Here is a 72,089-nt window from a genome sequence, read left to right as displayed (position 1 = left end):
TTTTCTATTATAAATGATCGGTTGTATCGAGTGATGCAGGATGCTCAGTCAAAAGAAGATACAACCCAGTTGTTGATATTGAAGAGCCGTCAGGAAATGTTATTCCAGATGGCACATCATAGTCTGATGGTGGGTCACTTAGGGCGAGAAAAAACACTAAACTGCCTAATGGCCCTTTTATATTGGTAGGGCATTCACAGGGATGTTCGCAAGTGGTGTGCAGCATGCCGTGAATGTCAGCTGGTGAATCCGCCGGCAACCCCAAGAGTGCCTTCGCGCCCGCTTTGATCAAGGTCCCCTTCGAAAGAATTGGTATGGACTTCGTCGGGCCATTAGAGTGGGCAGCACGCGGACATCGCTTTGTTTTGGTTCTGGTGGGCTATGCAATGTGATATCTGGAAGCAGTGCCCCTGCGCAACATCTCAGCACATAGTGTTGTGGAGGCACTCTTCAAAATTATCTTTTCTTCCAAAAGAAATCCTCACTGGTCAGGGCAATAAATTTACATCACAGACACTATGTGAACTACGAATTATTATTAAATTGATTCGCACCAGTGTTTACCACCCGCAAACAGATGGGTTGGTGGAACGGTTTAATAAAACCCTTAAGAATATGATTCGTAAGTTCATACACAAGGATGCTAGAAATTGGGATAAGTGGTTTGAACCCCTATTATTTGCAGTGCGAGAGGTCCCACAAGCCTCCACAGGGTTTTTCCCATTCAAGCTGCTGTATGGGCAGCACAATATGGGCAATGGGGAGAGCGATATAAGGAGGAACCATGCCAGAGACTGGGAGAGAGAGCGTCGCACCAAGCTGTCTGTATGTTAAATGCTGGAAAGCTATTTTCAGTTATTATCAAAGACTGACCTTTTTGAGTTGAAGCCACGTTTCCCGTTTCCTCCTTTACCTCACAAATGAACCTCGTTACAGATGCCACTGAGAGAGGTGGAAGGGCATAATTTTAAAAGTGTCAGTAATGTCTTTCCAGCCATGTGCCTTTACCTGCTGTTTTAATAAATTGAATGGCATGATTGACCAAAGAATATGAGAACACATATCTTCAGAAATGAGGCTATTAATGCTAGGAACAACACTATTGTGAGGGGATGAGAGATCGATAATTAATATTTTCTAACCAGAATACTTCCTCGTAGCTATGCCTATGGGGTTTATGTGAAAAACAGGAAAAGTAGACTGGTGGAAAGGACCGATAAGAAACCCTTTCTCTAGTTCTTTATGTATTAATGTATCTACCACTATGGGCTCTTTCATAGCTGACATTAGATTTTTACATATATGGATGGAGGAGGGGATGAAACTACGTCCAGCCGAAAAACCTTGGATGAGGCCAGTAATAAGAAAGCAGCGGTTAGGGTGGTTGGATAAATTCTTGGAAAGTTCTGGGACGTTGATTGGCGTAGATGGATGTTTATTCATCTTTTCACATGATTGGAAGGAGGTGCTTTGAATCTGCAGGGACAGACAGCTCTGGGGTGACTATCACCACATACAGCACAGCAGTGCAGAAATCAGAATTTTTGTAAGGACAGACAGATTCATTAAATTTAATACAGATTAGAACACTAGATACCTATGAATGAAAATTCACCTGGCTTGCAGGGCAGATGATAGTCTTAATTTGGTCGGCAGGCTTAGTTGTTTGTACAGAGTTGCCTTGCACCATAAGAAGGGCGGTTCGGGGACAGAGGTTAACAGTGTGCGCAAAAGAACCACAAACCGAGCATGAAATGGCCCTGTGGCCAGTAAAATGTCTGCTGATCAGTTCTAGATCAATGATGGACCAGTCCAGCTTTAAGTTAAAGCATTGGAGGTACAAAGCTGTTTTAGCGGTGAAGGAGTTATGGTACTCGTAAAATAGTGAACCGCCATAGTTAAGTGCCAGATCTGAAACATTGACGAGGTAAGTGTCTAACTCGGATTGTCTCTCCGGAAAAAACTTAGCATAAAGTGTCTCTGTAAACTCCAAAAGCCACATTAAACTCTTAGATAACCTTGGATCGCATTCTTTTACAACGACAGAAATATCTCCACAATCTACGATACATTTATCCAATGTACCGGATGAGCAAAGTAGTGTTTTGACTAGGTTAATGTCATTACCTGCTATAATATGGCTTCTCAGATTTGTTTGAATAGCAGCTGCAAGTAGAATGAATGCAGGTGGAGATGTCATTCAAAGTGACTTGCGGGAGGTCTAGCGGGATAGCAGAGGAGCATACATTAACTGCAGATGTAGGTTGTGAGCTAGTATGTTCCAGAGCAACGATTCTGTTCTCCAGTATGTTAATGGACTCTTTAATCTCCACGAGTGCCGGGTCCTGGGCTGTAGGTGGAACGACGTGGGGCCCTTGTCTGACGAGGTTGAAGCCGATGCAGGGTTCGGATGTTTACGTATAGCCTTAGCGTTGGCTGGGGCGGGGCCAGGCTGGGGAGGAGTGGGAGTGGAGTTGACCGAGGACAGGAAGAAGGTAAACAAATCTTCGTAATCCTGCTGGAGGAGAGATGTTATAGAGGAATAAATCCTCCAAGATTTTAGCAACAGGCCACTCGGATATTAAAGCTTGTCGATGGGCCAGACGTAAGCTCCGGTGTTTAGAGGGGAGGTTACTAAGTTGGTCAGCATCTGCAGGTGGAGCATCCGGGGTATCTGCAGATACCTCTTGGTCTAATCTGGGATCATGAAGGGATAAAACTTTGTCCATACTGAGCTGAGACATGGTATCTCTTTAAAGGATAAAAGAGGCTAGGATAAGCACGACTGCAGTGAGGAGAACGCTCATAACGCGCAGAGACCGGCTACGGAAGCTGACTGAGGTACGATAAATTTAAAGTGTTGACATATTGAGTGCAAACAACTGATTGGTTACTCAGATTACGCCGAGAGGGTCTATCAGCTGCACCAAATTGAGTTTCATGACTAAACTTGATTACAGAAATTCTAAATGTTATTATTTTGCAGAAATATTCTCAAGAAAGCTGTTTCTCAGGTTAGTCGGAGAACAGCTGTAGAGCTGCAGGTGCCACTGGTGCTGATTATAACATAGTGACCATGTTGCACTATTTAGTGCATCCCATCAGCATGTATTTAGCATGCTAACATTCACTCACTGTCACTAGCTATCACTTAACTAAAATAATTCGAGTTACTTTGACACGTCTAATTTTATTGAGTTTACTCAATTCATTTAGGTTCCATCTTCACGAAGTATTTTGGTTTAGAGTACATGATAATTTAAAGAAAACTCATTTCAAACATATGGAACTATACTATTAAATGAATATAATGGAACACATTATTAATTGAATAAACAGTTAAAATTAAAATTAATATGCTTGCTTTGGTTGAACATGAGATTCTTTTTTGATATTAACAGTTTTTATTGATTCCATTCAACAAATTAAATAAACATCGCAGAAAATGCGGAATCAAATTATGTACAATTAAACCCTTCCCCCCGAACACCCCCACCCGACACAAACACTCACCCCAGTGGTCATAAATATAAAAAAAAAAAACATGCACACACAATAAATAAATAAATAAAAGCATATTTTTAAAAAACAATCAAATTGCACACACATATTTAAAACTAAAGATCCCTCTCCATTATCCCTCCCCGAAAGCCTTCCAAAAAGGCCAAATATCTGCCCCATTTCCTATCAAATAACCCCAGATTTCCCAGCCTTCTATACATCCCTTCTTCAAAGGCCACCACCCTCCCCATCTCTGGCACCACTCATGAAATGAGGGCGCTCCAACCGACCTCCAACCCCTTAAAATAACCTGTCTGGCGATCATGACATTTATTAGGACCCAACTCTTTATGTGCCGATTCTCAACGTCGATGACCACCCCATCGCCCAAAATACAGAGTCTGGGTCAAAGTGAAAGCCGAGTGCCCAATACATCACATATAAGACTCTGAACTTTCAACCAGAACTCCTGGATATCAACACACCTCCAAAAGACATGAGTTATGTCTCCAACCTCTGATTGACATCGCCAGCAGGTGGGTGTGTCTTTAAGACCAAGCCTATAAAATCTGGAGGGGGTCCAATACAATCGATGTGAAATCTTAAATTGCATAATGCGAACCCTTGCATCTTTAGATGCAGATTTGACATTTTTTAGGATCCTAGCCCACACTCCCTCCTCCAATGTCAAGTTTAGATCTTTCTCCCAAAATATTTTTAGAGAATTCAAAGTTCCGTCCCCCAGACTCTGAATTAGCAGGGAGTAATACACTGATGCCTCATGACCCTTCCCAAAAGCAGCAATCACCACTCCCAGAGTATCTGCCGCACTGGGGGGGGCGGGGGTGCGTGCCACTCCCAAAAACAGTGCACAGTAGGTGGCGCAGCTGTAAATACTTATAAAACTGAGATCGGGGAATGCCAAAATGTTGAACCAAATTTTCAAAAGGTCTCAATACTCCACTCTCATATAGATCACCAAGTGTATCAACCCCCTCACAATCCAATCTGACCAACAGAAAGGGGACTTATTAATACATAGTTTAGGGTTCAGCCATATGCTCGAGGCTACGTTTAAATAAATATCAGAATTAAACACTCTGGACACTTTTGTCCATCGAGTGCAAATGCAAAATAACGGGGTGTGACTTAACCTCTCCGGCTAGTTTTATCAAAAGGCTTTGCAGGGGCAAGATAGGGGCAAGAACTTCCTTTTCAATACAAAACCAGGGAGGGGCTCTCTCAGGTGGCAGTGACCAATGAGCCAAATGTCTAAGACCGAATGCATAATAACAAAACAAAATCTTGTGTAGACCTAACCCACCTTTTTCAATCGGCCTATGTAACTTATTGAAATTTAATCTGGGACGCATTCCATTCCAAATGAAGGACTTTGCTATGCTATCAAATTGCATGAAATAAGAGAAGGGGACATCTACAGAGAGAGACTGCATAAAGTAATTGAATTTTGGAATACAATTCATTTTAATAACATTAACCTTCCCAATCATAGATAAATGTAATGAAGCCCACCTGCCCACATCGCTCGAAAACCGTTTTATTAAGGGGTCAAAATTAACTCTAACTAAATCACACGAATTTGCTGGAAATAAAATACCCAAATACTTAAAGCCCTGTTTGGGCCACTGGAAAGCACCTGGCTGGAAAGCCGTTACTGGACAGTACACTGTCAGAGCCAAAGCTTCGGATTTAGACCAGTTGACTCTATATCCTGAAAACTTAGAAAAGGAGTTAATAATTCTGTGGAGGCAAGGCATAGATCTACTGGGGTCAGAGACAAATAATAAAATATCATCTGCATAAAGCAGAAGCTTATGCGTCACACCTCCCACCACCACCCCTGGAAAATCATCCTCCTTTCTTATCGCGGCTGCTAATGGTTCCAGGGCAAGACAGAACAATAATGGGGAAAGAGGGCAACCCTGCCGGGTGCCCCTATCCAGAGTAAAATAATCTGAAATTAATCCATTTGTTTGTACCGCCGCTACTGGGTGTCTATAAAGTAACTTAATCCATCCAATAAACGTATTCCTGAACCCGTATATTTCCAAAACCGTAAAAAGATAATCCCATTCTACCATATCAAATGCCTTTTCGGCTTCAAGTGAGATGGCAGCGACTGGAGATTGATCATTTGCTATTGAACACATGATATTGATGAGATGCCTAATGTTATCAGAAGAGCTACGGCCTCGAATAAACCCCACCTGATCTATATGTATAAGAGATGTCATAACTTTACTTAATCGATTAGCCAGAATTTTTGACAAATTTTTTACATCTAACTGGATATGGGAAATTGGACGGTAACTTTTACACTCGCTTGGATCTTTGTCCTTTTTAAGAATCAGACTGATCCGGGCTTGTGTCATGGTTGGCGGAAGTTTTCCATTCTTAAATGATTCAGTATAAACTTCTAGCAAAAGTGGAGCCAGTTCTGTAGCATAAGATTTGAAAAACTCAGCAGCAAAGCTGTCAGGCCCCGGAGCCTTGCCTGTAGGTAAGGCCTTAATAACCTCGCCAAGCTCCTCCAAGGTTATCTCAGAATCAAGATAATTTTTTTGCTCAGTCGTCAGTTTAGGGAGATCTAATGGTTCCACAAAGTTTCTAATATCTTCATCAGTAGACGAAGACATGGAACTATAGAGATCAAAGTAGAATTCTTTAAAAGCATTATTAATATCAATGGCCGAGGTAAATATTTCACTACCAGCAGATTTCACTGAGGGAATGGTAGAAAAAGACTCTCTCTGCTTTATATATATCTAGCCAAAAGTTTTCCTTCTTTGTCCCTCAACTCAAAGTATGACTGTCTTGCCCTGAATAACCAAAACTCCACTTTCCGTGACAAAATAGTATTATATCTATATTTCAATTGAGTCAATTCTCTGAGGCCATCGGATGACAAACGGCACTTCAGCTCTGCTTCGACCTTTTTAATATTTCCTTCCAACTCCACAAGTTCTCGTGCTTTGGATTTTTTGGTGAATGATGCATACTGAATGATCCAACCCCTAAGAACCACCTTAAGTGCCTTCTAAGCCACGCCCACAGTGGATACTGAGGACCAATTGGTCTCCATATAAACACTGATTTCAGTCTTTAACATTTGTTGGAATTCAGGATTTTGCAAAAGGGATACATTAAGGCGCCAACTATATGATTTATTTTTCTCTATATGTGGCAACATCTCTAAACTCACCAGGGCATGATCTGAGACTAAGATGTTTCCAACTGAGCAATCAACAACAGATGAAATGAGGGACTTGGATATCAAAAAAAAATCTGTTCTAGAATAAATCTTATGGACTGATGAAAAAAATGTATAGTCCCTACCAGATGGGTTCAAAAGTCTGTAAGACCAAGATTTGTACACATCCTGTGAAGCGTCAATGTTGCTCTAGGGGGTTTACACACTTTTGCTTCATTATGATCAAGGACTGAATCCATCAAAAGATTAAAGTCTCCTCCCAATATTATATCATGAGGGGTGCCAGCAGCTTGCAACATCCCTTCAAGATCTATAAAAAAGCCCTGATCATCAGCGTTAGGTGCGTAAATATTAGCCAAAATCAACTTTTGCCCCTGAATTTCAGCTAAAACAATAATTACTCTTCCTAATATATCTTTAATCTATTTGAGACATTTGAATTGTAGATGTTTATTTACCAATATAATGACTCCCTTACTCTTACTTGAGCCAACACTAAAAAAAACATGTCCACCCCATATCTTCCCAAATTCTTCTGCTTCCTGCGGAGAAAGGTGTGTTTCTTGAACAAACACTATATCATATTTCTTACGTTCAAGAAAAGTAATAACCTTCCTTCTTTTTATGGGGTGCCCCAACCCATTCACATTCCATGTGAAGAGAGATAGTACACTCATATTAACATTTGACATATTGATATAGTAAAAAAAATAAATTGTGTGTCAAAAACAAAATTATACAGATCACATTCCCCATTAGTGAAATAATCAAACCCCGAACTTCACCCCGAACAAAACAAACAGAAAAAATAAAAACGTGTGCATTAACCCCGCACACGAGAGCGCCAACCGGCGATAATCCCTCTAAACTCAAAAGGTCCGTGAACGCCCGCGAGCCCCCATGACAACTTTGCCATCGGATTGCACAATTTTGCCTCACAAATTTGTGAAGCAAATTTACATAACAGAAAATACTTTGTAAAATAACCCCCAGCCAAAAGGAAGAATGAACACAAAGAACATGTAGATTAATTCACAGAACTGTTTTAAAGGTGTGATCCTCCACAAAACAAATTTCAGCTGATATAAAACCGTTCAGTTTCACGGATAGACAAATGAATGTTCATTGAACCAGCTCTTATGAGTTCAGCGGATGACGTAATCATTCCAGTGTCCCGTAAACGGAACAAGCTCCAGCCGCTAGGTGGAGCCAACACAAAAAGAAACAAAACCGACGTCCCAGTTCCCCGGATGGTCAAGTCAATTCACTCGGAGGCCACATAAAAATATATACCATGACTTACTCAATCCGTCAACTTTATAAAAGACATCCTTTGTGTGAGCATGTAGATATTTTGCGGTCATCCGTAGTGTCCACTTTCAAACTGGCCGGGAACTTTCATGCAAAAGTAATTTTTCATCAATGCAAAAGTTTCTTTAAGGAAAAGTGTTATTCACAAAACAAACTCCAGCCGCTAGGCGGAGCCAACGCAAAAAGAAACCAAAATGTCGCCCAGCTTCCTCAAGAGTAGTACAGCGAGTCGACCCACTCACATGAGAAACAGCCAATGGTTTACTCACCCATTGATTCAATAAAAGACATTGCCTGATTGGGACATGTAAATACTTTGCGACTGTCCTTCTTTTCTCTTCACAGTTTAGCCAGAAACATCAGTGCAAAAGTGATCTTTCGCTGATGCAAGAGTTTCTTGCATTCCCTGAACCGATCGAGTTTCTCTCTTGTCGAACTCGCAAAGTCCAGGAACAAGAAAATATTATGGTTCTTCCAAGAAAGCTTCCCTTTGCTCCTCACCTGGCGCAACACGAGATCTTTATCAGATGACCTAAGAAATTTGGCCAGAATCGATCGGGGCCTATCTCCCTCAGCAGATCTCCGAGCAGGGACTCTGTGAGCTCGCTCGATTTCCAGCTTGTGGCCTGTTATGTCAAGCAGACTCGGGAAGAGCTTGTCTAGGAATTTCACCATATCTCTGCCCTCCTCATGCTCAGGAATTCCAACAATTCTGATGTTATTCCTGCAGCTTCTATTCTCAAGATCTTCAAGCTTTTCAAGAATATGTTCCAGATCAACTTTGGTCGCAGGCGGATTAGCGGATAATTCCTTCTCTGAAGATTCCAAATAATCGATTCGTTTCTCAGCATCTGACATTCTTGTAACTAACTCAGAGAATTTTATTTCCATCGCCATAATCGATCGACGTATTACAGCGAGATCCTCCAAGTCAGCAAGAACCTTCGTCATCATCACCGATATGTTGGACAACTGACGCTGGATCTCCTCTCCCACCGTGCCATCCAAAACGAGTCCCTGGTCTGTAGGTCTGTCGGGGCTTTCATCCTGAACACGTAAGTGTCTTTTAATGTCTCCAGAGCCCGATTATTTTGACTTCTTTGCCATGTTTTACCTCAAAGAGCAAATGTGTAACTGGGTGTATTGAATTTCACCAGATTATAACATAAGCATAATTAAAAATTAAGCAAAGTGCGCAGAGCTCATCGTTCACACGTCTGATTCTTGCATGGCGTCACGTGACCTCGAACGTGAGATTCTTGATTCAAGGCGAAATTCCACAGGCGAAGAAGGCGTGGACGGATGTTGAGCGCATGTGAAACAAGCAAAAAATGGTGACTGCCAAGCAACATCTTTTTAATGTCGCACTTTATACTCTGGGTATAAAGTTAAAAAGAAACTTGCCGCTAAAATTATATCCTTGTCTATTGTGAATATTCAGTGTATTTGTGTACGAAGCACCGCCCACACAGAGGTCATCCCAAACAAAGAAAATTCCTGTTGTTCTACGCATTTGCCTGTAAAAGTTCACCAAACTTAAACTCCACGTGAAATTCATGATGGCACAGATTCCCATTGAGATGACTGTATTTTGCCCACGGAAATGTGTGACCACGCCTTTATGATTTGGATAATAGTTTTGGATAAAATTAGGACTGTGAATTGATTAAAAAGTCAATTAATCTAATTAATCAAATTTCTCTGTGATTAATCACGATTAAATTATGGTACATGATACATTACAACAAACATTAAAAAAATCATCATAAATATGTTTACATTTGTCATCATAAATTTGTTTATACTTTCTCAAATAACTTGCAAGAAATTGGTTAGTCATCATTTATTTTATTTAAATATGTACATGTTAAAATGTACTTTTTTTTGTGGATAGAGTTAATTAGACACATTTTTACTGGTATTAATCTTTGATACAAGTATACAGTAAGCTCACAAAGTGACAATTAGATTGTTAATCAAAATTATTGGTAATCCTCAGCCTATTTTTTTATACTGACTAATCACACCTACTATTATTAGTCGCTATTAATCACAGAAAACTGTGCGATTAATTAGTTACAAAATCAATATCAATTCCCTGTCCTAACGCAAACAGGATTAGATCACGGCTTTATAAGCATATGCAGAGTTTGGAGGGTGCCAGGGGTCAGTATAGCCAGAGCCTAAATGAATCTATCATTGTTTGAGCATGTGAATAAAACAAATGAATATTTTAAAACAGTAATATTGTATGGGGCCTGGGTAGCTCAGCAAGTAAAGACACTGACTACCACACCTGGAGTTGCAAGTTCAAATCCAGGGCATGCTGAGTGACTCCAGTCAGGCTTCCTAAGCAACCAATTGGTCCAGTTGCTAGGGTGGGGAGAGTCTCGTTGGGTTAACCTCCTCATGGTTGCTAAAATGTGGTTCTTGCTCTCAGCCTCCACACATGCTAGGTCTCCACAGTAACGTGCTCAACAAGCCACATGATAAGATTGACGGTCTCAGACACGGAGGCAACTGAGATTCATCCTCCACCACCCAGATTGAGGTGAGTCACTACACCACCACAAGGATTTAGAGTGCATTGGGCATTCCAAATTGGGGAGAAAAAAAAAACAGTAATATTGTTGTTGTGTTTAGAATGGTGTTGCAGAATGGTGTCCAAAAATTAACACTTGCCGTGTGCCAAATGCAAGTAAAATTTGGCAATGGCGAGAAAAAAATATTAATAACAAGGGTAATAGTTTTCATATGGCTGTTGAAAAGCCCCTTTATTACATGCCAGAAATTTCTTGTTTTCGTCTAATTCATTATGGTGTTCAGCTTTTATTTGCGTTGTGTGCAGCAAATAGATGAGTGCACTGAGTCATTCTACGAAGTCAGTTATATTGTCCATCATTAACATATGTGTAATGACTTTAACAATAAATAGCTGAGGCCCACATTTACGCCATGTTATTAGAGGCAGGGGTAGATTTAGGCATGGGCGACATAGGCAGCTGCCCGGTGCGGCATCTTGAGGGGGTGTGGCACAGAGTGCCTGCCACCCCCTCCACCAGCCATCTCATTTCCAACCACCCACAAACCCCAGCCACCCAGTGGGATTTGTAGAAATATCAGCATTAAATGTTCTTTTTAATAATCACATTATTGTGTCATGACCTTGAGTACGACTCAAGTGATGCAGTCAAATTAACTGTAAAACTGTCAGCCCTGTTACATTTTAAAGGCATAGCTATATTCCAACATAGGCGATAAAAAGATATTAATTCAACTTGTGGTGGCACAGGGCAATTTCTGAACACTTAAAGACATCCTATGTCTGAAAGAATGTTTAAAATCTCTACATAATTACTTTTAAAATCACCTTTTTTTAAATAGAAAATGCACAGATTTTGCAGAATGACCCCTTAATCCTAAACTTCAGCGACGACAAGCATTAGTTCTGAACCTACCTGCTCAGGATGTGCTACCAGCAGTAAAAACAGTGATATGTAAAGTTAAAACATGGGTAGCACATGTTGGGAGGCATGGGAGAACCTGTTGGTATGCACTACAACAGCATGAAATGTGTTAAAAACCTAGGTAGCAAATCTTGTCAGGCAGATAATACCTATCAGGATGTGCTACCAGATAGTGTGATATGGTGTGAGGCTGTACTAAACCCTAACCCTAACCCCAAACCTAAAACTATGCGAATATAGCGTTGGTAGCACATCCTGATAGGTAGCATATACTTTCAGGACACCTGCAGTTTATTCAAAACGTCTTCGGTAGCCCGTATTGGAACTCAAGATGGCGCCGAGTATGGCTGCTGCGTTGCGAGCTCCGACACAACATAGCAATGGTTTGTTTGTTTTGTTTACAATTCTTATGTTTTTTGTCTTGGATGTTGTCTGCCTTATTGTCTACGACAGACAAACACTTTTGGACATTGGTTCAGCGATCTCACACCGTAAACCGGACTTTACATTCCTCAATGCCGACCCGCTGTTTACAAACACGCAAGCGGAGCCCTTTGTCTGGGCAGCACGGCTGCGGAAACGCAGGAGGAAAAGGGGAAACAGAGCCGGCGTTCTCATCAGAGTAAGACGCCGCGCAAATCGACCCCCGCTACCCACTATTCTACTGGCAAATGTTCAGTCTCTGGATAACAAGCTCTGCGAGCTGAAAGCGAGGATCTCTTTCCAACGAGAGACGAGGGACTGCTGCATTATCTGCCTTACGGAAACTTGGATGTCTGTGGAGATTCCAGACTCAGCCATTGAACCCGCGGGGTTCTCCATGCTCTGAGCGGACAGGGCGAAAGACCTCTCAGGTAAAACTAGAGGAGGTGGTGTATGTTTTATGATCAACAAATCCTGGTGTGATCAGAGGAACGTACATTCCATCAAGTCTTTCTGTTCTCCTGATCTGGAATTTCTTATGCTTCTGTGTCGACCATTCTGGCTACCGAGGGAATTCACAGTGGTCATTATCACAGCTGTGTACATCCCACCACAAGCCGACACAGACCGGGCACTCAAGGAACTGTATGGGAGTATAAGTGAGCAGGAAACCGCGCACCCTGAGGCCGCGTTCATTGTGACCGGGGACTTTAATAAAGCCAGTTTAAAATCAGTCGCACCAAAATATCACCAGCACATTAGTTTCAACACACGAGGGGACCGGGTTTTGGACCATTGCTACTCTCCGTTCCGGGATGGCTACAAATCCCTCCCCCGCCCACCATTTGGCAAATCGGACCACTCTTCCATTCTGCTTCTGCCCGCTTACAGGCAGAAATTGAAACAGGAAGCACCCACCCTCAGAACGATCCAGTGCTGGTCGGACCAATCAGACTCTACGCTACAAGACTGTTTTGATCGCACGGACTGGGAGATGTTCCGGTCCGCCTCCGATGACGACATCGAGCTTTACGCTGATAGCGTAATGTGTTTCATCAGAACGTGCGTAGAGGAAGTGATTCCGACCAGAACTGTGCGAATCTATCCGAATCAGAAGCCGTGGATCAACAGCGATGTTCGCGCGGCACTTAATGTGCGGACCTCCGCTTTTAATTCCGGGAACGCGGAGGAGCATAAACAAGCCAGTTATGCCCTCCGAAAAACTATCAAAACAGCAAAACGCCAGTACAGGAGCAAGATTGAAGGACAGTTTAACACCACCAACTCTAGAAGCATGTGGCAGGGAATTAACATCATCACGGACTTTAAAGGGAATAAAAACTCCGCCTTGAACACCGCTGCCTCTCTACCGGATGAGCTAAATACTTTTTATGCTCGTTTCGAGGGAAATAACACCGCCCTCGCGGAGAGAGCTCTCACGGCCGAAGCTACAGAGGTTAGTTCACTCTCCGTCTCTGTAGCAGATGTAACCCGATCCTTCCGACGGGTGAATATCCGCAAAGCCGCGGGTCCAGACGGCATTCCGGGCCACGTCATCAGAGTGTGTGCGAACCAGCTGGCTGGTGTTTTTACGGACATTTTCAACCTTTCCCTCTCTTTGTCTGTAGTCCCCACATGCTTTAAAACATCCACCATTGTGCCTGTTCCAAAACAATCGAAAATAACTTGTTTAAATGACTGGCGTCCTGTTGCTCTGACCCCCATCATCAGCAAATGTTTTGAGAGACTAATCAGAGATTACATCTGCTCTGTATTACCACTCAATCTTGACCCGCTGCAGTTTGCATACCGCAACAACCGTTCCACTGATGATGCCATTGCATCTACAATACACACTGCTCTCTCCCACCTGGAAAAAAAGAACACTTATGTGAGAATGTTGTTTGTAGACTACAGCTCAGCATTCAACACCATAGTGCCCTCCAAGCTAGATGAGAAACTCCGGGCTCTGGGCTTAAACAGCTCGCTGTGCAGCTGGATCCTGGACTTCCTGTCAAGCAGATGCCAGGTGGTTAGAATAGGCAGCAACATCTCCTCATCACTGACCCTCAACACTGGAGCCCCGCAGGGCTGTGTTCTCAGCCCACTACTGTATTCCCTGTACACACATGACTGTGTGGCAACACATAACTCCAATGCCATCATTAAGTTTGCTGATGACACGACAGTGGTAGGTCTGATCACTGACAATGATGAAACAGCCTACAGAGAGGAGGTACACACTCTGACACACTGGTGTCAGGAGCACAACCTCTCCCTCAACGTCAGTAAGACAAAGGAGCTTGTGGTGGACTTCAGAAGAAAAGACAGAGAACACAGTCCAATCACCATCAATGGAGCACCAGTGGAGAGAGTCAGCAGCTTCAAGTTCCTGGGTGTCCACATCACTGAGGAACTCACATGGTCCGTCCACACTGAAGTCGTTGTGAAGAAGGCTCATCAGCGCCTCTTCTTCCTGAGACGGCTGAGGAAGTTTGGAATGAACCGCCACATCCTCACACGGTTCTACACCTGCACTGTGGAGAGCATCCTGACTGGCTGTATCTCCGCCTGGTACGGCAATAGCACAGCCCACAACCGCAAAGCACTGCAAAGGGTGGTGCGAACTGCCAGACACATCATCGGAGGTGAGCTTCCCTCCCTCCAGGAAATATATACCAGGCGGTGTGTGAAAAAAGCTCGGAGGATCATCAGAGACTCCAGCCACCCGGGTCATGGGCTGTTCTCACTGCTACCATCAGGTAGGCGGTATCACAGCATCAGGACCCACACCAGCCGACTCCATGACAGCTTCTTCCCCCAAGCAATCAGACTTCTGAACTCTTGATCTCCCACGATCAAAATACATCAGCCCTGCACTTTATTACTCTTTTATCTCACACCGGACTGTCATAAATTATATTACTGTTATTATATTATGTCTCTCTTAACAACTGACTATCAACCGACAGCCTGAATGTCAATACAGTACAATACTGTACATTATATATATATATATATATATATATATATATATATATATATATATATATATATATATATATATATACTTTTTATATATATATTTTAATTTTTATTGAATAATGTGTATCTATATAGTAAAAAACAAAAAAACAAAAACAGCATATTGTATACTGTACAGTGTATGTTATTATTTGTATATTGTTGAGTGTAATTATGTGTATAACAGATGTTTAAATTGTGTTGTGTTAATTTGATGTTTTAAGTTGTGTAATTATGTATAACAGATGTTTAAATTGCGTTGTGTTAATTTGATGTTATTGTAAATTGGTATATGTCTCATCACTGTCACGACTGCTGTGTTGATCGGAACTGCACCCAAGAATTTCACACACCATTGCACTTGTGTATATGGCTGTGTGACAATAAAGTGATTTGATTTGATTTTGATTTGATTTGTATTGCTACACAGATGTAATTGTGTGCGTTTTTGTGAACCAAAATTACAATAAATAATACATTTAGTGAACACTAATGAAATCTATCCACAATCACTGTTTAAATGTACATTCAATCAAAAGACATTTGAGAAATGTGTTTACTGCAGGATCAATCGGCCTATATTAAAATTGCCACTAGATGGAGCCCACGCAAAGGAAAACGTACAGGGCAACAAACTAATGCAACGAGTTTCGTCTAATCATAAATGATTCAATATTTTGCAGTGCGGAAACGCTCAAGATACATTCGAACGCACATGAATATGTGCATTGCACTAGTACAAACAACATCCTGCAAACAATCCTTTAATAATTCTCCAGTCTACATTTATGCCACTATGTGGATGAATTAATCTATTATTTATTTATCTATTAGTTATCTGAAAACGTTTGTATGCTTTTTGGACTACTATGCCCACAACCTCTTGCGCTAAGGAAAAGGAGGAGGGGTTTGAGATGTACGAGGGGTTGCGGAAATAAACGAGTTGGGATTCGTTTCAGTAAATGCTACGATTATCGTCGTCTTGAACGTGATTAAACCGCGTAACCAAATGAGCAAGGAAAACTCCAGGCGGAACAGTTGAAATCCACGTGATATACTATTGTAAATATGGATTTTATTAAAGTGGAGATTGTGGGCATTAGTGACCCAGAAACATGGAGAATAACGAATGAACATGCTGAGGAACAAAGAGGTTGGTGTCCATTGATGATTCATATTCAGAAATGACGTTAAGGTAACAAAGCTTCTGGCAGTTCATCATATTTGGTGGCTGTTGTAGGACAATAATATATGTATGAAATAATATAATTAAACAAAAAATAATTGTAATGGAATGAACAATAAAGAATGACTTCCGACCAATGCAAATAGCTAGGCCTGTCACGATAACTACATTTGTTGGACGATATATTGTCCCAAAAATAAGTGCGATATCATTGTCATTTTAAGACCATTTTATGCCACTGATATAATGATAATATAACAGCATACTAATGCAAGTACACCCTTTCAAAGAGCAATTAACTTTTAATTCTTAAGAATATTCAGACATTGGAATTCGAATGTCCAAAAAAAAAAAAAAAAAACAAAATCCATCTCCAACTGCATTTTTTTGTTCCCAGCTTGGAAAACTGGCTGGGATGGTTATGTTTTAGATTTTTATGTTTTAGTATTTCCACTGTTTTGAACCAAATTCGACATACCGGCTCGTTCACGTTAATAGACTTAAAGCCAAAATGTTCCCACACCGGAGATGTGGAATGCGGCTTTGAAACCAAGTTCATTTGGACTTATTCTTCCAAACTTTCTGGCTGGAATTATGCAGTCGTCTGGAAAAACACCTATTAAAACACATATTAGCCTCGAGTAACACGGCAGGGCTCCACATTAAGCATTGTCATGTGCTTGTCCTTAAAGACAAGTAAATTGGTCATTCACATGTCCGAGTAAAAAATGTACAAAAACAAAAGGATGTAAGAAAGAAAAAAAAAGCATCCATAATTATCATTTACACCTAATAGGGATTAAGAACACAGTGCAGAAAGACGGTAAATCATTACTCACCCTCAAGCCTGTGTGAACTTCTCTCTTCTGAGGAACACAGAATTCGATTTTTGGCAGAATATAAGTCACAGTCACTATTCACTGTCACTGCATCTTTTTATTTACTTAAAATAAAAGTGGATTGAGACTGAAACTAACATTCTCCCTAACATCTCCTTTTGAGCTCCACAAAAGATAGAAAGACCGGTTTGGAACAACATGAAGGCGAGTAATGATGACAGAATTTTTGGTAAGGCTTTACAATAAGGTTCATTAACAGTAGATCATGCATTTGCTAAAATGAACAATACTCAACAGCATTTATCAATCTTAATATAAAAAAAATACAATTGTTCATTGTTAGTTCATAATCCATGAACTAATGTTAACATATACAACTTTTAATGTATGAAAATGTATTAATATACTGTATGTTGGAATTAACATTAACCAAGATGAATAAATTATATAAAAGTGGTGTTTATTGTTAGTTCATGTTAACTGATGTAATTAAATAACATTAACAAATGGAACCTTTTTGTAAAGTGTTACCAAATTTACATTTTTGTGTAAATCATCTCTTGTAGTGTTAAGTCAATTCTCGTCATTTGCATTAAAAATGGCTGTTTAAGATTGACAAAATGCACTGAAAATGTTAACAGAAAATCCTGAGAGAACCTTGCTGCTAAATCAGTTATGATGTATATTCAAAACAGATATGCATATTAAAGATAGATAATATGTTTTCATAGTGTGTAATTTATTAATGTTATAGTATTAATATTATTATAATGTATATTGGTATGTACTTATTAAAATTGACTGATTCACATGGCAGAGAAAATACTTCGGATACATATATTAGATGGAGCTCTAGAAAGATGAAAGATGTAACGGGTGCACAAAACTATTCGCATGTCCAGTTAACAGGTTTATACCCGTTAATATATGTAACATCTAAGGTTCACTAAAAATGCGCTTCCCCACTGCGCGCGCTCACAAGCTGCTATCCGCTGCACTACGAATGAAGGTGAGAGGGAGAGAGGGCGACGAGACAGAGGGAACTCCCCGCATTTTGAAAGTGAAACATGCGGGAATTATTCAAATTGTGCTCAATCCCCGCAGTCCCGCGCTACTGAGCTAACATTCCTTATTAGGATTTTAATCGTGCTACTTGTCCGGTCGGGCAAGTAAAATTCTCTTTAACTTGCCCGTTCAAAATGTCCACTTGTCGCGGACAAGCGTTAATGTCGAGCCCTGTCAAATAATCTTCACCTGTCGCTGTCCGATCTGTGTGTGTGTGTGTGTGTGTGTGTGTGTGTGTGGAGCTGCCTGAGCCCCGCCTCCGAAGGAAAAAAAAAAAAAAAAAAAGAGCAGACGAGAGGACAGAAGCAGCGCAACTGGCTAAAATGTTGGTGACATTGCATGCATGTAAACACAATGGGCAATATCGAGGTCATGTCCATATATCGTACGATAAGTCGATAACGTAATTATCGCGACAGGCCTACAAATAGTCTATCTTCCAGATATGATGACATGTTTCATTTGGATCACTTTTATTGCTCTGCGTTTTATATTTGTCCCTGATTAATTTAATTTGGACAATTTAATATGTTCATTTTAGACTTGATGGAAGTGAAAGAGGAAAGTCAAGAACTGAATGATGTGGAGGATGAACATCAGTATCAAAAACCTTATAATTTCATTACTGGAGAAAAATATTTTAGTTGCTCACAGACTGACAAAAATGTTTCTGAAAAAATGACAAAAATGGGAGCCAAAAATTCCTTCACCTGTCCTCAGTGTGGCAAGAATTTCACACATAAAGGAAACTTCAACGATCACGTAAGAATTCACACTGGAGAGAAACCTTACACATGCCCTCAGTGTGGGAAGAGTTTCACATGTAAAGGACACCTGAAGACTCACATGAGAGTTCATACTGGAGAGAGGCCTTTCACATGCCTTCAATGTGGGAAGAGTTTCACATATAAAGGACACCTTAAGGATCACATAAGAACACATACTGGAGAGAAGCCTTACACATGCGATCGGTGTGGAAAGGGTTTCATACAAAAAGGACACCTTAAGGATCACATAAGAATTCACACTGCAGATAAGCCTTACACATGTGATCAGTGTGGAAAGAGTTTCGCACAAAAAGGAAACCTGAAGATTCACATGCGAACTCACTCTGGAGAGAGGCCTTACACGTGCCTTCAGTGTGGCAAAAGATTCACAAATCAAGGAAACCTATTAAGTCATATGAAAATTCATTTGGTAGAAGAAATACACACCTGTTCTCAGTGTGGCAAGAGTTTCACTGGGGCAGCACATCTCAAAAAACACCTGCTCTATCATTCTGAAGAAAAGCCATTTAACTGTGATCAGTGCGGTCAAACATTTATTTTTGCATCACTCTTAAAAAGACATCTGAGAACTCATGCAAATGAGAGGCCCTATGTGTGCTCTTTTTGTGGCAAACGTTTTCTATGGCTCCACAATTTAAAAGACCACCATAAAATACATGCTGGTGTGAAAGCTCATGTGTGCTTTGAGTGTGGGAAAGCCTTTACCAGATCCAGCTATTTGGAACAACACCAAAACATCCACACTGGAATATCACCTTACAAGTGTTCACATTGTGGAAAGAGTTTCAAACTCCCAGGATCCCTGAAAGCACATGTTGTAAGAGTGCACACTGGAGAGAAACCGTACCCCTGCCTGACATGTGGGAAGAGTTTTAGCCATTCAGGACACCTGAAAGCACATGTGAGAGTGCACACTGGAGAGAAGCCATACCACTGTGCTTCATGTGGAAAGAGTTTCAGCCAATCAAGTTATTTACTGACTCATAAAAGAAAGCATTGTCGGTATCACAGTGAGCAAAGTTCATCTTCAGGTCCAACACTCTCATGTAAATAGTGTCATCAGGGTACCCGAACTGTACAATACTCGGCAAGGTCCATTGTTCTCAATCTACTGTTTATCTGGTATATAAAAAGTTTTCCAAAATCCTACTGCAATTCGGAGCATTCTCAACATCAAGACTACTGCTCACAGTTTCCTGGTCGGATCTTTGGATTGCTGTTTTAATAAACTTGTTTTCAATAAACTGATGCATCTGGGTTGCAAACCCGTCTGTTGAGCCTGTTCCATTGTAAACCAAACCTGACCTGATGTTATTTATCTGTTGATGCATGTGGGGATGCTGCCAAGTTTTAGGCCACGTCCACATTGATAGGTGTTCATTTGAAAACGCATCTTTATCTCTACGTTTTGGCCTTCCGTCCACACTTCACGTTGTAGTGTGGACTGGGAAAACAGAGATATCTGAAAACAGTGACGTATTTGTTGTCATGTGATGCAGTCATGTGATCCATTCAACCAAAGCAATCAAGATGGTGGCCTGTGTTGTAGCGGTGTTGTTTAGCCTGATTTTCACTTTGATAGTGTTGTTAAAGATAAATGTTACTTTGTACAACATTCCCATTGCAGTCCTTCAAAAGCGATGGGAAGTTTACGCGGAATTGGTGTCCGGTGACAGAACACCAGGACAAATGCGTTTCAGACCGTGAAGGCAGTACAGATTTTTTTTTTTTTTTGCATGCGCAGTAAGGGGCTTAAAGTGTTTTATATGTTTCAGTGTGGACGAGCAACTTTTGGAAAATGCCTGAAAATGGCAGTGTGGACGGAGAGCGTTTCAAAAACAAAAACGCTGTTTTCAGATGTATCTGGATTAATGTAGATATAGCCACAATGGTATACTGGATGATGGATGTTTCATTGATTTAAAGATATCAATATTTGTAAAATTGCATGACCACCTTATGTACTGTAGAGATGTAATATAAAATCACTGTCTTGCACATATTTATATTGAAGAGATGTTGATAACATGGGGATGGGAGGTGACTATAAAACATGGGGTATCTAGCCCTGTTCCTGTAGGGCTGCCTTCCTGCAGAGTGTAGCTCCAATCAGTGCACGAAGTGGTTCTGTATGCGCCGGTACGCTGTACTGGCAATGATGTGCAAATGATGTAACCACATCGCATTTGAGGTGTAAACGCTAATAGCATTTACATCATTTGCACATCATTGCCAGTACAGCATACCGGCGCATTCAGAACTACTTCAGACAGCAGTAAAGCACCACCCCTCGCCTGTCAATCAACTGCTGTGCTAAAACAAAACAAGACACACAATATACAGTTTATATATGATATACGGTACTTAAGCTGCATGGTTTGTGAAGAGCTATTAATAAACCAGTAACAGCTCCATGATAGGGTTGCAATTCTGTACAGTTGTTTTAACAAAATGAAAATAAAAAACGTGGCTCATTTGATACATGTGTGCGATTCTACTGACTGTATCCACGTCAGAGGAGAGGATGTAGTAGGCTATACGAAGAGGGCGCATTTTATTTTGCCGTTTGATTACCTTGACTTGTACTGTACGGCGCTATTATGGTCCATCCAGTCCTCCAATCCAGTTTCTTCCATTGTGGTCTTAATTGATCAGCATAGAAACCATAACACTCATAGGACAGACAGTATATAACAATGTCTTTCAACAAATATTGTCTTAATATATAAACATATTGCCCAAAATTATTGAAGTATTTCACATATACAACTTGCCAAGTGAGCTAATTTCAGAAATGTAAGATGGCATGTGAACAGAATGTCTCACTGACCATTCAGTTAGCGCTTTCCTTGTCAAAATAAACGAGTCGTCCCTTGTCATCCTAAGCTTATATTTTGGAGCGCATTTTGCTGTCTCCAAAAGCTGAATGAAACAGAGATATCCACAGGGCAGACAGGGACTAAAAAGTGGCCCTGGACTTTCTGATCCAGAGCGGCCCATCCAGGGGCATCAGACCAGGGTTAATGGTGGACCTGAGTAATGGGCCCACACTGGACGGGGTCCCACTGAGAGTCAATATTGATATTCCATGATATTATCATGAACCCGTTATATTAAAAACATGCTATTTGTAGGAATAAAACCTTGCAAGACTTTGTTTTCCATCTGTAAAGACAGGGTATTTCCCCAATCTGCTCTGTCTCCTCTTGTGTGATCCCCCTCCCCAAATACTGGAAAATTAAAGTGGTTTGGTCCTCAAGTCCGCACTCGCTGCAAACTGAATACACCTCATGTAGGTCATAAATGAAGCTGTAATCAGACTTAAAATGAGCAATGAGCGCAGACCGAGCGAGAGGTAGCAAACAGTTTATGAGTTTCTTATAGAAGAAATGTCAGTCATTCATATCAACGTAGCTACTTACCAGAGGCGATTGCTTTAACACAACAGGGGAACCACAGCATCCCTTAAAACTGTATTAAATTTGTACAATGATGTGTTATCAAATTGCATATAACTTCTCTATAATTCAGATAATTATTGCCCCAGTTCAATATTTAAAGGGATAGTTCACCCAAAAATGAAAATTCTCTCATCATTTACTCACCCTCATGCCATCCCAGATGTGTATGACTTTCTTCTGCTGAACACATATGAAGATTATCTCAGCTCTGTTGGTCCATAGAATGCAAGTGAATGGTGATCAGACCTTTGTAGCTCCAAAAATCACATAAAGGAAACATAAAAGTAATCCATAAGACTCATAAGACATAAGACTAAAATCCATGTCTTCTGAAGTAATATGATAGGTGTGGTTGAGAAAAAGGTCAATATGTAAGTCCTTTTTTACTGTAAATCTCCACTTTCACTTTCAGATGTGAAAGTGAAACTAAACAGGCACCACAAGACTTTCAGATGTGAAAGTGAAAGTGGAGATTTAGAGGGAAAAAAGGACTTGTGGATCTGTTTCTCACCCACACCTATTATATTGCTTCTGAAGATATGTATTTAACCATTGGAGTCTTATCATTACTTTTCTGTTTCCTTTATGATTTTTGGAGCTACAAAGGTCTGATCACCATTCACTTGCATTGTATGGACCTACAGAGCTGAAATATTCTTCTAAAAATCTATCTTCGATTGTGTTCAGCAGAAGAAAGAAAGTCATACACATCTGGTATGGCATGATGGTGAATAAATGATAAGAGAATTTTCATTTTTGGGTAAACTGTCCCTTTAAAGTAACAAAAGTGTGCAACAGCATACAACACTTTTGCGATGTTCGTTCCATTGATGTTATCAGAATGATTATGTCCATCGGAGTTCGTGGACACATGACCCATGAGAGTCTATGGCAGAGGCGTGTCCCATTGAGGTCAGTGGAGTAAAAGATTTATATTCTTTGGACAAGAGGCTCTAAATGCGTCATTTTGGGTCCTTCCCACACGCCATGTGTCTCTGGGTGTCTATGGGAGCTTCATGAGTCCTATTTGCATGAGAGAAATTATCTGACTGTTGATTGGACAGTGGGCTTTCAATCAATGTATTTGTATCCCGTCTGGAAGCCTGGCTTCTATTTCTGATGATTGGTGGAGCTCTCAAACGGGCTGAACCATGGAACAAACAGCCAATCATTAGGCTTGTTTGAGATGAGCAAGTTCTGCGCAGAACCAATCACCGGTGATCAGCGGCAGGTGCATGCCGGTTAGAAATCTGTCCGACTTGCTGTGATGTCATGGTGTGACGTATGCCCAAAAAATCTTGTGAGAGCGAGGCACGTGCAGATGTAAGAGCCAGGGTATCATTACTCACCCTCATGATATCCCAGGTGTGTATGACTTTCTTTCTTCAGCAGGACACATTTGAAATAAAATAGAAAAATATCTTAGCTCAGTAGGTCCTTAAAATGCAAGCGGATGGAGATTTCTCTTTTGAAGCTCTAAAAATAACAGACAGTCAGGATAAATGTCATCGATACGACTCCAGCAGTTAAATTAATGTCTTCTAAAGTGGTACGATTGCTTTTGGTGTGGTACTTTTTAAGGATGGGGTGGAATCCAAGCGGTCTCTCGTGTGACATATTCGCGTTGCCATGATAACGATGAAATCTCACGTTCTCCTCTCAGTTGAAACATCGAGGATAAGCACACAAACGCACCATTGTAAGTAAAGAAACAGATAAATACAGATCTAAACCAAAACCAAACCAAACCAAGCTACTGTACAGCTTTCCTCCTCATTTGTAAACCACGCTGCTCTTCCAGCTGTGACTCACCTTTCAGTTCTTGTGTGTTTCAAATGCCAATGCGATTATGTCACATGCAAACCGCTGCAGAAAGGAAGCATGATTTAGAGTTTTAAAAAGTATTTAAATATTTATCTTTTTTACACCAAAAGTGATCATGCCGCTTTAGAAGACATTAATTTAACAGCGTGAGTCATATGGATGAAGTTTATCCTGACTGTCTGTGATTTTTGGAGCTTCAAAAGAGAAATCGCCATCCACTTGCATTTTAAGGATCTACTGAGCTAAGATATTTTTCTTCAGATGTGTTCTGGTGAAAAAAAGAAATTCATACACACCTGGAATATCATGAGGGTTAGTAAATAATGAGAAAATTTTCAATTTTGGGAGACCTATCCTTTTAAAGTCCAAGTGAAATTCAATACAGTCATCAAAAAGTGATATGATTACATTGCTATGAAATGTTCAAATGGATTTGGACGTCTAACGAATGGTGTTCGAATGATTTGGACTTCTAACTCAACGTGATTTTAACTGCTTGCTCAGGCTATGTCCACACCTTCTTTTTCTCTAGGTTTTGGCCTTCCGTCCACACTGAGACTGTGTTTTTGATAGCGAAAGCTGAGCTTTTTAGAAATGCTCCCCCAAGTGGATAAATGTGAAAATGTTGTCTTCACGTTGTAGTGCAGGCTGGAAAAACTGAGACACTGTAAAATGATGACGTATTTGTTGTCATGTGAAGCAGCATGTGATCCAAAACAATCAAGGTGGTGGCCTGTGTTTTAGCAGCGTTGTTGTGCCTGATATCCACATTGATAGCATTGTTAAAGATAAATGTTACTTTGTACAACCTAAACATTTAATTCCTTCAAAGGCGACATGAAGTTTACTCGAAATTGGTGCCCGGTGGCAGAACACCAGGATAATTGCATTTAAGACCATGCATGGATTGGTGATTTTTCGCATGTGCAGTAAGGGGAATTAAGCATTTTCATACGTTTTAGTGTGAACGAGAAACTATTCTAAAACATTTTAAAATGGCAGTGTGAACGGAGAGCATTTTGAAAATGAAAACGCTGTTTTCAGATTTATCTGGATTAATGTGGATGTAGCCTTAATTAACTTAATTCAAATAGAATAATGAAACAATTCTTTAATTAATTAATCAACCTTTAGCATTTGGTCTAAACTTAATTTCATTGTGGACAATCCATCTGTGTTTGTGGACAATCCATCTGTGTTTTGGACTATGTGAATAATACACTATCGTTCAGGAAGAAATATTCTTTCGACCACTAATGATAGCTTCACTAATAATCTTCCAGAATTGTCTCACATACTCAGTAAGGCAAAAAGTCTAGAAGAACTTGATGTGATAACAGAAAATATAAATACAGTCTTCTCTAGCACTCTTGATAGAGTCACCCCCCTTCGCTTAAAGAAAATTCAAGAAAAAAGCCCTGCACCATGGTACAATGATCACATTCATGCTCTCAAGAGAGCAGCTCGGAAAATGGAGCGCAAGTGGAAGAATACAAAATTAAAGATATTTCGCTGTGCATGGAAGGATAGTGTCTGTAGCTACAGACAGGCACTAAAAACTGCCAGGTCAGCATATTTTAGCAAACTTATAGAAAATAACCACAACAATTCTAGGTGTTTATTCAGTACTGTGGCTAAATTGGTTTGGAATAAAGCATCAACTGAACCAGATATTCCGTCGCAGCACAATAGTAATGACTTCGTGAATTTCTTTACTGATAAAATTGAAATAATCAGAAATAAAATTGGAACTATGAAATCAATTGTCACAGCACCTCAGAAAACAGTGTCTCATAATTTTCCTCACAACCAGCTTCAATCCTTCACTGTCATAGATCATGAAGAGCTAACAAAGTAATCAAAAAATCAAAAGCCACAACATGTAAGATCCAATACCAACTAAGCTCTTAAAAGAGGTTTCCCTGTAATTTCAGAACTTCTTAATATTATTATCTCCTCGCTATCCTTAGAACATGTCCCAAGAAACTTTAAAATGGAAGTTATCAAACCGCTTATTAAGAAGCCACAGTTTGATCCTGGAGAACTGGCTAATTACAGATTGATTTCAAATCTACCATTTATGCCGAAAATAACATTTATCCTCCCAACTATGTTAATTTCTATAGAGAAATGGTATATATGAACAATTTCAGTCAGGATTTAGGCCCCATCACAGTATAGAGACTGCACTTATCAGAGTTACAAATGACTTGCTCTTATCATCTGATCGTGGCTGCATTTCACTTCTAGTGCTTTCAGATATTAGTGCTGCCTTTGACATGATAGATCATGACATTCTCTTGAATATGCTGGAGAATTATGTTGGCATTAGTGGACCTATTTATCAGACCGCTACCACTTTGTATGTGTAAATGAGGAATTGTCAAATCAAATAAGAGTGCCACAGGGATCAGTTTTAGGGCCCCTGCTTTTCTTCTTATACATACTTCCCCTGGGAGATATTATCAGGAATAAATGGAATAAGTTTCCATTGTTATGCCGATGATTCCCAACTTTATATTTCTTCGAAACCCAACAAAATTTCACAATTCTCCAAATTAGCAGAGTGTATCAATGAAATCAAAGATTGGATGGCCAGAAATGTCCTTCTACTCAATTCCAAAAAAACAGAAGTACTAATTATTGGACCAAAAACCTCTAAAAATAAGCAGCTAAAATATAATTTGACTCTTGATGGATGTACTGTTACGTTGTCTTCTACAGTGAAGAACTTGGGTGTTATATTTGATACCAATCTGTCCTTTGAAAATCAAATTTCCAATGTTTGTAGAACAGTATTCTTCCAACTAAGAAATATTGCTAAGTTACGACACATGCACTCTGTTGCTGATACCGAAAAACTAATTCATGGTTTCATGACCTCAAGACTAGATTATTGTAATGCATTACTGGGAGGATGTCCTGCAAGTTCAATAAATAAACTTCAATTGGTTCAAAATGCAGCAGCCAGAGTGCTGACTAGAACCAAGATATATGATCATATTAGCCCCATTTTATCGTCATTACATTGGCTACCTGTTAAATTTCGTATTCATTTTAAAATTCTGTTAACTACATACAAAGCTTTGAATGTTCTAGCTCCACAGTACTTAAGTGACCTTCTGACACGCTATATTCCATCACGTTCATTACGATCACAAAATTCTGGCTTGTTAATAGTTCCTAGAATATCAAAATCCACAAAAGAAGGTAGATCCTTTTCCTGTTTGGTTCTAAATTATGGAATAGTCTCCCTAACACTGTTCGGGATGCAGACACACTCACTCAGTTTAAGTCTAGACTAAAGACTCATCTATTTAGCCAGGTATACACCTAAGTTATCACAATTCACCTAAGCTCACAATTATGCTGCTTTAGTTAGGTCTGCCGGAACCAGAAACATCTATCATGATCTATAACTCTGCATAAAATTGAATGGCATCTACGCTAATATTATTCTGTTTGTTTCCATGTCTCAACGATATGAATCCCGAGGTTACCAGAGCCGGCCAGATCCAGCTCCATTCCTACTTGGTGACGGACTCCACTGCTACTGTATGTGTCTCTGAGTGATGATGACTAAATGCAGTCGGTACTAGCCAGATATCACTTCAGTCTTTTACGATGGACTTCAGAGGATGAACTGATGCCAACTCCAACTGTAAGACATCGGATACTTCGTATGTCACTGCCTGAACCTTGGATTTAGGATGGACCCCACCGAACCTCACCGAAATGACCTACCAGTTGAACTGCGATGCACCTCATTGATCTCTGCCAGCATCACCTTTGTCTATTGATGGACTACATTCTTGAAATGGAATACATAGACTATAATTTAATTGCCAACAAAAGCCTTCATCAGCCAACTAACAAAGGACAATGCATCTATGTGAACTTCTGCAGTTAATCCAGGATGGACTTCAAAGACATTAGTCATTAATCTTAAAAGTTCATACATTTTTTTTTTTTAAATACTGGACCTTGACACTTAGTTTACTAATCTTACACCATGACTTGCATTGCACATAAATAACTAATATTGGCATTATATTCATGTTGGTTAGCCAGAGTGGAACTGGCCCCCACAGTGAGCCTGGGTTTCTCCCAAGGTTATTTTTCTCCATTAACCAACATCTTATGGAGTTTTGTGTTCCTTGCCACAGTCGCCTTCAGCTTGCTCACAGGGGTTCTAAATAAAATTATTATTTAATTACTTAATTTTTATACACAATTTACAATCATATTTAATCATATTTAATACACAGTGATCACTCTAAGACTTTATAGATATTAGTTTAATTTTTTGTTAATGCGTGATTTTTTGTAAAGCTGCTTTGAAAAGATGTGTTGTGAAAAGCGCTATACAAATAAAAATTAGTTGACTTCACTTAATATTTGTTGCATCAAGGTATTACTGAAACTGAGCAGGGGATTTACATTTCCCAGCATGTTTTATGGGACTAAATTGGGAGCGTACATTTTGAAATTGTTGAATAGTTGAAATAGTTTGAAATTACTTGATAGTAATTAATATTCTGCAATGTTGGGATTTCTGTCATGTTGAATATATTTGGAGGTTACCATTGTGAAGAACAGTGGAGCTAATGGTTAGGTTGAGGATGGGTTAGCTTCAACTGAAATATCAGTGTTTATTCCTTTTCTTATAAAGCATTATACTGACTGATTTGTGTTCTGTAAATTCTCAGCAGCACCATACTTGTCATACAGTACAAAAATATATAATATTCTAATGTGCTTGTTGCTAGTGTGAGGCTTTTGTTCTACCCACTCTATACGGGACTCCAACCTGCGTCTCCGGCATGGGAGGCGGGTGCGCTAACAAGGAGGCTAAAGCCTCTAGCATCAGTCGTCAGTGCACCTCTTGAGGTTAGGAGAGTGAGGTTTATAGACATTGCACAGGTATTTATCAGCTTGCCACCATTACACTCAACCCCCTAAACCTCACTCCCATCCAGGTCACGGCACTATTTTGACACTCCTGTTCTACCCACTCCATACAGGACTTGAACCGGCATCTCCAGCATGGGAGGCGGGTGCGCTAATAAGGAGGCTAAAGGCTACAGCCTTTAGCATCAGTCGCTAGTGCACCTCTTGAGGTTAGGAGAGTGATTGTTATACACATTGCACAGCTACTGTATCTCTCAGCTGGCCACCGTTACACTAGCTATCTCCAAGCTGCAAGGTTCAATGGAATTATTTGAACAGACTTAAGGAATTTAGGAAAACTCAATTCATTTATGTTTTTGCTATAAAAAGTATTTAAACAGAGCCCACATTTTAACTTCATATTAAGGAAACTCATTTTCATTGTGTGGAACCAATGTCCATAAATTTATTTAGTTAAACCAACAATTTTTTTTTCAGTGTATATGCCAGTGGGAAATTCAAGAGCTAACTAAGCGAAAACTTTAATGCCTAAAAATACAATACAAATAGTAATATTAACAATGTTAATCATAATGACTCACTTTCTTCACACTGAACTATGGTGCAAAAAGTGTCCCTTTGCAATTTTGAGAATGTGTTTCACATTAATCACCACGGGAGTGAGGGTCATTCTGGTTGAGTACGTACTCTGTGTTGCAGGTGCAGCGGCCTTCACATCCTTGGACCGCACCGAGTTTAGAGGATATACACACCTTCCTCTAGTCGAAGAGCCAGTAGCAACTAATTTATGCCCCTCCTCTTCCACACTAGCGTGGAATATAGGATCACCATGTACGATCACATCCACGCTGTTGGGAAGGCCTTCACGTCAGCAGGTCAGGCTGGTGCGGCTCTGAACACCATGGTATGTTGCAGGCCTACCAGGCAGATCTGCACTTGGATGAGAATGGTAGAGCTGCGTTGTGGTACAGATTTGGTGCCCTGGGCTACCAAGACCTCTGCGTAAACAATTGGCATATCTATGGGTAGCCTGGTGTCCACTGAATGCCACATGTGGCTAAATTTGTCAGATCTGAGTGACAGGGACAAAGCCTTCCTGTTTGATGCCCGGTGTCAGTAGGGCCTCTTTGGTGATGCTATTGCAGTTTTCACAGAGAGGTTCCAAATGGCTGAGAAGCAATCACTGTCATCTAGGTGCAGGGGTAGTTCTGTAACCCAGATGGTTCTGAAGAGTGCTGGTTTACCCCTGCCTCTTCTGCCTATTGGTGAGTTGAATACATTCACTAGCAGTTGTTTTAATCAAAAGGTAATCATTGTCTTCTTAATCATGGACTATTCAGGTTATGTGATAATTATGAATGTTATAGGTAATTTGTGTATTTGGTCTCTGAGGGGTGACTGAGGGTCTGACTTACTGTAGGTCAGGAATGTAGTATCTGTGCTCACTCATTTAGCCCGGCTCCCAGAGGACAGGTATACAGTACATGAGTTGTAATTAATTCATTGATCAAATTAAGCAAGAGTTTTACTGTGTTTGAGTTTTAGGTCATTAATGTACCACATGTATTGACTGACAAAAATACATTCTTAACATCGTAACTAAATTGTGTTCTAGTGAGGCCTACCTCAACCCTGAATGAAAGATAGCCCCTCTGTTTTGTTCTGCCTAATGATGTCATTACAGGGATTGTTTGAAGTTTTGAGAATCATGTGACTAAGATTAAGGAGCTGAGCTCAAATAGTTTCTAAAAGAAGAAGAGCCCGATCGGATTTATGACGAACCGGCAACCCTTACAATCCATGCTTATGATTTGTGTTGAAAGATAAACAATGATACAGCTCTGAATCATGGCCTTTACGTAGTGGGACAGAACACCATGTTTGTAAGATTTCTAGAGTTATCTATACTATTTTCCCTGTCAGAACTCTATACTTGTAAGAGATTATTAATTCATTTGCATATGCCTATAATTGTTGTTGTTTTGGTAATCAAAGTTTATTCAAGGTTAGATCTCAACTCATTTTCTGTTTCTTTCTTTTGCCATTGGAAATGTGGAGAACTTTGTTTTCATTGAACTCTCATTTCAGTGAACCTCAACTTTGGTCTTTATTGTTCATACTGGTCTCTCTATTGGGTCTAGATTTTTTCCCCTACAGTTCACTCACGCTCTACTTTGGGACAGCATCCAGCCAAACAAAGTGTTACCATCTAAAACCCTGTTCCTTCCCATAGAGTAGAGCCACCAATTGAGAAAGTAAGCCCAGCTGCCTGCCCCCAAGTGGAAGGTGGTGCTTCCTGGACCTTGACCCTGTGGAAAACTTCCTTCTGGGTGGGCCAAGAGTTCCTGGTTTGGCACCAATGAAGCAGGATCATTCAAACACAGACCAGTCTGCTCCGGCCCCCGAGGAAGGCCTGGAACACTTGGGTGTGAACCCACAGCATTCCTCTAGCTCTCTCCACGGTTGTATGCTGGGATCGAGAACAAATGTCTGTTAATATTGACTCCGTGCCCATTGTTTGTCCAACCAAAGTTCGCAAAGTTGCAAAGTTCGCTGCAGTTGCTCAAGGCACAAATAACTTCACAAAAATGGACAAAATTCCAGCTTTAACCAACCCATTTATTCTGAATGATGGCCCCTCGAGGGTACGGCGGCATCTTCCCGAGAACATTTGGGACTCAGGGTCAAATGGACAAAGAGCATGTAGGTGCCCAGTCAGCAAGTTTCCTTCATAGCAATGAAACTAGACTCGGATGCCATGTCGGCTCACTTGACTGATGAATGCATTCATTGTATTCTCCTTTACTTGTCGAGTTTCAACCTTGCCATTGCGTCATTTTCAATGAGTGCTGGGTTTAATGGCTGCTGCAGCCACCATCACCCCAGTAGACTTGCAACGGATGAGACCTCTCTTGTGCTGGCTTAGCCTGAGGGTCCCTCATCATGCCTGTCCACATGGTGACCACCACCTTCAGGTGTCACATCGCTGTTTAGCCATGCTGGATATTTGTAGGAAGACAGAATATTGTGATGCTTGCCAAGATGGGTTGATGCAAATTTGACAGTAAGGACGCATCCAGCACAGGCTGGGAAGCCCTGTGCGATAGAATTCCATCGTTTGGCACATGGAGAGGTGCACAAACTGTGTGGCACATAAATCACCTTGAACTGCTAGCAATCCTCTTGACTCTGAAAGCCTTTCAATCAGAGGCGCAAGGGTCTCACATCCTGATCTGTTCAGACAGCATGGCAGTGGTGGCATACATAAATCACCAAGGAGGAGTACAGTATGTTCATGCCCTATGCTGTACCTGGTGACCCGAATTCTTCTCTGGAGCGAGTCATGTCTCCTATCTATATGCAAATATGCATTTCCATCCACTTGATACATTACGTATTGTGCAAGATACGTGAAGACATGGAAAAAGTGATACTAATTGCACCAAAGTGTCCCAACAGCCCCCCATGGGAAACTCCTTTAAGGACAAATCTGCTCTCAAGCCAAGTCAAATTGATTTGTATAGCGCTTTTCACAACAGACATTGTTTCAAAGCAGCTGTACAGGAAATTATCCTATAACAGAAAATAAGTGAATATAATGCCAACATTTTTTATCTATGTTTAGAACTATTAGTGGTTAATATGAGTAAACTAAGTGTTGTGGGTCAATGGTTAAACAAAATGATTTTGTGGTTTTAGTGTTAAAGTCTGTGAAGTCATCCAGAATTAACTGAGGAAATATATGCAGATGAATTGTTCTTTGATTTTGGCCGGTGAAGGCTTTTGTTAGCGGTTACTTTATTTTTTAAGAGCGTGTTGTCCCTCCTTTGACCAAGATGATTATAGGTATCATTCAGTGAGGAGCATCACAGTCCGGCTGGAAGCTTATGGCATGTGTGACTCGTGACTCGTGTAGAATCCCATGTCTTTAAGTTTGCATCAATTCATCCTTAGTAGACTGAAGTAAAGTCTGGCTGGCACATGCTGCAGTTGGTCATCATCACTCAGTGACATGTAGCAGTGAGAGTCGGACATCAGGCAGGACTGGAGATGGTTCTGGGAGGCTCTAGTAACCTCGGGATATAAAATAGAATAAAATTAGTGTAGATGCCATTCACTTTAAAGCAGGATTAAAGAATAAGAGAAGTGTTTCCGGTTCCTGCAGACCTAACTAAAGCAGCATAACTATGAATTGAGGGATAAATTAGGTGTATGCCTGGCTGAAAAGATAAGTCTTTAGTCTAGACTGAAATTGAGACTGTGTCTGAGTTCCGAACACTGATAGGAAGACTATTCCATAGTTTAGAGCCAAATTGCAAAATAATCTCCCTTCTTTTGTGGATTTTTATATTCTCTGTATAGTTAACAGGCCAGAGTTTTGCGATCGTAGTGAGCATGATGGATTATAGCATGATAGAAGGTCACTTAATTACATTGGAGCTAGACCATTTAAAGCTTTGTTAGTAATTAAAAGAATTTTAAAATTAATTTGAAACTTAACAGGTAGCCAATGTAACGGTGATGAAATGGGCTGATATGATCATATTTCTTGGTTCTAGTTAGCACTCTAGCTGCTGCATTTTGAACCAACTGAAGTTTATTTATTAAACCTGCAGGATATCCACCTAGTAATGCATTACAATATTCTAGTCTTGAGATCATGAATGCATTAATAATTTTTCCGACATCAGAAACAGATTGCATGTGTCGTATTTTAGCAATATTGCTGAGGTTGAAGAATGCAGTTCTACAAATATTGGATTTATTTTTTTTCAAAGGTTAGATTGCTATCAAATATAACACATAATTTTTTTTGCTGTAGAAGTTGACAGTCAGATTATATTTTAGCATCATGTTTTTTGAGGTAATTAGTACCTCTGTTTTATCAGAATTGAGTAGAAGAATATTTCTAGTCATCCACTCTTTGATATCACTTATACACTATGTTAATTTGGAAAATTGTGAAATTTCATGGCTTCTTAATAAGCGGTTTGATAACTGCCATTTTAAAGTTTCTTGGAACATGTCCTAAGAATAGTGAGGAGTTAACAATATTAAGAGGAGGTTCTGAGAAGGCCTGGGTAGCTTAGCGAGTATTGATGCTGACTACCACCCCTGGAGTCGTGAGTTCGAATCCAGGGTGTGCTGAGTGACTCCAGCCAGGTCTCCTAAGCACCAAATTGGCCCGGTTGCTAGGGAGGGTAGAGTCACATGGGGTAACCTCCTCGTGGTCAAGATTAGGGGTTCTTGCTCTCAATGGGGTGCGTGCTAAGTTGTGTGTGGATCGCAGAGAGTAGCATGAGCCTCCACATGCTGGGAGTCTCCGTGGTGTCATGCACAGCAAGCCACGTGATAAGATGTGCAGATTAATGGTCTCAGAAGCAGAGGCAACTGGGACTTGTCCTCTGCCACCCGGATTGAGGTGAGTAACCATGCCACAAGGACCTACTAAGTAGTGGGAATTAGGCATTCCAAATTGGGAGAAAAGGTGATAAAAAAGAGGTTCTGAGATTACATGAAATACCTCTTTTAAGAGCTAAGTTGGTATTGAATATAACATGTTGTGGCTTTTGATTTTTTGATAAGTGTTGTTAGCTCTTCATGACCTATCACAGTGAAGGATTGCAGTTGCTCTTGAGGAAAATTATGAGACTGTTTTCTGAGGTGTTGACAGTTGATTGCATAATTCCAATTTTATTTCTGATGATTTCTATTTTATCAGTGAAGAAATTCATAAAGTCATTACTACTATGCTGCGATGGAATATCTGGTTCAGTCGAAGTTTTATTCTTAACCAATTTAGCCACAGTACTGAATGAACACCTAGGAATGTTGTGGTTATTTTCTGTGAGCTTGCTCAAATATGCAGACCTGGACGTTTTTAGAGCCAGTCTGTAGTTAGAGACACTATCTTTCCATGCACTGTGAAATACCTAATTTTGTACTCTTCCACTTACGCTCCATTTTCCTGTGGTGCAAGATTTTTCTCTTTAACTTTCTATAATCAAAGGGGGCCGACATTATCTAGAGTGCTAGAGAAGAATATATCCATATTTCCTGTGACAACATCAAGTTCTTCTGAACTTTTTGGTGTGCTGAGTATTTGAGACAAATCTGGAAGATTATTAGTGAAGCTATCTTTAGTAGTTGCGTAGATTATGTAGATTGAGAGACCTTTGCTAAGCGCAGCATACAAGAGACGAGGTAATGATCTGAGATATCACTGCTCTGCGGCAGTTTCTATATTATCAACATCAATTCCATATGACAAAATTAGATCTTGCGTGTGATTTTGGCGATGGGTCGGACCTGTCACATTTTGTCTAACCCCAACAGATTTGAGAATATCGATAAATACTAATCCCAGTGTATCATATTCGTTATCAATGTGGATGTTGAAGTCATCAGCGATTAAAGCTCTGTCCACAGCAAATACTAGATCTGACAAAAAATCTGCAAATTCTTGAAGGAATTCAGAACATGGTCCTGGGGGTAAATACTGTTGCAAGAACAAAAGACGACAAAGATTTTTTATTTATATCTGAAGTTGTCACATTCAGCATTATCAGTTCAAAAGAATCAAACGTATATCCTGACCTTTGAGTAACACAAAAAATATCACTGTAAATTGTAGCAGCACCTTCTCCTTGACATTTCAGATGAGGCTCATGTTTATAACAATAACCTGATGGAGTAGACTCATTTGAACTAATATATTCATCTGTTTTAAATCCAGGTTTCAGTCAAACAGTGAATCCAAACTATGATCTGTAATAATTTCATTTACAATTAGTGATATTAGTATTTTGCCAAACTGTTTATATGACATATTTTCAAATGCCGCCACCCTGCCCAATTCGGTGAACCATACTTGAAATGAGGGAGCGCCAATTAACTTCCATCCTCTAAGAATTATCTGTCTGCCAATCATTAAACTAGTTTGGACCTAGCTTTTTGTATATTTGTCACCTACTTTAATGCCCCATCACCCAATACATATTATGGGGAAGAATGAAATTTGAGTATCTAAAGAATTCTTGAATCTTAGCACAGAACCATAGAGCATGGGCTATGTCTCCATACCAGCACGTAGGTGTGTCTTTTAAACCAAGCCTAAACAATCTAGAGGGAGTCCAATAGAAACGATGCAAAATCTTACTGAAACTGAATAAGGCATACACTTGCATCCCTAGACATATTTTTAACATTTTTTAAAATTCTTTCCCACTCCCCATCCTCCTATACCAAGTTCAAATCTCTTTCCCATAACCTCTTAAGAGCAGTTAAGGCCCAGTCACCAAGACTCTGAATCAACAATGAATAATACACTGACGCTTCATGCCCCTTTCCAAAGGCTGTGAGCACCATACAGAGGGTGTCTGCAGCTTTAGGGGGATGTGTACTACCACCAAAAATAGTACAAAGTAGATGGCGCAGCTGTAAATACCTGAAAAATTGAGACCTAGAAATCCCAAATTGCTGGGTTATATTTTCAAATGATCTCAAAGCTCTGTTATAATAAAGTCACCAAGTGTAGCAACACCCCTCTCAATCCATTCTTTCCAGCAAAAGGGGGACTTGTTAATACATAATTTGGGGTTCAGCCATATGTTTGAGGAAACATTTAGGTAAATTTCAAATTTTAACATACATGAAATCTTTGTCCATACTGCATGTAAGTGTGAAATAATGGGTTGCATTTTTACTTCTCTAGGCAATTTAATAGAAAGACTTTGCAATGGTGAGATTGGGGTAAGGACCGCTTGTTCAATGTTGTACCAGGGAGGGGCTCTCTCAGGTGGAAGAGACCAATGGGCCAGGTGTCTGAGATTAAAAGCATAGTAATAAAACAAAATTTTGGGGAGGCCTAAACCTCCTTTGTCAATTGGTCTATGCAACTTACTGAAATGCAACCGAGGTCGTTTACCATTCCAAATAAAAGACTTAGATATCTATCAAATTGTTTAAAATAAGAAAGAGGAACTTCTAGAGGGAGAAACTGTAGTAGATAATTGAATTTGGGGATACAATTCATTTTTATAACATTGACCTTCCCTTCCATAGACAAATGTAGTGAAGCTCACCTATCCACATCACACATTTCATTAATGGTTCAAAATTAACTGTTACTAAATCTCTCAAATTTGATGGAAATAAAATACCTAATGCCTTGCTTGGGCCATTTGGAAGGTGCCAGGATGGAAAGACGTGGCAGGACAATATGCTATCAGAGCAAGAGCATCCGATTTAGACCAATTCATCCCTTTATTAAATTTGGAGAAAATAATTCTATGGAGGCTAGGCATAGATCTACTAGGGTTGGAGACAAATAATCCTATATCATCTGTATAGAGTAGAAGTTTATGCACCACACCTCCTGCTACAATACCAGGAAAATCATCCTCTTTTCTTATTGCGGGCAAGACAGACAATAAAGGGGAGAGAGGACAGCCTTGCCGGGTTCCCCTACCAAGAGAAAAAAAATCTGAAATGAATCCATTAGTTTGCACTGCCACTCCCGGATGTTTATAAGTAACTTAATCCACCCAATAAAAGTGTTGCCAAACCGTACATTTTCAGAATCTTAAAAAAAATAGTCCCATCCCACCCTATCAAACGCCGCCTCGCCATCAAGTGAGATGGCAATGATCGGGGTCGGATTATTCGCTACTTACCACATAATATTTATAAAATGTCTAATATTATAAGAACAACTATGACCATGTGTAAACCCCACTTGATCTATATATATATATATATATATATATATATATATATATATATATATATATAATAAATGTTATTACTCTGTTTAATCGATTAGCCAGATTTTTTGACAATATTTTTACATCTAGCTGGATCAGGGAAATTGGACGGTAACTCTTACTCTCACTTGGATCTTTGTCCTTTTTAAGAATCAGACTGATCCGGGCTTGTGTCATGGTTGGCAGAAGCTTTCCATTCTTTAATGATTCCATATAAACTTCTAACAAAAGATTTCTAACAAAAACTTATAGCGTAAGATCTAAAAAATTCAGCGGCAAAGCCATCTGGCCCCAGAGTCTTGCCTGTAGGGAAGGCCTTAATTACCCCGCCAAGCTCCTCCAAGGTTATCTCAGAATCAAGAGAATTTTTTTGCTCATTTGTCAATTTAGGGAGTTCTAATGTTTCCACAAAATTTCTAATGCTTCATCAGTAGACGAAGACGTGGAACTATAGAGATTAAGATTCTTTAAAAGCATTATTAATATCAATGGCTGAGGTAAATATTTCACCACCAGCAGATTTCACTGAGGGAATGGTAGAAAAAGACTCTCTCTGCTTTATATATCTAGCCAAAAGCTTCCCTGCTTTGTCCCCCGACTCAAAATATGCCCAGAATAGCCAAAATTCCACCTGCCGTGACAAAATAGTATTATATCTGTATTTCAATCGGGTCAATTCTCTGAGGCCATCAGACAACATTCGGCGCTTCAGCTCTGTCTCTGCACTTTCAATATTCCCTTCCAACTCCATGAGTTCTTGTGCTTTGGATTTTTTGATGTATGAGGCATACTGAATGATCTGACCCCTAAGAACCACCTTAAGTGCCTCCCAAGCCATGCCCACAGAGAATACTTAGGACCAGTTGGTCTCCATATAAACACTGATTTCAGCCTTTAGCATTTGTTGGAATTCAGGATTTTGCAAAAGGGATATACTGAAGCACCAACTATATGATTTATTTTTCTCCGTATGTGGCAACACCTCTAAACTCACCAGGGCCTGATCTGAGACTAAAATGTTTCCAATTGAGCAATGGTTAATGATTAGCTGGTTATGCTTGGCGCTCCGCCTATGCTGACGTCATCGTGGGCATATAAGCCGGAACCCAGTGTCACACCATCAGGATTTTCCGACCAAAGGGATGGAGAGCATACAGTGGCAAGCTACAAAAAGCTCCACAAATAGCTGACACCAATAGAACATTAACAATACAATATACAATACAATAACTGTTTCTTTACAGCTTTGTTGTGCATATCACCCTGACACTTTAAAAAGCTGCTTTTGTTTACAAGTAATTAAAAAAGGTATGAGTTTAATCCTCAAAGACCATGCCACCATGCCATATGTTCACACATTCTTAAGTCATATACAAACTCTAGGCAGTCAATTGAATAAAAATTTTTAAATAATTACATAATACATTCACGATTAATCACAAGCACATATATACCATACGTATAGTGTAAATATTTGCACAAGCACACAAATTATTATTTTATTTATTTATTTTCATTTTGCATAGTCATTTCATTAATACTTAGATGAAATACCCATATAAATATACCACTTAGAGGACAGGGAATTAGTGATGGCATCTGAGCAGAATTAAATTAAAATGTTACATTTTCAATAGCCAAGATTAACGCTTATTTGATTCTTCAACATAACACAAAATAAAGCATAATATATATGAACAGAATCAACTATTATCCCTTTTTAACCCCCATTATAATTACATACATTCTTGAAATGATGGAGTGCCTTTTGACTTCCATCCTCCAAGAATTATCTGTCTGCCAATTATTACACTAGTTTGGACCCAGCTTTTTGTAAATTTATCACCTACTTTAAGATCCGCCCCATCAACCAATATACATAGTCTAGGGCAGAATGCAATTTGAGTGTCTAAAGCCTCACAGACAAAATTCTGGACTCTTACCTAGAATTCTTGAATCTTAGTGCAGAACCACAAAGCATGGGCTATGTCTCCATCCTCCAACTGACATCTCCAGCAGATAGGTGTGTCTTTTAAACCAAGCCTAAACAATCTAGAGGGAGTCCAGTAGAAATGATGCAAGATCTTAAACTGAATAAGGCATACCCTTGCATCCCTAGACATAGTTTAAAAAAAAAAATTATTCTTTCCCACTCCCCATCCTCCAATACAAAGTTCAAATCTCTTTCCCATAACCTCTTAAGAGCTGTTAAGGCTCCATCACCAAGACTCTGAATCAACGAGGAATAATACACTAACACTTCATGCTCCTTTCCAAAGGCTGTGAGCACCATACACAGTGTGTCTGCAGCCTTAGGGGGCTGTGTGTACTACCTCCAAAAGTCATAGACAAATGTAGTAAAGCCCAGCTGTCAATATTACATGAGAACCTTTTCATTAGTGGGTCAAAATTAACTAACTAAATCTCTCAAATTTGCTGGAAATAAAATGCCTAAATACCTAATGCCTTGCTTGGGCCATTGAAAGGTGCCAGGATGGAAAGCTGTGGCAGGGAAATATGCTGTCAGAGCAAGAGCTTCTGATTTAGACCAATTCACCCTATATCCTGAAAATTTGGAGAAATAATTAATAATCCTATGGAGACTAGGCCTAGATCTACTAGGGTCAGAGACAAATAATAATATATCATCTGCATTGAGTGGAAGTTTATGCACCACACCTCCTGCTACAATACCAGTAAAATCATCCTCTCGTCTTATTGCGGCTGCTAATGTTTCCAGGGCAAGACAGAATAATAAAGAGAAGAGAGGACATCCTTGCCGGGTTCTGCTACCAAGAGAAACATAATCTGAAATGAATCCATTAGTTTGCATTGCCGCTAACAGTTGTTTATAAAGTAACTTAATCCACCCAATTAAAGTCTTCCAAAACAATACATTTCCAAAATCTTAAAAAGATATTCCCATTTCACCCTATCAAACGCCTTCTCAGCATCAAGTGAGATGGCAGCAATCAGGGTCTGATCATTCTGCTTAATCGATTAGCCAGAATTTCAGACAATATAATTACATCTAAATGGATCAGCAAAATTTAATGATAACTTTTACATTCATTTGGGTCTTTATGTTTTTTAAGAATGAGACTGATCAGGGCTTGTGTCATGGTTGGCAGAAGTTCACCTTTCTTTAATGACTCTGTGTAAACTTCTAACATAAATGGAGCCAGTTCTGTGACATAAGATCTAAAGAATTCTGCGGCAAAACCATCTGGCCCCAGTGCCTCACCTGTTGGGAAGGCTTTAATTACCTCAACAAGCTCCTCAAAAGTAATATATGAGTAAAGAAAGTATTTTTGATCAGTCATCAATTTAGGAAGTTCTAATGGCTCTACGAAGTTGCTAACATCCTTATCGATAGACAAAAACATGGAACTATAAAAATCAAAATAGAATTCTTTAAAGGCCTTATTAATATCTGTGGCAGAAGTAAATATATTGCCTCCAGATGACTTCACTGAAGGAATGGTGGAAAAAACCTCTTTTCCCTGTCTTTTCTCCCGACTCAAAGTATGTCTGTCTTGCCCTGAATAACTAAAACTCTACCTTCTGTGACAAAATTGTATTGTACCTATATTTTAGCTGAGTCAACTCTCTAAGACCATTGGATGACATTCAGTGCTTCAGCTCTGTTTTATTTTTTTTACTTTTTTCCACCCAATTTGGAATGCCCAATTCCCAATGCGTTCTAAGTCCCCGTGGTCGCGTAGTGATTCGCCTCAATCCAGGTGGTGGAGGACGAATCCCAGTTGCCTCTGCGTCAGAGATCGTCAACCCACGCATCTTACCACGTGGCTTGTTGAGCGCGTTGCCACGGAGGCATAGCATGTGTGGAGGCTTCACGCCATTCACCGCGGCATCCACGCTCAACTCACCACGCGCCCCACCGAGAACAAACCACATTATAGCGACCACGAGGAGATTACCCCATGTGACTCTACCCTCCCTAGCAACCGGGCCAATTTGGTTGCTTAGGAGATCTGGCTGGAGTCACTCAGCAAACCCTGGGATTCGAACTAGCGAACCCCAGGGGTGGTAGCCAGCGTCTTTACCATTGAGCTACCCAGGCCCCATTTCAGCACTTTTAATACTCTTTTCCAATTATAAATCTTATGAACTGATGAAAAAAAGGTGTAGTCCCTCCCAGATGGATTCAGAAGTCTCCATATGTCTGTAAAATATTTTTCCACATCCTCTGTAGTGTCAACATAAAGGGTCTACACACTTTTGCATTACTATGATCAAGGACCGGATCCATTAACAGATTGAAGTCTCCACCCAAAACCATATCATGGAAGATCCCAGCTACTTGTAACTTTCCCTCAAGATCTATAAAAAAAAAAAATTCTGAACATCAGCATTGGGTGCATAAATATTAGCCAAATTAAGATTTTGCTCCTGTATTTTAGCCAAAACAATAATGACTCTTCCTAAATTATCTTTAATCTGTTTGAGACATTTAAATTGTAAATGCTTACTTATCAATGTGATGACTCCCCTGCTCTAACACAAACCAGCACTGCAAAACACATGCCCACCCCATGCCCTACCAAGGTTTTCAGCTTCCTGTGAAGGTGTTTCTTGAAAGAACACTATATCAATTTTTTACGCTTAAGAAAAGATACAATCTTCCTTTTTATAGGGTGTCCAAGCCCATTAACATTCCACATGGAGAGAAACATTTTACCTATATTAAAGTGTGACATATTGACATGCAAAGAAAAATTTAGTACCCAAGGCTAAATTATATAGACCACTATCCAAAATTGATGTAACCATAAAATCCTTAATAACCCACAGAACAGAACTTCAACCTTGCGCATAGCAGTCTCAACTAGTGTCCATCCCCCAGAAATCCAATGGTCCATGCACGCTCACGAGATTTTCCATGAGCCCATTGCTACTTCATTAAAGTGTTTTTTTCCCGTAAACTGTACCATTGAACTGCACATAAATGTTTTCAGTGAAATAGGCCCCAGTAAACAACAACATCGAACCCACAAAATAAACTCAAAAAGTAAATAAAAGAGAAAAAATTATAAAAAAGTAGATGAGAGAGAGAAACAGTGGGCAATCAACCAAATAATAAACCCTCTCAGACTGCATCAGCAAAATGCACGATGTGTAGTCCATACCGCTGATTCAGCGTGGGCAAAGCCACCTACTCACTCCATTGAATTAATGAAGGCCATAGCTTCTCATGGGCATATGAAAGTCTTGCGTCCATCCTTGGCCTCAATTCTCAGCTTTGTCGGGTAAAGCAAAGCAAATCTCACCTCCTGTTCGTGAAGTAACTTCTTACACTCTTTGAATCTATCCCGTTTCGCTTGTGTCGCTCTGGTGAAGTCCGGAAAAACAATAATGTTGTCATCCTCCCAGCACAACTTGCCTTTATTCCTTGCCACACATAAAAAAAGGCTCTGTCTGCTGACCGCAAGAATCTTGCCAGAATGGATCGGGGCCTGTCACCCACTTTGGTAAGCTGACCAAGAGCTCTGTACTTGACCATATCTTGACCTTCCTTTCCCTCAGGGATTCCAATGAAAGGAACATTATTATGTTTGCTTTGATTTTCCATATCCTCCAGTTTTTCCCACACCTGATCCAAATCAGTTTTGGTGACCGGTGGGTTAGTCTGCAGATCTTTTTTGGCCACTTCCAGAAATTCGACTCGATTTCCAACCTTGTCTATTCTTGTGATAAGGATGGAAAATTTCTCCTCCACTGATGTGGTCGCTCGATACATTTCCTTGAGGCCCTCCATGTCGGTCAAGATTTTCGTTAGTCCTGCATAAATGTTCACAATATCTTGACCTACATCGTGAGGCACACTGTCATTCCCCACCGGACACCCGGCATCTTGATCATGAGAGGCGTCAGACGTGTACGAACATAAATGCTTTTTAATGTCCCCATAGGCCGACGATTTCTAATTCTTCGACATCCTACACTCCCAGCTCAGTTTAGCAATCAAAACTAATTCAGTTCTCACTGAGTAATATTGATTAAAAAGATAATTGTAGCAAAGTGAAGCGGAGCTTGCCTCTAGGCTTCTTCCACTTGCATTGCATCACGTGACTCCAAAGATGATTTTTAAATAATGAAGTTGAAATAATGCACATGGTTGGCTTCAAAGGAAGCATATTCCATAAATGAACAATCTCGGTGATCACGGTAGGTCTGTCTTTAAAGTTTTATAAGTTGTCTATGGAAGAAATGAATGGGATTTTTACTTCAGGAACCAGAATGTTGCTCTCTATAGTCTCCACGTTAGCTTAGCAGGTACAGTATTCGATTGTCAACAAGGATGTCTCCTAGCAACCAAACTGATAACCGATGCTAAAATGCTAGGGTTTGTTCAACAGGTGTGCGATTTTCAAAAGAAAGTATAATTTGTCTCATGTCTCTGCAAACGTTTGCTAAACAAGTTTAACTAGGAACTTTGACTCATTAATGGATATTATTTAATAAAAGTGAATGTTTGTCATTGACTCTGTAAATCTCCCTGGGTGCCAACATGTTTATGTGATGTCACGCACCCGCATCTCGGCAAAATCTGAGCGGAGTACTACCGCACTTTCCAAGTTGGAAGTCCGACTTCAAGTGGCATTCCATTGCACTTTTCCTAGTAGGAAATTCTGACTTCCCGAGTTGAATGGAACACAGCATAAGTGATTTGTTCTCTGTATACATTTCTGTTACAAACTTTACCAATACGGGTAATGTATTTTAGCAAATTACCCTTGTGGATAAACTGCTCTTTAGGCAGAATTGCCATGTTTGGGTTAATCTGAACTTCACACTATTTAAAAAAAAACTTTGAACCAGAAGATGAATTTCGCTTACTTTGACAATTTTGGACAACGCTTTTTCTTATGAATCATTCGAGCACTTGATGTGCTGAAACTCTTCCCACACAAAGTGCAGCAGAATGGCTTCTCTCCAGTGTGCACTCTCTCATGGATTTTCAGTAGTCCTAATTGATTAAAAGTCTTTTCACAATGTGAACACTTGTAAGGTTTTTCTCCAGTATGAATTCTTCTGTGTCGTTCTAAGTCGCTAGCTCTACGAAAGCTACTCCCACACTCAGAGCACACATGAGCCTTCACGCTAGTATGTACTTTATGGTGCAGTTTAAAACAGTCCAGCCGTGAAAAACTCTTTCCACAGAGAGAACACAAGTAAGGCCTCTCATTTGCATGAACTTGCATGTGTCTTCTTAGGTACGATGCCAAAATAAATGTTTTATCACACTGATCACATTTAAATGGCTTTACTCCTGCATGAGAGAGCAAATGATATCGAAGACTATCTGTTTGTGTGAAACTCTTTCCACACTCTGTGCATGTGAAAGGCGTTGCTCCAGTGTGAATTCTTAAGTGATGCCTTAGTTTTGCTTTCTCTGTGAAACACTTTCCACACTGATCACATGTGTAAGGCTTCTCTCCAGTGTGAATTCTTATGTGAGTCTGAAGGGTTCCTTTAGTTTTGAAACTCTTTCCACAATGGTGGCATGTGAAAGGCTTCTCTCCAGTATGAATTCTTATGTGATTACGGAGGGCTGGTTTACGCAGAAAACTCTTATCACAATGATGGCATGTGAAAGGTTTTTCTCCAGTGTGAATTCTTATGTGTTCATTGAGGACTCCTTTACGCACGAAACTCTTTCCACACTGATGGCATGTAAAAGGTTTCTCTCCAGTGTGAATTTTTATGTGATCATTGAGGAGTCCTTTACGAAGAAAACTCTTTCCACACTGAGGGCATGTGAAAGGATTTTTGGATTCCATTATTTTTTCTAAGAGTTCATTTTCAGTCTGTGAGCCACTAAATAATTTTTCTCCAGTTGTGACGTTATGAGGTTCCTGATACTGATGTTTCTCCTCCACTTCTTCATTCAGTTCTTGACTTTCCTCTTTCACTTCCATCAGGTCTAAAATCAACATATTATATTGTCAAAACACAATTAAAGGGAGTAAGTTGTAAAAAAAAACAAATAGGAAATATAAACATGATTAGTGTATATATAAGTGTTAATACCACTAAATCTAATAAACAACAGCCATAGCCCAAGTTATGATCATTCATTTAATTTATGTTCATATTAAAGGTGCTGTACGTGATTTTTGAACTTTCATATATTTAATGTCCCAAAAGCTGGACAGAAAATTCTGATAAGATAATTATCTCTATATAAATACAATTGTAACCTCTCTGCTAAAAATGCTATAGAAATAATACAGAGAAACATTAAGATATATTCATTTTAGTTAATAATGATGGGTGTCCGATTCAGTTATATGATGTAAGATTTGTAAGCCTGTGATAAGCTAAGTTAGATAACTTACAAAAAGAGTGTGAGTGGGGTTGGTTGGCACATTGACTTTTGGGTTCGTTGGCACATTACATTGGGTATACAGTAAAAAAAAAAAAAAGAGAAAATAATTCATAACTTTTATACACACTTTTTACCAACTTAATACATCAAGTGGAGAAATTTCATGTAATTTAACTTAAGTCATAAACTAGACATGGCCCTTTTAAGAACCAGAGTTTTGCGACACTCTCTCATGTTAGAAACGTGAAAACATACATTGTGCAAGAGAACTCCCGGTTTTGTTAATCAGTTGATAATTCTTTGGGTAAATATAAAATTTTACACAAAATTCTTATAAATTACATTAAATGTTATTTTTGAAGGATGCATATGGATTGACTGTGCGGAGTTTGACCACCTTTTGATGCACATGTGAGGACTGGGTATGTAAATGTAGAATTAATCATATCTTATTTAATGATTTATAGCCCAGAGTGTTTTCCATTTAAGTGTAATATGTGTGAAAATGTGTGTTATTAGGGCTGCAGCTATCGATTATTTTAGTAGAGTATTCTACCGATTATTCCGTCGATTAATCGGATAAGAAATACCTTTGCCTTCTTAAAGAGCAATAGTAAATATACAAAAGAGAAAAGGCAGGTCTCTTAAAATGAACAACTAATTGGTTTCCTTTTTAGAAAAATCGACATTTATTGCTTAAATTGCATATGTTAAACAGCATATTATCTGTCAAAACTAAACCCATTTAGTTCATTTAAGTGCCATATTACATTCTGGGTTTTAAAGAAAACATTTTCTGAAATGCAAAAACAAATAAATAAAAAAATTAAGTAATTTCAAATTACTATAACCTAAACACAACCTAAATAATAATAAATAATAATAATACATAAACATTGCTTTAAATTGGTGCAACTTAACTTTCAGAACTACAAGTTTCAACCAAACTACAGCTCAGGCATAACGTAAGCCTTTACGGTCTTCTTGGAAGGCTTTGTTGCATTTGTAGGAGGCAAAAAAAAGAAAGAAAAAAAAAGGGGTTCTGGCAGGGTCGTATCTCCTGGATGAGGTTGACATGGTGTGTGTGTGTGTGTGTGCGCACATGCAAGTGTGCGTAAGCCTTTAAAGGAGCATGTGGTGGTTGTAGTGAAGAAAAGTGAGCATATTAACATGCTCAGAACTGAGGCTTGCTCTGCGCTTTGATGCAATGTTTCCTGCTGCAGAAAACAGATGCTCTGATGGCGCGGATGTTGCCAGAATACACAGCAAGGACTTTGCCAGCTTTGCCAATGTTGGATAGCGTGCTGCATTTGTTTTCCACCATGACACCAGATTCTCCTTCTTGGACAGGGGATGTTCTCCGAAATACATCAAGACCTCCATCTGTACAGTTTGGATTCACTGCTGCTCCTCGTCTCATCACTGGTGCTGGAGTCTGATGATGATCCCAGTATACTGTCGAGGAACGATGTTGCACCCTTGACATGCATTACTGAGTTGTCTTGTGCTGTGCTGGAGGCTCCATTTTCACTTTCGTTGGGCTGCCTCGCTTCCTTTTTGGCAGCAAGTGCCATGGCTTGGACCTTGAATGCTTCGTCAGCAGGCAAGAAGTTACGTTTTCTAAACCTGGGATCCAAAGCAGCAGCAATCTGTGTTTGAGACTGTTTGGAGATTCAGGTTGAAACACAGATAGTCCTTGCCATCTTGCTGTGATCTGTTCTACCACACGAGCCTGGTATGACCTTACTGGTGCAGTCTCATAAACTGAACTCTGTACGGACTTCTTAAGGCTTTGCACTAGCTGTGGAAGTGCAGAGAGGGTAACATAATGTTGCCCACTCAGAAACACCGTAGCTCCTTCAAATTGCTCAAGGGCCTGGCTCAGATCCTCAATCAGGTTCCACTGTTCAGGCTTAAGATCAAGGTAGTGGTGTTTTCCTCTCGGAGTCACTGCTGGGTCCAAGAGTGCAGCAGTCACTGGCCATCTTTGTTCCAGAAGCCTGGATAACATGTGATAAGTGCTGTTCCAGCGAGTACTTGCGTCTTGAACCAGCGTGTGTTGTGGTGTGCCCATTTGCTGCTGATTATCCTTTAGCTTAGTGCATGTCACCTTTTAAAATGTTCGACAAGGCAACTTGCAGCAGCCACACACTTGGAGATAGCTTGGTGGTTCTTCAGAGCGCTTTGCACAACCATGTTCAGGGTGTTACCTGCACATCGCACTGATGCCCATCCATGCTTTTCTGCAAAAATCTTCACCACTGCAACGACATTAGCACTGTTGTTATAGACAACAGCTTTGATTTTCTCTGGTAGAATGCTGAATTTGGCAATAACATCCTCAAGCCACTCTGCAATATTTGCAGCCGTGTCTCTCTCTTCAAGGGACATCGTTGTCAGGCTGTGGGACTCCATTTCCCAGTCCTCCCCGAGAAAGAGACACATCACTCCCAAATATGCCTCTGTAGCACAGCTCATCCAAATGTCTCCTTAAGGGTGTTCTTCAACTTGCCTTTGATTTCTTCATACTTTTACACCATAATTTTCATGAAGTAGGTTCTTGAAGGAAGTGTGTACCTGGGACTGAAAGTGAAAATCATCCTTTGAAAACCTTCAACCTCCACCATGGACAGTGGGCACATGTCTGTGACAATCATGTTCAAAATGCTGTATGTGAACTGAACTTGCTCAACTGAACATGGTGCAGCTGTCTGCAGGAAGCTGTCCAATATGCTGTGATTTACTGAAAAAGAGGTGAAATAATAATTATTGATATTTATTACTAGGCCTAAATATCATACTGTAAGTTCATAAGATTGAATAATGTACATTTATTTACTATGTTGAAGGGTTGCCCTACACCTCCTGACCCTACTCACTGCAATCAAATAAACTGAATATATCTGCTGTATTGGATTGGTGCATTTTAGGCTCAAATTTCTACTTACACCCCCTAATATTTTGCTTTCTGGGGTATTTTATGCATCACTGTAAGGGGAGTACGTGTGTGTGTGTGTGTGTGTGTGTGAGACTATAATAATAACAACAACATGAATGAAGCTCAGGCAAATTGTCTGTAGCATTTTATTTTCTGTGGCAAAACTTAGCTAACTTAGGGACATCATAACTAGCCAACATATTGATTTACATTCTTAACTAGCAATTACATATAGCCATAATTAACACACATTATTCACTAGCCTTCATCTCAACTAGCAATCATACTGAAATGCTAACATTAAGATTACCTTGTTTCGGGTCCACACTGTGGACTGGATGCGTAGACTGGATGCTTTCTGCTGAGATGCTGAAGCACTGACATTGTGCTATTGTGGTAGGCAAGTTCTGTTTTACAATAGACACACTGTACAGAGTTTTCTTTTCTTTTCTTTTTTTTTTTTTTTAAGCTTAAAATGGTCCCAAACTTTGGACATTTTCTGTCGTTTTAAAGGCCCGTCTCTTCGCCTCGCTCCTCGCTGTTTTCTCTCCCTTTCTCCATTTTGCAATCCGCACCATCAAATCACGTCCACCTCACATATCCACAGCGTAAGCGCGTTGTGCAACAGTACTAATAATCTGTGCAAAACAGTGACCACAGAGCAGTACGGATTAAACAAAGCTTCGATGCAAATAATTAGCATTGATTATTTTTAGTAATCGAGTAACTCGAGTTTCTCGAGGAATCATTTCAGCCCTATGTGTAATGAGAATTTTATTGTTTAAATTGTTATACATGTCCTTTAAGCCTGGTTAGAAATGCATAAAATGCTGTGCCACCTCTGGGAGTAGCATACACCCCCCTAAAGGGGCAGATACTCTAGAAGTGGTGATTACTGCTTTTGGAAAGGGTCATGAGGCATCAGTGTATTACTCCCTGTTAATTCAGAGTCTGGGGGAAGGAGCTTCAACTTCTCTCAAGAGATTATGGGAGAGAGATTTAAACTTGGTACTGGAGGAGGGAGTGTGGACTAGGATTCTAAAAAATGTCAAGTCTGCATCTAGAGATTCAAGATTGCGTCTGATGCAATTTAAGATTTTGCATCAATTATATTGGACACCCTCTAGATTGTATAGGCTTGGTCTTAAAGACACACCCACCTGCTAGCGATGCAATTCCATCTTGTAGATGGAATCAATAAAAACAATTTATAAAAAAAAAAGTGCCCGAAGAGGCTATTTAACTGCAGCAGTTTAACTCCACGTACATGACAATACTTGAGTTCACTGCCTCACGGAAATGTCAGCCCACCCGGGCAGAGCTCACATACAACATGCAGTGACAATTTTAATGTTAGATTTTATCATTTGAAGTCCTAAACTCAGCAAAAAAGAAACGTCCTCTCACTTTCAACTGCTTTTATTTTCAGCAAACTTAACATGTGTAAATATTTGTATGAACATAAAAAGATTCAACAACTAAGACATAAACTGAACAAGTTTCACAGACATGTGACAAACAGAAATGGAATAATGTGTCCCTGAACAAAGGAGGGGTCAAAATCAAAAGTAACAGTCAGTATCTGGTGTATCCAGTATCCAGCCTCTCTCAGCCTATTGCGGACAGTCTGAGCACTGATGGAGAGATTGTGCGTTCCTGGTGTAACTCGGGCAGTTGTTGTTGCCATCCTGTAGCTGTCCCATAGGTGTGATATTCGGATGTACCGATCCTGTGCAGGTGTTTTTACACATGGTCTGCTACTGCAAGGACAATCAGCTGTCCTTCCTGTCTCCCTGTAGCGCTGTCTTAGGTGTTTCACAGTATGGACATTGCAATTTATTGCCCTGGCCACATCTGCAGTCCTCATGCCTCTATGCAGCATGCCTAAGGCACATTCACGCAGATGAGCAGGAACCCTGGGCATCTTTCTTTTGGTGTTTTTCAGAGTCAGTAGAAAGGTCTCTTTAGTGTCCTAAGTTTTTATAACTGTGACCTTAATTGCCTACCGTCTGTAAGCTGTTAGTGTCTTAACGACCGTTCCACAGGTGCATGTTCATTAATTGTTTATAGTTCATTGAACAAGCATGGAAAACATTGTTTAAAGCCTTTACAATTAAGATCTGTAAAGTTATTTGGATTTTTACAAAATTATCTTGAAAATACAGTGTCCTGAAAAAGGGACGTTTCTTTTTTTGCTGAGTTTCTATATTTTGCTATTTAGGCTCATAGCTTACTGTGCATTTTTTGCTGCTATTTTGCATGTTTTAGGAAATTCTATTGCAATAAACATTCTTATTCCCACAACCAGACGAAAAATGATTAACCATTCATGATACTTTGTGATTAACTGAATGTTAAAAACAGTAACCGTGCACATAACTAATGCAGAACAAGCAATAGACCTGAGCAGAACCTGTCCTGAAAAAGATTGTAAAGTGTATTTTTTTTATATAATTTGTTTGCCTTGATTATTATAAATCACATTTTAACTTTTTAAAAATATAAAAATTCTACTTTTTATCAATGAATATTATTTTTTGAAATTGTATGCATAATAATGATATGAGCTGTCAATGTTTGAAATAATGTGTACAATTTACAAGTAATAACATTAAGTTTACATTCATTTGTATAACACACACTATAATGGTACTGTCACTTTGACACCGTTTCCCCCTGGTATTAAAGGGGTCATGAATTGGAAAATCAAACTTGCCATGATATCCTGACATATGAGTTCATAGCACTATAAAAACATACTGTAAATTTCAGAACCGAAAACTTCTTTGTTAGTCCAAAAAAGGCTTTATTGAAACCAAGGTGCCAAAATGGCTTGTTCTCTACTTCCTCCTCACTAATACGTCATAGTGAGGTATTACATCAGCACAGGCCAGCCTCTGCATAAACAGATCAACGCCTACTTTATCGTCGACACTACTTGCGACCCACTGGTCTTGCCGTTAGAGTAGAGCGGTGAGATTATTTTTGGAGCAACAGGCCATGAAGATGTCAGACGTTGTGCAGTGCCAGGTTGTGGGAAACTAGATTTCTTGCATTTGCTTTGCAAGGATCCCAACATTAAGAAAGATTGGCTGACCTTCATTTTTAATGAAGTCCCGGATCGCGTCGGTAAGAACATGTTTGTTTGCTCACTTCATTTTACAGATGATTCTTTCCCAAACAAGACACAGTTCAAAGCAGGCTTTGTAGAGAGACTTAAATTAAAAGTTGATGCAGTGCCAACTATATTGGACCAGACAGTGATGTCGCAACAAACAAGTGTGAGTATCCATGTTAATTGTTTTGCTTCATATGTTACAGACTGTTAGATGTGTACTGAGTATTTGATTTGATCCTAGGGATTTTAGACGCTCCTGTATTATTTTTAATGCACAGGGATCTCTAAGCAGTATATATTTTCTTGTTCTGTTGGCATGATGGCATAACTGCCATAGATGCACCTAAAGAGTACTGATAGCCCAGTGATTAATAAGGTTTTCAATTGACCAAAAATTTAAATCGGTTAAAACTGCACATCAAAGTAGTTTTTGCCTTTATGAGGATGTTACTGCCTTATTACTAAAATCTTATTTTCAAACAATGTATTTTAAGTGTTTTAATTGAGAATCATGTGACGACACCAGTCAAAATGTCATACGGGATAACATTGATAATATTTTCAAAATTCATTATATTAAAACTTTTTTAATCAATAATACTTAATGAATATATAAAGTGAGCCAGTAACCAATATTTAGAGCTCGGAAAATAAAACTTGCACAATTATTTTTTCTCACAATGCAATTTTTTTAAATGTGACCCTACTTGTTAAAGTTCTTTACCCACATTTTAAAGCTGCAATGTGATTTAAGCTGCAAAATTTCTGAAAATGTTTTACAGTACTTGGCATCATACTATTATTGTTTTCTCAACTCCATAAAATGAAAAGATGAGTTTTAAGGGAAAAAAATCTGCATTATCCCGCTTGACTGATATTGTTACTCGGTATGACACCTTGAGTTTACACATGAATTATCATTTTTACACAGCTTACACATAATTGGTGTTCATAAATAATTAATTTGTATGTTATGCAAAGGGAGTCACACTTAAAATAGTTTTTTCAAGGAAATTAATTAAGCTATGCTGTAAAGAAACCTTGATGCTCTCTCTTTGTTTGACAGTGGCATCTAGAAAATTCATCAAAATGTGAAAACTGTACATATACATATTAACTGTTAATGATGAATAATTATATAAATATTAAGCATCTAGGCAAATGAAAAACGTTATGAATATGGTGCATTCTCTTTTGACACAAGTTTAAACATGAAATAGCTAATAACATACTGTGTACAATGAAGTATGCTTAATAACATGCTTTATTAACTGAGAAGAAAAGTTATTTCATGTTTATTAAGGCTTTATTAATGTGTAATGATATACAATGTGATCCAACAAATTAATCAGCAGTAATATACACTAATTATTTTTTTTATTTTATTTTTTTTTGGGGGGGGGGGGGGGGATATGTCCACATTTTGAGCTTCAGGTAGCATATTAGCTTACAACAAACTGGGACTAGCTAACTAGCTTGTCTGGTTGTTGAAGATAATTTGGTATAGTTAAATTTACATATTTTGCAAAAATTTTATTCTTATCACTTCTGGCATATTTTATGCCGACAGGTTTAACATGTTAAGCTTGGGCAGAGCAAGCAAGCAAGCAAGCAAACCTATGGAGAATTTGTCAGTAGGAAAGTAAGTTACTCACTCACCTCAGTTGAATTTCCCGCCACTGAAGAGAGAAAGAAAACTGCATGTGATGTCACTAGAGTGGATGGCCTTTTCTTAAAGGGGCGGATTGCCCAATATGACAGGTTGGACATTTATTTAATTTAATTATAATTTAACAATTAAATATTATTATTAATATATTTATTTTTTTAACTAAACAATGTTCATAATAATGTGTTAATTAGGGGTGTACAATATATATCATCTACGATAATATCACAATTGTTGTTTTAACGATATGTGAAATCACATCGAGTATGTTACTCATTTTCAAAAAACAATCAAAAAGGCGTATTAAGTGTCCACGAATTCACTGCGTGCTGTAGCAAAGTAGTATATAGTACTGCACATGCGCATTCAGATCGTGATGTTGCACAATAGATTGCGGTGTGTATGACAGAATTTAAAAATGAGCGAAGAAACGGTGAGAGGAGAAGATCAAACACCAACAACCTCGCAACCCATGCTAGATTTAATTGCTAGACGTGGGTCATCATCAATAGCATGGAGGTGGTTTGGTTTTGAAAGGTCAGATGCTAGTCAAAAGATACCAATCTGCAAACTGTGCCGAAAATCGGTTACAGTCAAAAGCAGCTCGACGACCAACATGTTTCACCATCTTCGAACTACTCACCGCACTGAATATGAGGAATATGAAAAGCTTTGTGAGTCAACTGAACACAACACGCCTGCAGCTGACAGGGTAAAAGCAAAAAAACACTCCACAAATTTTGGCCGAATCATTTAGCAAAAAAGTTCCTTACGACAAAAAAAGGCGACAGATGGCAAGATTTAACAAACGCTGTCACCAATTACATTGCAAAAGACATGGTGCCAATTCAAGCGGTTGAGAGAGATGGTTTTAAACAGCTTTTGAAGACTTTAGACTCAAGATACACACTGCCTGGGCGAAAATATTTTAGTCAAACAGCGCTGCCTAAATTGTACGAGTCATGTCGCCAAACTCTTGTGCATGAAGTGCAGAAGATTTCACCTTTTGCCACAACAACTGATTTGTGGTCAAGCAGAACATCCGAACCATACCTCTCCTTGACAGTACATTTCATCGATGAAAACTGGCAACTGAAAAGCTACCGTTTGCAAACATCTTCCCAGATGACCACGCAGGTGACATCATTGCCCAAGGTCTAACTGATGCGCTAGCATCATGGTCGCTGCCAGAAGACCGCATGGTTTGCATGACAACAGACAGCTGGGCTAACGTTGTCAGTGCACTACGGATTAACAACTGGAAGAGGTTTCCTTGTTTTGGACACAGGCTTCATAGTGCCATTGGTAAGCAATTTTGGTGCTTCTATGAAATGCAAATTAAGGAAAATAGATCTTGTATTTGTTGGGATGTTTAAAAATACAAAAAGGAACAATGATAATAAGCATAGCTGCTATATGACAGTAATATAATAAATGTAACATGAATATAAATTAAATATAATATTTTCATATAAAATTATAATATTAAATAATGTAAATTAGATAATATTGTAATGTCATACCTGAACACTTTGAATGTTCAACTGACTTAAAAAAATGTTTTGTCTATTTTAAATGTATTCCAGGGAAGAGCATGCGGGATCCTAGAATAAACAGAGCCATTGGAGTTTGCAAGAAAGTGGTCGCTGCTTTTCTAGCAGCTGGAAAAAGAAAAAAAAACACTTGCTGATGCACAAGAGCAGCTGAAGCTTCCACAGAGTCACCAACAAGATGGGGCTCAAGACAGCACATGATTGAGAGATTTATTGAGCAAGAAAAGGCCATTCGTCATGTGTTGACTGCAGACAAAAAGCACAGGCACCTTGTGCCAACATGGCAAGATGCTGAGGTGCTGGAGGCGGTAAGCAAAGCACTTGGTCTTGTGTTGGCCTTGTTCAACACTGAAGTTCTGGTGGTGAAGTCTGATGACACAGACCTAACCAAAAAAAAAAAAAAAAAAAAGAAAAACCATACTGGAGTACCTGAACACCAAGTACACAGAAGAGCTGTTAAGTTTGGCATCCACACTTGACAGGATCAAAGCCATTGGGACAACAGTGACGACAGAACTCATGGCTATGGCGGCAGAGGAAGACAGCCCTACCCCAGGCCCCTTAACTGCTTCTGCTCAGGCTATGACAGCAGAAGTTGGAGCAGATGATGATGACACCAGGGAACCAGCAAAAAAGACAAAGAAGTATTTTGGCAGTTATTTCAAGAAACAACAGGAATTCAGAGGCGAGTCTCTGCACATTGCTATTGAAAAGGAGATCAAGAGCTACTTAATGATACCTGAGGTGGACAGTGATGTAAATCCACTTGACTGGTGGAAAACACAAGAAATAAATTTCCCTAGACTGAGGAAACTAGCAAAAAAGTACCTGTGCATCCCCGCTTCAAGCAGCCCTTCTGAGAGGGCTTTCAGCACAGGAGGAAATATTGTAACATGTCACCGTGCTGCTCTCAAGCCAGATGCTATGGAGAGGCTGGTGTTTTTGTCGCACATCTTGAAACATATGTGAATCTGAAGAAACCATTCATGGCAAATAAAAAAAAAGCTGCTGAAAACCTGTTTCCTCTGTCCTAGTGACTACTTTAAATTATAAAGACTATTTTACATTTTTGTCTTTAAATTGTGGACTTTGTTTACAGTAGTGTTATTTGTTTACATATGCTGTTTTTGTCCTGGAGTTTCCTAAGTGCAATATTTGACAAATCTGAATGTTTTTTTTAATTTTATTTATTTTTTTATTATTCTACAACTGTTTAACTTTTTTCTGGTATCTTTGTGCAAAATTGGACAGAACTTGAAGTTAGTCATTTAATTAAAAATAATATAGGCTAGTTTTTTTTTTTTTTTTTTTTTGCATCTTTGACTTTATGCAAAATTTTATAGAAGGGTATAATTTTTTTTTTCTTGTGCTGTGTTTGAAAGAAGTTTGCATTTGGTGACTTTAATTACAGTGTCATATTTTTGCTTCTTGCTTGTATGCTGCACAGTTCACCTTACAGCAGAGCAGTGTTTTGTATTGTTCTTACTTGAATGCTTCAGTTTTAAATAATAAAGACCTCTTTTCTTTCAATATATTGTTTTGATTAATAATATCAACAATCAATATTATCATGTTATGCTATTAATATGTTGTAAGAGGGAACTAGTACAATATGAGACTTCTACAAACATTTTTTTTGAAGGATGCAAAATATCGTCTGTTTATCGTTATCGGCTAAATCCCAGAAAATAGAGATATAATGTTTTGTCAATATCGCACACCCCTACTGTTAATATCACAATAAGAATGGAAATTATACAAATAAAAGCTGAAAACTGTATAAAAAGAATATAATGTCAAACATGTGTCATCCGGGATAACGGATGAATTTATGGGCTAACAGAAACTGTTATCCTATATGACAAATCTCAGTTTGAACCTTAATCAGGCAGTTGTTTTGGCTACCTGTAGAAATCTGCAACCTTGACCCTTTTTTTAGTGCTATCCCAAATGACACAGGATTTTACTACATAGTGTACCAGTGAGCAAAAAGGGTAAATTAAACACATTTTAAGAGAGACTTACTAACCTTTCACCCCGTTTGGGGGTCCTTCAGGGTCTTCCTGATTGTGAAACATCCTGTCTGATAATGTGTCAAAATAAAATGCCCCATAAAATTGCTCCAGATTGCTTGTTATCCTGGATGACATTGGCTGACTGTCAGTTTTGGGACAGAATGCTCCAAAGCATAACAATCAACTGGATGTCATATTTTTTTTAAATATTTAAACAAATTGTTGGCAACACTCATACAATAATGCCTGTGGCAGAGATTTTAGGTTTTATTTCATTTGTAAAACTTTTTGTAGCTTTTTTGCATTTCACCATAAGGTCCGGACAGTTATCCGGTATGACATTGTGTGACTATAATGTCGAATAATTCTTAAACTTTGTAAAACCATCATTACATATTCATATCATTTGATAAACAGAGATTAATAGATTCAAAAAATTTGTTTTTATAAACATTTTCCTTATTTTTACTCCATAAAGGGGTTTGGACATCAAAATTGCATGTCACGTCATCGGTCCTGATATCAATATATTTAGACAATCTCTTTCCTTTTTAATGAAAACATGACTCATTGTAATGAACAATGTATGCGTTTGTGACTACACTGAATATCAAATCAAAATCAAATCAAATCACTTTTATTGTCACACAGCCATATACACAAGTGCAATAGTGTGTAAAATTCTTGGGTGCAGTTCTGATCAACATAGCAGTCGTGACAGTGATGAGACATATACCAATTTACAATAAACATCAGATTTACAACACAGTTTAAAATCTAACATACACATAATTACACACAACACAATATACAAATAATAACATACACTGTACAGTATACAATACACACAATATAGAATACACATTATACAATAAAAAAACCAGTATATATAGTATATATAAAATATACAGTAGGTTGTATTGTACTGTATTGACATTCAGGCAATTGATAGTCAGTTGCAAGTGTGTTGTTAAGAGAATATAATTTATGACAGTCCAGTGTGAGATAATAAGATTAATAAAGTGCAGTGCTTAAGTATATTGATCGTGGGAGATCAAGAGTTCAGAAGTCTGATTGCTTGGGGGAAGAAGCTGGCATGGAATCGGCTGGTGCGGGTCCTGATGCTGCGATACCGCCTGCCTGATGGTAGCAGTGAGAACAGCCCATGGCTCGGGTGGCTGGAGTCTCTGATGATCCTCCGAGCTTTTTTCACACACCGCCTGGTATATATTTCCTGGAGGGAGGGAAGCTCACCTCCGATGATGTGTGTGGCAGTTCACACCACCCTTTGCAGTGCTTTGCAGTTGTGGGCGTTGCTATTGCCGTACCAGGGGGAGATGCAGCCAATCAGGATGCTCTCTACAGTGCAGGTGTAGAACCGTGTGAGGATGTGGCGGTTCATTCCAAACTTCCTCAGCCATCTCAGGAAGAAGAGGCGCTGATGAGCCTTCTTCACAACGTCTTCAGTGTGGATGGACCATGTTAGTTCCTCAGTGATGAGGAGATGTTGCTGCCCATTCTAACCACCTGGCGTCTGCTTGACAGGAAGTTAAACAGCGAGCTGTTTAAGCCCAGAGCCCGGAGTTTCTCATCTAGCTTGGAGGGCACTATGGTGTTGAATGCTGAGCTGTAGTCTACAAACAACATTCTCACATAAGTGTTCTTTTTTTCCAGGTGGGAGAGAGCAGTGTGTATTGTAGATGCAATGGCATCATCAGTGGAGCGGTTGTTGTGGTAAGCAAACTGCAGCGGGTAAAGAGAGAGAGGCAGCACAGAGCAGATGTAATCTCTGATTAGTCTCTCAAAGCATTTGCTGATGATGGGGGTCAGAGCAACAGGACGCCAGTCATTTAAGCAAGTTATTTTTGATTGCTTTGGAACAGGCACAATGGTGGATGTTTTGAAGCATGTGGGGACTACAGACAAAGAGAGGGAAAGGTTGAAAATGTCCGTAAAAACACCAGCCAGCTGGTTCGCGCACACTCTGATGACGCGGCACACTCTGATTAACCATCCGAAATTTTCAAAACAACCCCACACGCGCATAATGGCGGGGGCGTTTACACTTATCCACATGCAAAGATGTTACCCAATCACAGCAGTGGGCGTTTACACTGAAGTCTTCAAGAACACACGCCCCAAAAAACTGAGCATTTGAATCAGAGGCACAAAAATTGGATAGAAAATGACCAATTATTCCTAAATTATGACTACTTTTAATGAAAAAATAAAAATAAAAATCACACTAACATTATAAGTGGACCTCAAGGAACATAATATATATATATATATATATATATATATATATATATATATATATATAAAAAATCCAATTCATCACACCTTTAAGATGCGTCTTGGGTGGTCCGATCACATGTGGTCAGGTGAGACACGTCACTGTTTACACCTGGTCATTTAAATGTGTCTTTTGTGACCACATGTGATCGGATTTGAAGGGGAGGGTCTCTGATTTCATGACAATATACATCAATCACTCTGTCAGTGTGTTCCTGCATGACATTAAAGCACAACAAAGTCAGAAAAGACAAAGAAAGTGCAAAAAAAAAAAAACGGCACGCTATTTCTCCTAGATGCAGCTAAAATTTAATATAAGCACAAAAGCAGCATTTCAAGCAGAATTGTCCGTTATTTTAGTGGATGACCTGTATTAACCTGAGCTGCAGATGTTTGTGCTTCCCATAAGTGTCCCTGCATTTTCATTTCAGACACACTGAAGATCCTGTCGAGTTCTCGTGTTTATGTGTGTATCCACTAATTTTCCAATCGGATGGATGTTTCCTTTTAAAACCGCTCATATCCGACAAATCTTAGACTTGTTTTAAAGCAGCGGTTGATTAACAGGCGAAGGGTGGTGCTTTGCTGCTGCCGGCACCCACACAGTACGGATTAGCGTTTACACTTCAAATGAGATGCGTTCACATGCGTTTTTGACCACATTCGTATGTAGTTTTTGTGATCCGATTACAAAACATTTAGACCCCGTTTAGACCTGTATTTAGCACTGACCACATGTGATCCGTTCACCAAAAACGCATCTTAATACCAGGTGGAAACAGGATCTTTAACACATCTCACAGACTCACACAGGTGTTGCTGTTGGTTTTTTTAGCCAATTCATGCTCTTTGTATTAATTTATATGTCTTTGTACTTTTTTAACTGACTGTAAAGAACAGAGGATATTACAAGACACATTATTCAATGAAAGTGGAGTGCGGGATTTCATCTTTGGACACACTTTACATGGAAGAAATGGTCCGTTTTAATCTCAAGCAATTTGCAACAAAACATGGCGATTTTCCAGGTATTCCATTTCTTACATTTCTAAGAGCTAAATTCAAGCACTTTAAGCACTTCAAGGACCTTGTGTTAGCCCTGTAAGAAGTTATGAAAGAAAGCGCAGTAGGGGTAAAATCAAGTGACAGACAGATTATGATGTTTGACGGGTCATTTCATTTATGATCACTTGGACAGAAAGCAATGTTTCAAATTTAGAAATATTGAGTTTTGCCTCATTATGGTTCGTCATTTTTTTGGTTCACTATATATCAAAATTCCATATATCATCCAAGTCTCAACCCTATTTTGTTATTTTTCAATATTTGTATCTTCTATTTATCTTTCATTGTGGCTCTCTATAACATTTTGGCCTGTTGTGTGTTCAACAGATCCAATTATTTATTTTTGAATAAAATAAAGCTTTTGTACCTCTGTACATTTTAAAAACATAATTCCTGAGCAATACAGTAATCTAATGACACAATAAGGTACGTAAGTGGTAAAATATCGATATTATCTAAAACCTTTCATATTGGTGCTTCCCTAATAATAATAATAATAATAATAATAATTTAATTGTTCCACGTTGGCCTATTACACATACACACAGTTCAAGCCAATGCTGCATTTACTATTTAAAAGGTTTATAGAGGAATGCCATCTGGTTCACTTAATAATTAAAAAATTTAAAAATAGGACAATAGAGTGTTCAGTATTCAGAAAGCTAATCCATTCATAACAGTAAAATGGCTACTATTGCTCGTGTACAGCACATTTAATATATTTTTAGCTGTTATTTCACAGTTTAAAACTATAAATCTTATGAACTGCCTGAGGTTTGTTACTTTGAATTTGCTCAGCAGTCACAAAGAATTAAGAACGTAAACCCACCTCTTTGCTTCTCATCATCCTCACATTGCATTCTGCTTGATGCTTCTTGATCACTCATATCCACAAACTCCACTTTAATAAACTCCATCTTTACAGCTGTTTATAATGCAGATTCAGTTGTTAAATCTGCAGTTGATCTTGTCTGTTTGAAAAGATGTGTTCAGAACGTTTGGAATTTTTCTTCTTCATCTATGGCGCTTGGAAAAACAGATGAAGGTACTGCCACCAACTGGATTGGAATGTGGAATCACTTATTCTTCTTGTTTTATGGCTGCTCACTCCTATGGAGCATTACCACCACCTACAGTACATTAAAGACTACAAACATTATTCTTAGAGCTCTTTCATTTATGTAACTTGATTTAACAAGTGGATATTTAATCTTTATGTAAGCCCAGGTTGCAAACAAAATAAATGACAAACTATATTCAAGTGCAGGCTCCTGTCTAGCTAAAGAGAGGTGTGGGTGTAATTACTGTTAGTCCCACTTTACCAGTATTGCCTGAAAACTTCTGGGATTTGGTCAAACGAGGGTCTATAAAAACTCTTTTTCCCAGTATTTACTATTTATTCATTTTTGCCCTTGACTGAGGTAGAAGACATCCTTAGTTTTCAATAAATGTATAATGTCAGCTAATGTGGCATTTGGATCACAATTAAAAGTGCGAAGAAAAGTACAATTTTCAAAAGTGTCCCACTTTACCCTTATTGACCTTATCTAATAATAAGTTGCAGCTAGCAATCCAATAAAAGCTTGCCACTGTATGCATTTATATGATTTTGTAACATTTTTACTCAACATTAGACCTCCGACAGGTCAATCTTATCAAACTACAAACCAAGATATTTAAATATTGACACTTTTCAATGGTTGATCAAACATATTCAAGGTTATTTGATTATTAATGTTTTTCTTTGTAAACACTAATTTGACTTTGACACTGAGAATTTTAATCCCCATTGCAAGGACTTTTCCTCAAACTCTTTGATTGATTCTTGTACTCTTTTAACCACATATTGAAAATGTCAACCCCTTTCCCACAAGGCTCCATCATCTGCATAAAAAGCCATCCACATATGTGACTTTATCAAAGTATTACTGAAACATAATCATGGACTAGAGACACTATACCTTCTTATATGTTGCCTGTAGTAGTATAGCTCTGTACTCCTCAGCAAACACAGTAGGTTCCGACGTAGCCAGTTAGTCGTCCTTTCATCATCAGCATGGCATTACATTAGGATAACATTGTGATGATGTAAGTTCCATTTTTAAGAACCATGGCTAAAGTTCCAGCAACTTTGTGGCCATGAAATACTATGGAGAACACTATAGCAATGTGATACCTGGCCTGGTAAGAAAACAAGCTGGTGTTGTCAAAACTGTATTATTTTTGTAGAGACATCTGATATGCTATTTGGATTGTGCAAATAAACTTGATTTATTAAACAGTCAAATAAATAAAATAAAATAATTCAGAGTCACAAGACGCCATGCGAGGAGAGGACGTGTGAATGACGAGCTCTGCGCATTTTGCTAATTTTATTACTATTTGTGTCATAAACCAGTGAGATTCGATACACCCTGATTCTTAATTGTTCTAGGAAGACAATATGTAAAAAATTCAAGATCCTCAGGATCTGGAGATATTAAAAGACACTTACGTGCTCGGGCTGATTCCCCGGAGCAACAGGCCGAAAGCACCAGACTCAACTGAACTGAAAAAAATCCGCTGTGAATTGATGAATGTATCGGCAATACTGACAAAAGTTGTTGCAGACTTGGAGGATCTTGCTGTAATACGTTGATCGATTACTTCCATGGAGACGAAATTCTCTGAGTTGGTTACAAGATTGTCGGATGTCGAGAGACTGATTATCTGGAGTCATCGGAGAGGGAATTAGCTGCTATCCCGCTAGCAACCAAGATAGATAGTATTTGGAGAATGGTAATCGACAAAACAACATCCAAATTGTTGGAATTCCTGAGCATGAAGAAGGATGACATATGGTGAAATTCCTAGATGAGCTCTTCCCGAATCTGATCAACATAACAGGCCATTAGCTGGAAATTGAACGAGCTCACAGGGACCCGGCTCGGAGACCTGCTGAGGGAGAAAGGCCCTGATCAATTCTGGCCAAATTTCTGAGATCATCGGATAAAGATCTTGTGTTACGCGAGGTGAGGAGCAAAGGAAAGCTTTCTTGGAAGAACCACAACATTATGCAATTCAAGATTTTACATCGATTCTATTGGACCCCCTCTAGATTGTATAGGCTTGTTCTTAAAGACACATCCACCTGCTGGCAAATCCAGTTGGAGGATGGAGATACGGCCCATGTTTTTTGGTGGTGTGTTGAGATCCAGGAGTTTTGGATGAAGGTTCAGAGTGTTGTATGTGAGTTGTTGGGCACCTGGATTTCGTTTTGCCCCAGACTCTGTGTTTTAGGCGATGGGGAGGTCATCGATATAGGGAACAAAAACATAAAGGACTGGGTCCTGACAAGTGTGATGGTTCCCAGACAGATTGTTTTGAGAGGATGGAAGTCAGCTGGAGCGCCCCCATTTCAGGAGTGGAGCGCAGAGATGGGGAGGGTGGCAGCATATGAGGAGATGATATTTAGTAGACTGGGTAATTTGGATTTGTTTGTTGGGAAGTGGGGCAAGTGGTTGGTGTTCTTGGAGGGTTCTCGGGGAGAGGTAGTGGAGAGAGAGGATTAGCTGTGGATGTGTGTGATTATTATATATTTTTTTATTTCTTTATTATTTTTTCTTTATTTTAGTTTCTTTATTTATTTCTGTGTGAATACACTATATTGCCAAAAGTATTCGCTCACCCATCCAAATAATTGAATTCAGGTGTTCCAATCACTTCCATGTCCACAGGTGTATAAAATGAAGCACCTAGGCATGCAGACTGCTTCTACAAACATTTGGGAAAGAATGGGCCGCTCTCAGGAGCTCAGTGAATTCCAGCGTGGCACTGTGATAGGATGCCACCTGTGCAGTAAGTCCAGTCGTGAAATTTCCTCACTACTAAATATTCCACAGTCAACTGTCAGTGGTATTATAACAAAGTGGAAGCGATTGGGAATGACAGCAACTCAGCCACGAAGTGGTAGGCCACGTAAAATGATAGAGCGGGGTCAGCGGATGCTGAGGCGCGTAGTGCGCAGAGGTCCCCAACTTTCTGCAGAGTCAATCGCTACAGACCTCCAAAGTTCATGTGGCCTTCAGATTAGCTCAAGAACAGTGCGTAGAGAGCTTCATGGAATGGGTTTCCATGGCCGAGCAGCTGCATCCAAGCCATACATCACCAAGTGCAATGCAAAGCATCGGATGCAGTGGTGTAAAGCACGCCGCCACTGGACTCTAGAGCAGTGGAGACGCGTTCTCTGGAGTGACGAATCACGCTTCTCCATCTGGCAATCTGATGGACGAGTCTAGGTTTGGCGGTTGCCAGGAGAACGGTACTTGTCTGACTGCATTGTGCCAACTGTGAAGTTTGGTGGAGGGGGGATTATGGTGTGGGGTTGTTTTTCAGGAGCTGGGCTTGGCCCCTTAGTTCCAGTGAAAGGAACTCTGAATGCTTCAGCATACCAAGAGATTTTGGACAATTCCATGCTCCCAACTTTGTGGGAACAGTTTGGGGATGGCCCCTTCCTGTTCCAACATGACTGCGCACCAGTGCACAAAGCAAGGTCCATAAAGACATGGATGAGCGAGTTTGGTGTGGAAGAACTGACTGGCCTGCACAGAGTCCTGACCTCAACCCGATAGAGCACCTTTGGGATGAATTAGAGCAAAGACTGCGAGCCAGGCCTTCTCGTCCAACATCAGTGTCTGACCTCACAAATGCGCTTCTGGAAGAATGGTCAAAAATTCCCATAAACGCACTCCTAAACCTTGTGGAAAGCCTTCCCAGAAGAGTTGAAGCTGTTATAGCTGCAAAGGGTGGGCCGACGTCATATTAAACCCTATGGATTAAGAATGGGATGTCACTTAAGTTCATATGCGTCTAAAGGCAGATGAGCGAATACTTTTGGCAATATAGTGTATGTTCAAGTGACCACAGGAGTGCTTGTTGGGGGTCGGGGTGGGGTTGGGGATTGGGAGGGGGAGGGGCAGTGTTGGGGATTAAATGTTAAATGTTGATTCCATGTATATATATATATCTGTATACATATGTCTTCTGTGGAATCAATAAAAATGTTAATCACAAAAAATATTTAATTCAGACCCACAGTCAGTAGGCAGGCAAAATTAATTTAAAAAAAGACAAATTCAAAACTGCATTCCACACATATGCGTGAAACAGTCAGGATATTCATGACCCTGAAAATCTATTTATGTTCGATTATACATTTCTGGCACAAACTTAACCAATAAAGTAATGTATTTTAGCAAATGACCCTAGTGGACGCTAGTTAACTCTTTTTTAAATCCTTGGAACTGAAGAAGAACTTCCCTAACTTTGATCATTTTGGACAATGCTTTTTCTTTGAATCATTCGATCACTTGATGTGCTGAAACTCTTCCCACACAAAGTGCAGCAGAATGGCTTCTCTACAGTGTGCACTCTCTCATGGATTTTCAGTAGTCCTAATTGATTAAAAGTCTTTTCAAAATGTGAACACTTGTAAGGTTTTTCTCCAGTATGAATTCTTCTGTGTCATTCTAAGTCGCTTGCTCTACGAAAGTTACTCCCACACTCAGAGCAAACATGAGCCTTCACGCTAGTATGTACTTTATGGTGCAGTTTAAAACAGTCCAGCCTTGAAAAATGCCAATGTGGTTACGTCAGGAGGACGTAAGGGAGGGGAAATCTCGGCTTCCCCAGCCCTTAGAGGATTTCATGCTGGGGATTTCCCTCTGGAGCTGACCTGAGACGAAACCCTTAGGCACGCCTTTGATCAAGTGAAAGTGATTGATGGTCGACGATGTTGCACTCGCATATCTGTATTTTTCAGTTATCAAGGATCAGTTGTATCGAGTGACACAGGACCCTCAGACAAAAGAGGGTACAACGCAATTGTTAGTACAGAGTGGCTGTTGGGAAATGTTGTTCCAGACAGCTCATTATAATCTGATGGTGGGTCATTTAGGTCAGGAAAAAACACTGAACCGTCTAATGGCCCATTTCTATTGGCCAGGCATTCACAGGGATGTTTGCAGATGTTGTGCAGCATGTCGTGAATGTCAGCTGGTGAATCCGCCGGCCACCCCAAGAGTGCCATTGCACCCCCTTCCCTTGATCGAGGTCCCCTTCTAACTAATTGGTATGGACCTCGTCAGGCCATTAGAGCGGACGGCACGCGGGCATTGCTTTGTTTTGGTTCTGGTGGACTACGCAACATGATCCAGAAGCAGTGCCTCTGCGCAGCATCTCAGCACGTAGTGTTTCGGAAGCACACTTCTGAATAATCTCCCGAGTTGGGATTCTGAAAGAAATCTTCACTGATCAAGGTATGATGTTTATGTCACGCACAATACACGAACTGTATGAATTATTGGGGATTAAATCGATTCAGACCAGCGTTTATCACCACCAAACGGACGGCTTGGTCAATGATTTAATCAGACACTAAAAAATATGATTCGTAAGTTCGTGCATGAAGACGTTCGAAATTGGGACAAGTGGCTCGAGCCCCTATTATTTGCAGTACGAGAGGTCCCACAAGCCTCCACGGGGTTCTCCTCATTCAAATTATTGTATGGGCATCGACCGCGTGGCATGCTCGACGTCCTACGGGAAAATTGGGAGGAGGGACTTCAAACAGCAAAAACTAAATTCAATATGTTCTTGACCTGAGAGCAAAACTCCACATACTGGGGTAATTAACACAGGAGAATTTGCTCCAGGCTCAAGAACGTCAAAGCCGGCTGTATAAGGGGGTACTCAGCTATGGGAATTTGCACCGGGAGATAAAGTTCTTGCATTATTCCCCACATCGAGGTCTAAATTACTCACCAAGTGGCAAGGACCATTTGAGGTCACACGGCGAGTCTGGGAAATCGATTATGAGGTTAAATGAATGGATAGAGGTGGAGCAAGTCAGATTTCCCACTTCAATCTCTTAAAACTGTCGAGAGAGGTGGTCCCCATGATGTTGGCAATGGTGGTTCCAGAGAGGGAGGAGCTAGGACTGGAGGTGAACTTAAAAGCCACCGATCGAGTCACCCTTGCGGAGACCACCTCTCACCATCCCAAATCACGGAGGTTGCAGGTTACAAAGGGAACAGAATAGACAGACAAACTCTTGGACAGAATCCTCAGACTGCACGCTGCTTATGCCACTGCCTATCTAGATGACATCATTATTTACAGTAACAATTGGCACCGGCACTTGCATCATCTGGGAGCTGTCCTGAAGTCGTTGAGACAGGCGGGACTCACAGCGAATCCAAAGAAGTGTGTAATTGGATGGGTGGAAGAATGGTATCTGGGCTTCCACTTGGGTCATGGTCAGGTGCGGCCACAAATTGATAAAACCGCAGCAATTGCGACCTGTCCAAAACCCAAGACCAAAAAAGAGGTGAGATGGTTCCTGTGGCTGGCTGGCTACCATAGAAGGTTTGTGCCTAATTATTCAGACGTCACCAGCCCACTGACTGATCTCACTAAAAAGGGAGCACCAGACCTGGTCCAGTGGACGGAGCCGTGCCAACAGTCTTTTACACAGGTGAAAGCTACAGTTTGTGGAGGGCCATTGTTACATTCTCCTGATTTATCTCTTCAATTTGTTTTACAGACTGACATGTCGGACAGGGGGTTGGGAGCTGTGTTGTCCCAGGTGGTTGAGGGGGAGGAGCTGCCAGTGCTGCACATCAGCCGGAAGCTCTCAGCGAGAGAGGCGAGGTTCTGTAACATTGAAGATTGTCTGGCCATCAAGTGAGCAGTCCTCATCCCTCGGTACTACCTCCTGGGACAAGCCTTCACCCTCTGTTCGGACCATGTCCTGCTCCTGTGGCTTCATCGCATGAAGGATAACAACGCGTGGATCACCCGTTAGTATCTGGCTCTTCAGCTGTTTAAGTTCGAGGTGGTATACAGACCATGTGATGCAGATGGCTGTCGCGGACATCCTTTCTAGAAATGGGGGTGAGTACAGGGCAGGCCGGATGGTCCCCCGGCCTGAGTCGGATGATGGGGGTATGTGGTAGTGGGGGCATGCTTGAGTGCCGGTTTGTGAATGGAGAGTGAGATCGGGAGATGAGCATGGTGCGAATTATCACCTGTCTATAACATCTGTTTCTTATTTGCAGTGAGGGCGTGAGAGGGATTTAAGAGCGACACAGCTGCCAAAGAAGGAGAGTCGAACCCAGACAGCAGAGTGCTAGGGGTGTTTTTGTGTTGGACGCCGAGAAGAGTTTTCTGTTATATTGCAATAAAAACTTACGTGGACTGTTGAACTGACCCTGTTTCCTCCTTCTCAGACAGTGAACCTTGTTACATGTGTATTTATGAGTGTGCTGTGCACCCTTTAGTCTGATTAGAGCATTTATCTCAAAACATCACACAGGCTGCAAGACGTGAGTTAAAACAATTTTTTTAGAGCAATACATATACATAAAATATACATAACATGAATAGATAGATTTTTTTATTTTAATTTTAACTTTGCACCATTGTTTTTTTAAATGCACATTTTGTTAAATGCACCAGTTGCTCTGCTCACCTTAATACAGCAAGTATTTAGCTGCAGACCAGAGATCTCAAAATGGGAGAAGGATATAACTGCAAGCATTGCTCCAAAAAGGGGCGGGAGCTCCAAACCACCATTAAAGATATAGGGAGCCCCTTACCTAACCCTTTCCCTAACCCAAACCATTTGGAGATCCTCGTCCTGCAGCTATACCTATTTGCAAAATGGGGGCAGAATTTCCAATAGAGGGCTGGGTTACTCCAGAAGGGGGTGGGGTTACTTCAAAAGAGGGTTGCGCCAAATCCAAAAGGGGGCATCACTTTCACACCCGTTAAAGGAATATTCCAGGTTCAAGACAAGTTAAGCTCAATCGACAACATCTGTGGCATAATATTGATTACCACTTTTAATAAAAATAAGCAAAAATCTGTGTTACAGTGAGGCACTTACAATGGAAGTGAAATGTAATATGTTAAATTATTGGTCCATGTACAGTAAATAATATGACATATATCATATTCAAACTTAAACAGACGATTTAAATTGACCAAGTTACTTCGTTCAGTAAGCGCTGTGGTTGGCCATTTGGAGTTTGTGTGTTTTAAAATGTTTAATCTACCAATAGCAGCTGCGAGGCAAATAGGTCTTATTAGAGCAGACGCTGTACTGTATGTTTTCTTTATGTTGGCTACACCTCCAAAACAAGCTTAGAACAGTTAAGCTGAATTACTTTATTGCTATTTTATATAAATTAATTGGCCTATGTTGCTGGTTCTGTTTGACCCGCTCCGAGCAGGATTCAAACCAGCGTCAGCAGGCATGGGAGGCAAGCACGCTAACGAGGAGGCTAAAGGCTACAGCCTCTAACGTCAGTCACTAGTGCACTTCTTGAGGCCAGGGGAGTGAGGTTTACTCATACCGCACAGCTATCACGTACCAGCTGTCTCCCGTTATACCTACTTATTAACATAACAAAACTAAACTTTTTACCATCTACGTTGCAAGCAAGCAGCACAACATGCAATAAATACAAATTAATTCCAAAGAGCATTTCACTTTTGTTCTACAGCTTCTTTTTGAGTGTCATGTGATGTTTCTTCAGTATTAATTTTCATGTGCCACCGGCATCAGAGGTGAAACAAAGCAAGCATCTGGGCATCAGACTGTGTTAAACTTGCGCATTAGGATCAGTTGTCATTGCTGATAGGATGGAGGTGTCTCTGATTAGCCATTGCCGTTTCACTGCTCAACGGACTGTTATTGGCTGACTCAACCTCTGCAAAAACACATTTTATATAGAAACCATTGACGCAACAGGTGCAGACTTAAATTGAACACTGTAATCAACAGTTTTCACGATTCCATAATCGTGGCGGCTGCAATCGTAAACATGATTAATTTTTTGATTAATTGTGCAGCCCTAATAGATACAATTTTAGCAGTGAGTTTCTTTTTAACTTATTTCTTCCAGAGTACAAAGTGCAGAATTAAGAGGCTGCTTGGCAGTTTTTTTGTTTGTTTGGTTTTTTTTGCTTATTTCACACGTGCGCAACCTTCACCCATGTCTTCTTTGCCCCCGCGGAATTTCACAGTGCAAATGTCTGTGTGACCACACCTTTAAGGTTAAGAAAGGGGTTAGGTTAGGGGCTTTGTATATCTTTGCTGTCAGTTTCGAGCTCCCGCCACTTTTTGGAGCTCTGCCTGCAGCTTTATCCTTCTCTAATACAGGGGATTTAAAAGTCAGACATTTTACAAGATGGTGCCCCCTCTAAGACCCCCCCCCCACCCCCATTTTTATTTACTTAATTATGTATATGTTTAATTATATATCATACACACACATACAAAAATGTTGTATATAGGCCTATACAATTGCTGAGTACATAATAAATAAGATCGCCTAAGCTAAATGAATAAATGTAAATTACTTTCTTACAATAAAACAGCATTACATTCTTGCCATTAATTTGAAATTATGTTTTATCAGGAATTGTCCTGTGGTGTTATGTTATGAAAATTCATCATACTGGAGTATTGGAGCAATTCACCATTGATGATCAATATCCTTAAATTCAGTCTGACAGACTCATTCTGCAATACGTCAAACACTGGTGCATAATTAACAGCTATAAATATTTCTATTAATATAAAACCGTATTTAGCATAGTTATTTTGATTAAAAATGCATGTTTGTCCTTACGACAATCAGATTATTCAGCTGTTTTATAGCCTATATCTAAGTTTGCATCACATGAGCCAGTTTTTTATCTCTGAGCCAGTGAAATTGCACCTGTCACAAAAGCATGAAGACATGTCAACACAATATCATTGTGAACGCGTAATAATGGACACGTCGTGAGTCGCCTTACTATACAAATTTAAGCATACTGTATATTACTGCACTTCCCAAAAAAGTTACCAGCCAAATGGTGAGTTGATTATTCGAACTCCGGTATAGTTTCTCCCTCGCTAAACAGTGGCAGGAGATTTGTACGAATGAACAGATGCAGAATTACGGTATATTAAGCTGGAAAATATTTTATGTTATTATAATTAGGAGTAGTAGCACAGTAGTAGTAGTTTTGTTATTTTTATTTATCTTCACAATACATTTTATTGTATTTATTTATCTTTTTATTTTACTTGGTGAATCAGTCTCTGCGCCTCCCCTGACATGCTCTGACGCTCCCCAGGGGAGGGAGTTTGAAAACAGTGGCCTTAATAAAATACTGCACTTAAAACAAATGCAACGGCCCTAATAAACACCACCCACACTGAGCAACTGTCTTCTGCAAAGTGCCTCCTCCCTC

The 72,089-nt window shown here is 39.7% G+C and overlaps 2 protein-coding genes and 1 long non-coding RNA gene across 6 annotated transcripts in view; 1 reads left to right on the top strand and 2 right to left on the bottom strand.

Annotated features, from left to right (window-relative positions):
• Positions 1-2,567, bottom strand: part of LOC127440921 (uncharacterized) — a 10,083-nt gene extending 7,516 nt beyond the window's left edge. The window contains exon 1 of one of the 2 annotated variants that reach the window (XR_007897230.1): positions 2,128-2,567. This is a non-coding gene — a long non-coding RNA (uncharacterized LOC127440921). The remainder of the gene's footprint in view (positions 1-2,127) is intronic. The other variant, XR_007897231.1, reaches the window with a different exon arrangement.
• A 12,984-nt stretch (positions 2,568-15,551) lies between these two features.
• On the top strand, positions 15,552-22,405 carry LOC127440783 (gastrula zinc finger protein XlCGF57.1-like). Of its 2 annotated transcripts, none has more exons than XM_051697678.1 (2): positions 15,552-16,111; positions 18,590-22,405. In XM_051697678.1, the coding sequence occupies exons 1-2, from the start codon at positions 16,027-16,029 to the stop codon at positions 19,888-19,890; spliced, it is 1,386 nt and encodes a 461-aa protein (XP_051553638.1). In that variant the 5' UTR covers positions 15,552-16,026; the 3' UTR covers positions 19,891-22,405. The 2 variants fall into 2 exon arrangements, with proteins under 2 accessions (XP_051553638.1, XP_051553639.1); XM_051697679.1 differs by having other exon boundaries at positions 15,950-16,153.
• A 16,663-nt stretch (positions 22,406-39,068) lies between these two features.
• On the bottom strand, positions 39,069-61,806 carry LOC127440819 (gastrula zinc finger protein XlCGF8.2DB-like). 2 transcript variants are annotated; one of them, XM_051697750.1, is made up of 2 exons: positions 61,633-61,806; positions 39,069-45,745 (listed from the first exon to the last, which is right to left on the bottom strand). In XM_051697750.1, exons 1-2 carry the CDS (start codon positions 61,718-61,720, stop codon positions 44,655-44,657), a joined length of 1,179 nt encoding a protein of 392 aa, XP_051553710.1. In that variant the 5' UTR covers positions 61,721-61,806; the 3' UTR covers positions 39,069-44,654. The 2 variants fall into 2 exon arrangements, 1 of the variants encoding a protein (XP_051553710.1); XR_007897196.1 differs by lacking the exon at positions 39,069-45,745 and adding an exon at positions 46,866-48,893 and having other exon boundaries at positions 61,633-61,762.
• Between the last annotated feature and the right edge of the window lie 10,283 nt (positions 61,807-72,089).

This window comes from Myxocyprinus asiaticus, chromosome 5 (genome assembly GCF_019703515.2).
Source record: "Myxocyprinus asiaticus isolate MX2 ecotype Aquarium Trade chromosome 5, UBuf_Myxa_2, whole genome shotgun sequence".
Classification (NCBI taxonomy): Eukaryota; Metazoa; Chordata; class Actinopteri; order Cypriniformes; family Catostomidae; genus Myxocyprinus; species Myxocyprinus asiaticus.
This window is presented reverse-complemented; position numbering and strand designations above follow the sequence as displayed.

Excerpts from the sequence above, each read along its gene's own strand:
- LOC127440783 (XM_051697678.1), top strand. The coding sequence starts at position 16,027 with ATGGATTTTATTAAAGTGGAGATTGTGGGCATTAGTGACCCAGAAACA. Across the intron at positions 16,112-18,589 it reads ACATGCTGAGGAACAAAGAG|ACTTGATGGAAGTGAAAGAG; the intron begins GTTGGTGTCCAT and ends TGTTCATTTTAG.
- LOC127440819 (XM_051697750.1), bottom strand. The coding sequence starts at position 61,720 with ATGGAGTTTATTAAAGTGGAGTTTGTGGATATGAGTGATCAAGAAGCA. Across the intron at positions 45,746-61,632 it reads GGATGATGAGAAGCAAAGAG|ACCTGATGGAAGTGAAAGAG; the intron begins GTGGGTTTACGT and ends TGTTGATTTTAG.